This window comes from Triticum urartu, chromosome 3A (assembly GCF_056163025.1).
Source record: "Triticum urartu cultivar PI428250 chromosome 3A, HENAU_Tu73, whole genome shotgun sequence".
Taxonomy (NCBI): domain Eukaryota; kingdom Viridiplantae; phylum Streptophyta; class Magnoliopsida; order Poales; family Poaceae; genus Triticum; species Triticum urartu.
In genome coordinates, this window is record NC_141875.1 from 17,970,053 (window position 1) to 18,042,141 (window position 72,089).

The 72,089-nt window shown below is 44.7% G+C and overlaps 3 protein-coding genes across 9 annotated transcripts; 1 reads left to right on the forward strand and 2 right to left on the reverse strand.

Moving 5' to 3' along the window:
- Positions 1-1,539: 1,539 nt before the first annotated feature.
- On the reverse strand, positions 1,540-2,341 carry LOC125547679 (16.9 kDa class I heat shock protein 2). The gene has a single exon (XM_048711485.2). The coding sequence runs from the start codon at positions 2,211-2,213 to the stop codon at positions 1,758-1,760; it is 456 nt and encodes a 151-aa protein (XP_048567442.1). The 5' UTR covers positions 2,214-2,341; the 3' UTR covers positions 1,540-1,757.
- A 4,932-nt stretch (positions 2,342-7,273) lies between these two features.
- LOC125542403 (LEAF RUST 10 DISEASE-RESISTANCE LOCUS RECEPTOR-LIKE PROTEIN KINASE-like 1.2) lies at positions 7,274-33,538 on the forward strand. 7 transcript variants are annotated; one of them, XM_087546010.1, is made up of 4 exons: positions 7,274-8,127; positions 31,713-31,748; positions 31,918-32,169; positions 32,319-33,538. In XM_087546010.1, exons 1-4 carry the CDS (start codon positions 7,356-7,358, stop codon positions 33,257-33,259), a joined length of 2,001 nt encoding a protein of 666 aa, XP_087402136.1. In that variant the 5' UTR covers positions 7,274-7,355; the 3' UTR covers positions 33,260-33,538. The 7 variants fall into 7 exon arrangements, with proteins under 7 accessions (XP_087402136.1, XP_087402137.1, XP_048561392.2 ...); XM_087546011.1 differs by lacking the exon at positions 7,274-8,127 and adding an exon at positions 11,005-11,842; XM_048705435.2 differs by lacking the exon at positions 7,274-8,127 and adding an exon at positions 21,280-21,961.
- Positions 33,539-46,223: 12,685 nt separating this feature from the next.
- On the reverse strand, positions 46,224-47,301 carry LOC125547680 (uncharacterized). The gene has a single exon (XM_048711486.2). It carries the CDS (start codon positions 46,947-46,949, stop codon positions 46,506-46,508), a length of 444 nt encoding a protein of 147 aa, XP_048567443.2. The 5' UTR covers positions 46,950-47,301; the 3' UTR covers positions 46,224-46,505.
- Between the last annotated feature and the right edge of the window lie 24,788 nt (positions 47,302-72,089).

The following is a 72,089-nucleotide window of genomic DNA, read 5'->3' on the forward strand; positions in this document are numbered from 1 at the left end:
ACCCACTGCTAATGCCCGTTATTAGTTTGTCGTCCCTTTGGTGATCCACATTACAGTTGCCCTCAAAATGTCCCGGGAACGATCAGAGGAAGAGGTGGCCATAGGGATCGAGGTCCAGGTGACGGGCATCAAGGAGCCACTGAGATATCCATCGATGGAGCGACCACGGAGGAGCCACAGATGGATTTGCTTATTGTTTGCAATTAATGAATATAAATTACCTACAATATCTCAACCTATTACAAACATGAGAAGGACATAAACCATTAAATTAAACTAGCATGGCCGAGTGCACGCGTGGGAGGGGCCCCGAGTGTGGATGATGCCTGGACCATAGGTCCCGTAGATGCATTTCTCAGTGTTACCAGGCTATGCCTCAATCCTTAGCCTGAGGAGATTACTCACACATGGCAATCGAATCCCAAGTGAGAGGCATTGTAGATATGTTTATTTGAAGATGGATGATTAACCATCTTATAATGTCGCAAATCTCAATGGGATCTTAATTACAAGTATTGGTCTTATGGAGATGGAGATGACAATTGTGATGGAGAGAGCATTTATATAGTGCAGACCGGCGGAATCGAGTTTCGGGGACACTTCATTGCGAATTGGACCTCGGCCCAGTAGAAAAGATTCATGTGTTGGCAGCATGAAGACTGTGGCACCTTGTACGACTAATACGATACTTGTCATATAAAATTTGAATATGTAATTTTCTTTTAAAAATAATATGTATTTTATGTTTGACGGCCTTTAGAAGTCAAATTAGGATTTGGTGGTGAGTGTAATGTTTAAAACAACCAAGAGAAAAAATTGGAGGTCCATCAAATTTTTCCTAGATTTTTTTTAAGATATGAATATATTTTTTAAAAATCATGTACTTTAAAAAATATTTGTAAATTTGAAATAAAGTGAGAAAATTTAAAAATGTTCACAAGCTTAAAAAATATTCATGAACTTCAAATATATTTATGAATTTAACAAGCTTACAGGGCCCCAACGGCCCACAAGTTTTGACGCACTGGGACGACCCACAACTCTTGACGCACTGGGAGAGTTCAAATCTAAGAGGCTTAGTACCTTCATAGATTCTGGACCCGAGGCTTATGATGACAATTGTGAACACTAAAGGTAATTCTCAAAGAAGAACAAAGAAAGCTGAAGGTGAGACGGAATAGAAGTCATAGAATCAACATTCAGAGCATTCATGCTATTGATCATTGTAGACCCACGATTAATGAAAGCTGAAGGTGAGACAGGTCACGTTCAGCGTATCGATCGCCTGGAAAGCATTCGCTGTATTGATTATATTTCAGACCTTTTATAACATATATTCTTGTGCATAGTTTCCTTCATTCCTTGCTCAATTCTTAAGCAGATTTATTACTCAATTCTGAAGCAGATGTTTCTGTGGAGAAACCTGTCCGTGGCCAAGTTTTCAGCTAACCCAGCTAACCGAGCATTTTTCTCTTGATCCTTTCCATCCGAACTATACAAGCAAAAAAAGGCTCAAATTTTGTGTATGCAAAATCTGCATTGCACTCAAATACAGAAGGATTTATTTCTCATTTATTCATCACCAAATCTATTGGCGATTACACAAGTAACTGGGGAAAGAAACGCACTACAGAGATGTCTCACCAGACTCGCCAAGAACAAGACACAACTGTAGCATACTTTCAGGTTGCAGACCTCGCACACACATCAACCAAACTGGCTCCATCCCTGATGATCATACGCCGAGACGCGTCCACTCAGCCGGAGATCTGGATGGCCTTCACCTCGGGCTTCTTGACCTGGGCCTTGGGCACGGTGACGGTGAGCACACCGTTCTCCAGCCCGGCCTTCACCTCCTCCACCTTGGCGTCCTCCGGCAGCCGGAAGCGCCTGACGAACTTGCCGCTGCTGCGCTCCACGCGGTGCCACTTGTCGTTCTTGTCCTCCTTCTCCTTTGTGCGCTCGCCGCTGACGACGAGCACGTTGCCGTCCTCCACCTCCACCTTGACCTCCTCCTTCTTCACGCCGGGGAGGTCGGCCTTGAAGACGTGCGCCTCGGGGGTCTCCTTCCAGTCCATCCGGGCGTTCGCAAACGCGGCTGTCTCGCTGTTGTTGCCTGAGATCGCCGGGATGATGGAGCGGAAGGTGTCGAAGGGGTCAGCCCAAAGGTCGGCGAATGGGTCGAACACGTTGCTACGCCTCACGATCGACATTGTCGGTGTTGCTTTGGTTTGTGGCTGGGGGAAGATTCTGTATCGGTCTATCGGATCGTAGGTAGGAATAGGATGCTGTTGGCTTTTGCTTGACACTGATATGAGTTGGGATGGAGGGCGATGGGAGGTGAGCTACTTCTTATAGGGTCGCCGGGTGATGCTGTTGAAGCGTCTCGAGGTCTCTCCAGTCGACGAGAGTTTGGTGGTACTTTATCGGTTTCCAGCTCGGCTGTGAGCTTCCCTTTCCTTCTAATTTCGGCCCGGGAAGGTCCTACCGTGTTCTAGAGCACTCTCCTGCTTCGCTGTTGGTAGGCCTTCTCCTTTATTTTGCTTTGTACTGTTGTACAGACACTCTGGAATGTGATGGGGCCTTTTCTAGGAGAAGACATGGAGAACTCGAGACGAGTCAGGAACGCACCTGAGCACGGGATATGAGACCAACCGAAAAGACCACCAATCAAAGACCAAAGCTACAATCCAAATAAAACACTCGCAATCACCTGTCAGTGCAAATATCCACCGTTTCACAGTTCACACACGCACTTTAGCTACATATCAGCTTAAATTTTGAGTCAGTCGATTTTTTTGACCGTTGATTGCTACTTCAAGATGTGTGCTGGTAGTTTCTTTGTGTTGTGTCCTGTATTGGGATGAACGTTTTTTGATTGGGAATTTCCTAACGGACGCTCGCTGCGTCAAATTGTCGAGGCTTCGCACAGAGGTGACCGAACTAGCGATCAAGACGGGCCAGCCCAATTACGAAATAGTGCACGCGCTACAGCTTCCGGTTTTGGGACCTTCTGGTGGGTTCCCTAAAGGTTTTGGGAACATTCTAGAAGGTACTTGAACCGGATTTTCACTGGTTTTTCTGTTTGTTTTCTTCTTTTTCTTTTTCTTTATTTGTTTTTCTTTTTCTTTATTTCATTTTTCAATTCCTTTTTCTTTTCTATTTATTTCTTTTTGTTCTCAAGAATTTCAAATTCTTTTCCAAAATTCTAAGAATGCTCCGAAGTTCAAAAATGTTCTTGTTATTAATTTTTGTTTACAAATTCAAAAAATGTTCATATCTTATATAAAATGTTTGCTTTTAAAAAAATGTCTGTAAGTTCAAAAAATGTTCATGTTTTCAAATTATGTTTGGGAGCTTCAAACAATCTTCCAATTTCAAAATTTGTTCAACAATTTCAAAAAAAATTCATGTTTTCAAATTTTGTTGGGAGTTTCCATAAATGTTTCTGTTAAGAGAATTGTTTGCAAATTCGAAAAAATGTTCATGTTTCAATTTTTGTTCAGAAGTTTCAAAAAATGTAGGCAAGTTTTAAAAACTTTTGATGTGTTCAAGTTTTGTTCAGGAGTTTCGAAAAATGTTCCCAATTTTAAAAATTGTTCGAGTATCCAAAAACTATTTTAAAATTTGAAAAATGTTTGGGTTTTCAAAGAAAACTTTCACGTTTTCTCTTTTTGGGAGATTTTACAAAAATGTTCCCGTTTTCAAAAAAAAATTGGATTTTTTGAATTTATGAGTTTTTCAAATTCTATTCAGAATTTCTAGAAGTGTTCGCTGTTTCATACAACCTTCACATCTTTTTCTCAAAAATAACGTTTTGCGTACAAAATTTAAAAGATGTTCGGATATGCACTCGGTTTTATTCTTAATATGTTGTGCTGCGTTAAAACCAGGAATCTCTCTAGCTGAATTGGCTAGCTGTATATCTTTGAAGCGTCTGGTCTCAGGTTCGAACCCTGCTTAGAGCATATTTCTTCTCGAGCGCTGCATTTTTTTCGTTCCGTGCTGGTCGCTATGGGCCGGCCCAGTCGGGAGACCCGCCTGTGCGTCCGGTCGACATTCTGCCGCAAAGAGCGGCAGATAGGAGCTCTCTTTTGATTGACCCCTATTTTGGGTCAGTCGGTTTTTTGTTGGGCTGAAGCCTGTTACATGTTTTCTTATTAGGCTGTTTGCGTGCGTTTTTACTTCTGCTTTTGTCGGTTTTTATGGATATATTTTGGATGTTGGGCGAATATAAAATATGTACACGTAAGTAATGTATAATTTGTGTGTAAATTGTAATTTTGTGAAAAATGCACTATTATGTGTCACTATTCATTTATTCTTACATTTTGTTTTTGCAAAAGTTCCACTTTTATATGCTTATTCTTGCATATTTTTAAAAAGGTCAATTTATATATATATTTTACGCAAATTTGTCAGTGTTTGTTTTAGATATTTTTCCCATTTTCTTTGTTCTTAAATGGTAATACCAATGCCACATATTCATTCTTTCTTTTGTGGGTACTTTTGCTTTATTTTTTTATTCCAGATTTCTGTTTCTATGTGTTTTTCCTTTTCCTTTTCTCTTTCCTTTTATTGGTTTTTTTGTTTTTTGTGTGTTTTAGTTTTTCTTGAGTGTGTGTAAATATGTGCACACAAGTACTACATGTATACATTATATTAGAGTATGGAAATTTCACTACTAGATGTCTTTTCTTACATATTATAAATAGTGCAATTTTGTACTAATCTTGAAAATAATTTAGTTTTAAGTTTTTATTTCACTTTCTCTCTTATTTAAGGGTAATACTACCAATGACACTAGTTCATTCCTTATTTTAAACCTATTTTTTATGTAGATTCTACTACTATATGTTAGTTCTTGCATAGCTATAAAAAGTGCAATTTATGTGTAAATTATGTGCAAATTTACCATGATTTTTTTCATTCCTTTCTTCCTGAAGGGCGGTACCAATGCCACTACTTCATTCTTTTTTAGAAAAAGTTATATTTTTGTTTGTTTAAATAAGTATACACACAAGTACTATACAACATGTGTGTAAATTATAGTAGAGTGCAAAATTGCAATATTATATATTCATTGTTTGCATATTACTAAAAGTGCAATTTCAGTACTCTAGCACCAACATTAGCCTAACGACGCAATATATATTAGTGCTAAAGGCCTGAGCCAAACGACGCCAACATTAGCCTAAACTCAAAGAAACACGATGCTATGAAAGTAATCTAGCACACGCCCTGATGTTCGCCATCGGAAGGGATGACAGTAATTTGCAGTCAACCGTAGCACCAATCACTTTCGACAGCTGTCCTTGTTGTGACCAAGCGTTCGATTTACTTGCGGGTGGAGATCCAATAGACAACTTCCTCAACATTTTCTTTTTTTTTTTCAACACGTACTTCCATAGCCAGTTGTGATCATTCAGTCTTCACTGAGAACATATTGTGGGCTTGTCGCCGATGTTGGCACTATTGAACCTTTGTTTTCCGAGAAATGTTGAAGACATGGCCAAGAAAAGGACAGCCCTTGCAAAAGAAAAGCGAGTTTGAACCATTATTAATTAGTAATTGGCTTCCCTCCGACAATAACATTCATCAAACTTTCAACAAACAATCCGCAAAGCCCAACTATTTCTTATAAACATTTTAAGAAACAAATAATCGAGCTTTCGGTTGTTGCTCCACGAGCTCTCTGCTAAAAAAAAACACTAACGACGCGTCTGGTTTTTTTTTTTTGAGCATCAGTACAGACACAAGCGCTCATATATACGCGCATACACTCATCCCTATGAACGCACACACGCACACCCTACCCCTATGAGCACCTCCGAGAGACTGAGCCGGCATATCATCTTGAGATTTACGAAGTCACCGTAGGCGCCTCGTCGTCAACGAGAACGTCTCCTCCCACTGAAAGTGCATCGCCGGAAATCCTGAAATAAATCCAGGAATAATGCGAGCACCAGGATTTGAACACTGATGAGTTGGGGATACCACTGTCCACCAAACCAACTCAACCACAGATTGATTCGCAACGCTATCGGAAAGCAGTAGCAACCGTTTGGTTCGGTCATTCTGTTTTCTGTTACGATGCTATCGGATACAGCGCTTCACATCCGCGAAAACGTCGGATCCGGCCGGATACAGAATCCTCTCTGCTCTGTATTCGCTTGCGCCCAAACCAAACAAGACGCGTATTCAGTAGAGAGTATCGGAAGCAGCGCTTCCCCATACTGAAAATGGAGAACGATACCAGAGTGCGAACCAAAGGCCTAGTAAAGCTTTTCTAGATAGAACCATAGTACGCCGGATTTGGTTGGATGGGCCTCTCGTGGATGCATGCATGCATGCGGTCATGCAGGCGTGGCGCCTCTTGTCCGATACGGAGGACTCCTCCTGAATCAAGTCTACGTACGCATACAGAGGCTCAGCATGCAAGCTATACTTACTACTGTATAATGTTCGCTCGTTACAGATTGTTACAACGCGTGTGAGAAAATAAAGACAGTCGACGCGTATGAATGATACCTTCTCCCGTGAACGCGGAAAGCCCAAAAATATATGCATGATACGGTAACGACCAGAGAACGCGGCTGTTTTTACTTTACTTGCTCCCAGAAAAGGGTAGAGTTGATACTGGGGGCATGGACTTTGATGGTAATTCTTAAGTTTGCTCGTCTTGTGCTGCTTCTGGTGCCTGATACTGGCGGAATGTTTTTTATCTGCGTTTAGACTTCTGTTATTCTGCTCCTGCGTGAGCTTTTGATGCGGCCTATAAGAGGCATGTATTGAGGGATTGATGAATTTTGTAGGGCTCTGTAGTCGTTTATGATGTCAGTGGGTTTTCGCCTCATGGCGGACTGCTCGATGACGGGTGTCCATCGTGGGTTTCTCAGTGATGCTTTGAACCCGCTTTTTCCCCTTTTTAGGCTTCCTGATTACTATGTGAGACTGGTTGTGTTTCCGTTATGATGAGTAATGGAAAGGGGTTATCGTCCGGTTCAAAAAAAAGTAAGAGGAACGGTTGTTTTCCGTGCAGTAGGTAAGGATGCGTTCAAACTTAAACCGAGACCAACGACCTTCCTCCGCTCACCGACAGGCGGGCCAGCGCCGCCACGAGGACCCGCGTGGCGGCGAGCTCCCACTCGGCCACTCGCCGGTGATGTCCACTTCAGTCAGTCAAACTCCGTGACGACGAACGGTCAACACACCCGGCTTCTTCTCAGCGATCCCCTCATCCTAAACTCAACACATCCCGCTCTCACGACCCTCTCTGTGTTACAACTAAAGCTCTTCTCCGTTGCAAATTCATCATCCCGTAGCCAGCAAACAAGATCGACGGCGACGACGGGATGAAGCGTCCGTTTCGTGCCCCGGCAGCGGCCGCGGTGCTCTGCTCAGCCCCGCTGCTGCTAGCTGCTGTCCTCGCCACCGACGCCACCATAAACACCACCACGCCGTCGTCGTCCTCGCCCTGCGCCCCGGCGATGTGCGGGGGCCTGCGCATCGAGTACCCGTTCTGGCTCGGCGGCACGCACCCGCCAAAGTGCGGCTACCGGGCCTTCCAGGTCACGTGCGACGGCAACGGCACGGCCTTCCTCGAGAACTCATTCTGGAAGTACCAGATCCTGAACATCTCTTACGACGACAGCACCTTCAGGCTCGCCAACCACGATCTCTCCGACGGCACCTGCGACGTCGAGGTCCGCGTGAACGCCACCTCCGACCTCGGCCTCGCGCCCTTTGCCATCAGCCGGACCAACCAGAGGCTCTACTTCCTCTACAACTGCACCGACCTCCGGGCGCGGCCGCCGCCCCGTTCGTGGGCGCCCGTGAACTGCACCAAGGGGTCCAACGTGTCCACCTTCAACTCCTTCGCGTTGCTCGACGGCGGGTACAGGCCCGTGCCGGGGAACTGCAGGGTGTCGATGATGCCGGTGCTGGGGTACCCGGGGGCGGCCGGGAAGGACTACCGGCAGCTGATGAAGGGCGGGTTTCTTCTGGACTACGCGGCCGACGACTGCGCGGCGTGCAAGGAGAGCGGTGGACGTTGCCGGATTGACACCGACTACGATATCTTCCAGTGCCACTGCTCCGACGGCGTGGCCGACCTCATCGTTTGCGGTCGGTATCAATTCATCTCGTTTTTACATCATTTTAAATTCCGTAGACCTGGTAATTACTTTGAAAATTATTTCATATGCCATTATTATTACTCCCTCTGTTTAGGTGTGTAAGTCATCTTACGAAAATCAGATATTCCCAAATCACCTAGACGCGTAACATTAATTGTTTTCTTGGTTTCTTCCCACCTCATTTAACCACCCACGTTTTTTCTTCCCTGGCTATTAATTAGGGATTAATTGCTAAATAAACGACCTATGCATGCACAGAAAGAAAGCACTGGTTAGTTAAGGGAATCAAGCCGGCTTGCATGCGAAGGGATTTAATTCTTGCATGAACTATTTAAGAATTAATTGCTTAATTTTTGGCTGGTCACGGGATACAACTATTGCATGGTTTTTATGTTGATTTTTTTTGCCTCGCCCGATCCTTAGCCATCTAGGTTGCAGAGCTCCTCCTAATATGACTTACACACCTAGACGAAGTGAATGCAAGCCAACGGGCAGGCTATATGTATGTACAGCACCAGCCAAGCCATGTAGTTCAAATCTATGTTAAAAAACAAATTTTGCATCAGTCGATTTCTGATTTCTTGGACAATGTGTTGTTGAGGTCCGAGGCCGACATGGGGCGACACGGCCAGCCAGGGGCGGATCCAGCAGGGTGTAGGATCACCCTAACATCTTGGCTAGAAGTGGCGGAGCTAGACGAAAACCTTTTTTTGGGGGGAGGGGGGGGTACGTAAAAAAGGCTAATTTTTCCCTTATATAGATACTTCAACTATATTTTTCTTCATAGTGTTTTTTTTTTTTGAGAAATTTTTCAGTATTTTCTAAAGTGTGCATAGATAAAAATAAAGGCCGAGCCCAACTCACCCAGCCCCACCTGCATTTTTGGGTTGGATCTGCCACTACAGCAGCCGCGTTGCCCCCGGTGAGGCCAAGCCATGAATTCACTGGAGAGAGGAACACCGCAGGTGGCCGCTGAGTCGCTCGCGGATGCGAGGATAAAGATTGACTAGTATGATTGGGGGGTTTTCTTTTTTTGACTGCTGCTTGGATTAGATAGCGACCTCGTTGAAGGTGGGAATAATGTCGTGGGTGGAGGCAAGGTCAAGACTATCTGAGGAACAAGATAAATATGGCATGGGGAGAAAACGGTAAAAGAAAGAAGAAAATAAAGATATGACCACTCTTTTTCGATCCAACGGATGAGAGTCCTTCCTTTCAAATAGACAGAAACTTGAAACTTTTTCAGTAACTAACTCATAGGCAGTCCTTTGATTTTTTTTCCTGTTAAGGCCTTGTACAGTGCTAGGTGCTTAGAGAGGTGCTTATAAAAATAAACCGGGTTTTTCTAAAGTATCAGTGCTTATTTCTATAGGAGAGATATCTAATTAAGCGTCTATCCTGTACAAATAAGCACCGGTGCTTAAGAAAAACTTGGTTTATTTCTCCAAGCACCTCTCCTAAGCACCTTGCATTGTACAAGGCCTAATACTCATAAATTCATGAGTTTCCTGTTATTCTACTACTTAACCTGTTTAGTCCGTGATGACATTGGAAAATGCCAACGGAGGCCGAGCTCCAGGGAGCTCGGTATTTTGAAAAAAATCAAAATTTATATTTCAAAGTTTCAGAAAAATTCAAAACAAAATTCCACGGTAACTTAATAGATTTCCGCACGAACGTGTAAGAAAATTATTTGAATTTGTTGTGATTTGTTGGCTGTACAAAAAAACAAAAATCCGGCCCAACAACAAAAAATATTGGCCCATTTTAGAAATACGTTTTTGTCTTTTCTCTATACGCCACGTGTGAAAGTATTTGGTTTTGAATTTTTGCACAGATGCAATACACATGTGTAAAAGTGTATACAAACAATTTCAATTTTTTTCACCTTGTGGAAATTTGTATTTTGAAAACGAGCTCCGTGGAGCTCGGCCTCCAAAAGCCCTCACCCGTGATGACATTGCCTACACGGCCTCGGAAGAAAAGGCATAGGTTAATGAGCTGGGTTTTGTATTTCGTAAAGTTCGATGGTACCGAAATGTTCGTGTTTCGAATTTAAGACTAAATGCCAACTATTGTCGAAATTAGGTGAATTTTGTCCAGAAAGATTGCAAACAATTCCAGGCTCCCAAACTTTCAGTCATTTTTGTGAGCACCAAATTATATATTTCTATGTTTGAAACAGCAAACTCTGTGGACGAGTAATAAATCAGCCTACCCTTTTTTGCCCTTCGTCGATGTGTGGGTTGACATGATAATATTGGTTCCTAAATTTTTTCCTCTCCTTTCCCATTGGATTATATTGTGCCAATCCATAAAGGCTTACGACTACGGTACAAGTAAGAAATCGAGTTTTCAAGAAAGCAACACGTCCACTTGGCTGAAGCATTATTTCGTCTTGTGTATTTGATGTCCGTTTTCCAAAGTGTTGGCAGTTTTAGGCTTCTTGCCAACAGTACTCCTCTTCCATCTCCCAGTGATCTTGTCCGGTTTGATTGGATTGGATTGGCTCCAAAATAGGTCGCAAATGAATCTTATGGAAAATGTTCTAAGGACTCTAATATTCTGAATCAAACAATCAAGAAGAAAAACCTTTTCCCAGCTGCTGGGAAACCTTTTGTCCCCGCTGCTTCCTTCAACAACAAAAATCTTGTCAGTTAGTATTTGAGACACGTTCCTCCTCTCCCGATTTTCGCACGCATGCACCAAAGTCATCCGAAAATATAGCTAAATAACCCCGCGAGGATCGACCAAGACCATCTTCCCAAGTTCTAACATTGACCAAACTCTCTAGTCCCCGTAATCAAACGCCCAAAATGTCACACAAATCGGCTGCTCTCTTCACCCACTACCTCCTCGTCCATGGCCGCGGCCGGCTACAAGTTCTAACATTGGCCGGCTACAAGTCTCGTTCCCCATCTTAAAATACGAGAGAAAATCGCCCCCTTTCGCCATTTGATCCGATATGTTGCTCGTGCTGCTACTCCTGTGCATGCCTCTGCTCGGCGCCCGCGCGCAGCCGCTGGACGCGAGCTGCGCGCCGGCGGCGTGCGGCGGCCTGACCATCACGTACCCGTTCTGGCTGCGCGGTCACCACGAACCCAACTGCGGCTACCCGACCTTCGGCGTAACATGCGACGACCCCACCGGCGCCACCGCGCCCACCCTCAGCGATTCCTACCTCCGCCTCCTGGACATCAGCTACGGCAACCGCTCCGTCGTGGCTTTCCACAACAGCCTCGTCGCCGCCAGCGACGACCCCTGCCGCGCCACGCGGTTCAACGTGTCCAGCAGCCTCGCGCTCTCGCCGCTGGCCGTCAGCGGCGACAACTGGGAGCTCTTCTTCTGCAACAACTGCTCGCGCGCCCCGCCGCCGCCCGCGGGTTCCCTCTGGCTTAACAGCTGCTCCGGCACAGTCACCGACGCGTGGTCCGTGCACATCGGACGGAGGTACGAGGCTCGACCGGCGGGGCCGGCGGAGTGCAAGTACTCGGTGGTGCCGGTGCTGCCCGGGTCGGAGCTGCGGGCGTGGGGTGACTACGCGGGGATCGTCGGGCGCGGGTTCCTGCTGGAGTGGACGGTGCCCGGGGACTGCGCGGCGTGCAGCGAGACCGGCGGGGGGTGCCGGTACGAGGCCGGCGCGAACGCGTTCGGGTGCCTGTGCCACGGCGGCCGCATGCACCCGGCCACGTGCGGTGACTACGGTGAGTTGCTCGACACCTCCCCTGCATCTCCATGCGGATGCGATTCGACTGCCTGTTATAGTTTCTTGTGCAGATTGTTCGATTGTTATTTTCTGGTCTTTCAGTACCTTGCATGCTTAGCAGCCCAGCACGAAGACTTGTGGTGATAAATAGGATTAGCTTGATTACTCGCAAAAAAAAAATAGGATTAGCTTGAACGGACCAGTGTTAGCAATGGACTGGGTAATCTGTTTTATTCCAGTACTCCATAGCAGCCGAAATGGGTATAAAAAATTCTGGGAGTGTAGAATAACATTACCCAGATCATGCATAATTTTGACCAGCAAAGTCAACGTCGCGATTTCCAACACAGAGACATTTTCATTTAAGGAATGTCAACCGTTGATACTCCTATATACATTAGGTATCTCTAGTCGATCTCTTAAAACGGGTTAGAGTAACAATTCAGCTTTGAGGGGTTAGGGCATCTCCAGCCGCGCCCTAGAAAGGCCTCCTCAGATGATTTTTTCACGCCGGCGCCAAAGAAACAGCCCAGTCGCGTCCCCAGAAGCTTGATTCTTGCCGGCCTGGGTCAAAAACAGCGCCGGCGAATCCAGGCCGAACCCGGCGCGCTGGGGGCGCCCGGGGCGCCGGGGCAAACTGTTTTGTTGCGAAACAACCGCGGGCCCACCGCGTCGGCGACACGGCGCCTCGTCTTCCCCCAACGGCCTCGGTTCCCGCGGGGAATCAATGCCAAGGCTGCCGCCGGTCATCCTTGCCATTGATTCCTCACGGGCGGCGCGTCACGTGACGGCGCGCCGACGCCTCCCCTCCCTCGCACGCGTACACACGGATGCGGCGTGGCTATATAGCCGGTGGCCTGCACTCGTCTGTGCCCACACCAGCCCCGCCCCTCGCCGCCGCCCAGCTCCTCCCTCTCCCTACCTCTCCCGAGCGCCGCCGCCCAGCCCCTCCCTCTATCTCTCTACCTCTCCCGAGCCCGTCGCCATGGCGGAACGCTACCCCGGAGACGAGGCGGCGGCCAACGGCTTCGGCCGCCGTTCGCTCCGCGAACAGGAGTCCTGGCTCCTGTTCCAGGCGAACACCCCGGCGCCGCCGGATATGCGCGCCGGGCCGACGGGGTGGAGGCTCAGCACCGGGGGAGTGCCCATTCCCCCGTTACCCGACGTCGTGGCGAAGCCGAAGTACTTTGCCGAGGAAGTCGAGGTCGTGCGCGCCTCCCTCACCGACGCCCAACTCTCCCTCCCCTAGTACGCCCCCGACAACCACGCGGCTTGGGCAGCGTATTTCGAGCGTCGCCAGCAGCAGCGCTTGGCGTCCATCAACGGCGCGCCGGTGGTTGGCGGCCGGCAGAACAGCGAGGGGCGCCACCTGTGGTGGGGCGTCCCCGGCCGCACACTCGAGGGCGTGCTGACGTACCTCGAGGGCGGAACCGACCCGCCGTTGGCGTACCCGGCGAGGGCGGCCGCCCCGGCGCAGCACCGACGCGCCGGGCCATGGGCGCCAAGGAGGTTCGGGTCCTCCTCCTCTTCTTCCTCCTCCCGATCTTCATCGCACTCCTCCGGCACTCCGGCCCTGCTCGGTGTCAAGGCCGAGCCCGCGGCGGAGACCCGCTCGGCCGGCGCACTCGCAGCGCCGGCATCGTCATCAACGAGGGCGGCCGGCGCGCCTACTCGTCGGCTCCTCCTCCGCGCTTCGTCAAGCCAAAAACGGAGCCGGGGCTCGCGCCGGTGAAGAAGGAGCCGGCCGCGTCGGTGAAGAAGGAGCCGGCCGCGCCGGTGACGACGGAGCTCGACGACGACGACGCGACCCTGGAATGGGCGCGCAGGGACTCCATAGCGATGGAGAAGGAGCGCCTGGAGAAGGCGAAGGAGCGCCAGCGCGCCGCCCTGCTTCGCTTCGCGGAGCGTCGACGCGGCCGCGATGAAGGCGGAGTCGTCGTCATCTGTGACAACGACGACGACGACGACGATGCGCCGCCACCAGTCCGCCATACCAACGCCGGGCAGGGGTCCAGCAAGGGCGCCCGCGTCAAGGAGGAGATGGCCGACGACGACGATGGCGGCGACGGCGACGACTTCAGCCAGTTTTTCCTTTAGATTAGTTTATGTATATGTGCTATGTAATGAAAATCCGCGAACTTCGCCGAAATGTGCCGAAATTTATCGTGTTTGGCCGAATTTTATCATGTTTAAGCCGAACTTCGCCGAACTTCTTTTATTTTAAAACGTGCCTGGGGGCGGCCCTGGGGCCGGCGGCTGGGGACCAACTCGCCCCCAGGCCCAATTTTTGCGCCGGCTCGCCCCCAGGCAGCGATTCGCTCCCTGGGGGGCCAACGGCTGGAGATGCCCTTAGACCAGACGTCCAGACCTAAACGATTTCTTATCGGTTTTAGCCCCTCTAAAACTTTTGCTTGTCCTCTCAACCGTTGCTTATATATATATATATATATATATATATATATATATATATATATATATATATATATATATATATATATATATATATATAGTGTTACTATTCATCATCCAGGGTGCAGAATAAGTTATTCTTCACCCGAGGTAATATTACGATTATTTCATAATTAAATTACGTTTGGAATTTAAATAGTTACATTCCTGTTGATTCATTACGTAAAATTTGACATAAAAAATAAAAATATAGGTCATAAGACAAGAAAATTTGCAGTTTATGTGTATTTTAGACTATGTTTTTACGTTTGTAATTTTACATAACATAAAATATTTTTTACGGCGATTATATATTTCTTACGGTCTTTTTTTGTGTCGGAAATAAGACAAAACTTACGGAACGTAAAATTACGGTGCATTGATGATAAAATAGAGGGGGTGAAGAATAACTATTCCTCACCCAGGGTGACGAATAGCGCGACCATATATATATATATATATATATATATATATATATATATATATATATATATATATATATATATATATATATATATACTCGAGCGGTGTCGTTTCTTCAAAAAAAAATCCCTTCCTTCCATGCCGCCTCTCTCCCTTTCTCGCATCGCATCAATGTTGCCGCCGTCCAAATCCACCCCACACCACCCACCATACGTCCTGCCTTAACCCACAGCCACCCCACACCCCACCGACGCTTCCAATCACCTAGAGCCACCCCGAAATGGCGGGATCTAGCTGTCGGAGGTCGCCCCCACCGAGTTGAACTGTGGATCCACGTCGCGTCGCCCCGCCAACCCGAGCAGCACACCGTGGCTCCCCCGATCCCCTCTTACTCCTTCACCACCGACCTTCTGCTACCACCGCGGAAGTAAAAGGAGGACCGTGGTGGGCCTGGGTTTCTAAAATCAAGGACGGGGGCATTGGCCGCATGTATTGGCTTGGCTCCTTCTAGTCGCCGGCGAGGGCGTACGACAAGAAGGCAGTGAGCCTCTACGACAGCCGAGCGGAGATCAACTTTCCCATCGGCAGTGGCGAGGTCCTGAGGCCCGTCAACATCGATCCTGAGTGGTCTCCTGCTGCGAGTTGCGGGAGAATCGGGAGGCCTTTGAGGGGCTCGAGGTCGCGCGCGTCGATGAAGAGTACATGGTCGAGCTCCAGATGCATTCCGCCAGATGCATTCGGAGCTCATCGCCGAGGAGTACACCGGCTCGAGATGTACAAAAAGGTGACTACCGACGAGGACGAGGCTGCTTCGTGAGCGAGGGCCAGTGCCGGTACAGGAACGTGATCGGGGCGCTCGCGTGCCTCTGCCCCGGCGGGAAGCTGCGCGGCCCGACATGTGCCGGTGAGTTTGCCTCCGCCCACGTACGCCGCCACTTGCCTCTACTCTACTATAATATATATTTGTACCAGTCCGGTACCGGACACCTGTGCAGCATGTTCGACTGCACCGGGGCCTTGGCTGAGCAGGGCCCCCAATTTTACTGCTTTTCTTTGAACACTTTTATGTAATTCTATACTGCTTAATGATTAATCAAGGCACGGGGTACTGGAACTTATTCATTGGGACATGCACCGCGACTCGGGCAGCTACCTGATCTCACGCACGGCTCTCCTCCTTTCGATACTCGTTCTCCTTCCATTTCTCTGTATTCTCTTTAACTTCCAGTGAGCAGTGCAAATCCCGTCCCCCATCAAAGGGCTGGTAGATTAATTTCTTCACGGTTTTTCCAAAATAAATCAATTGTTGGAATGTATATGGACGCTTCATCCTCAATCCAACAACTATTTATTCGATGTGTTCTTCTCGATTTCTCATGTCTACTATGTTTCTTTAGATTCCGTTGCTGCTTGCTACCTATGCTGCCCGACTAGAAATTTAACCAGACTACTAGACGCATTGCCGTCGGCCACCACATGGTCTTCTTCCCAAGTTCTTTTAATTCCTTTTCGTTTCTATGATCTATTTCTTTTCTATTTTGTGGGAATTTAATCAAATGACATTTTGGAGAAGATTGCTTATGAAAAATAAGTTGAAGATTTTGTGACAGGAAATGCTAGAAGGATGTCATGCTTCTGCTAAATAACGTACTAATTTTGAGTTTTGAGAATCGCCTTTTGAGTATAAAATTTTATTTTCGTAATTGCCATTGGTTACATCAAGGGCCTACTTTTGGGTTTGGCAAGGGGCCCTTGTTTTCTTGGGTGCGGCCCTGATCTGTACCATTCAGCGCGCGCCGACGCGAATAGCCATATCGGCACATGCGTTGATTAGTCTGGTCCTCCTCCCTGGTGGCCTGGTTCGTTGCACTTCCGGCGCATGGCCGTCGCGCCGCTAGCCAGTGCCCTCCCGATCTTCCGTAGGCCCCATAGAGATTTCACCGTTGGCTTTTCTTCTTCTCCTCCGGTAGATATTCAGGCGGCTGACGGGCTAACGCGCTGAGTACATCGTTGGTGGTGGCATTGACGGTTGACTAGTGGGTTGCTGTGCTTGATTGACCTTGGCGCCGGCCAGTAGGCATGTAAACCAGCGCGGTCAGTAGGTACGTGTACTTATCTAAAAAAAAGTAGGTACATACACGCGTGCATCATTGGAAAAGTGGAAGCGGGTTACACGACAAGTGGCTTCAGTGTTCTGTCCCCTAAAAAATTTCCTTAAAAAAAAGAGGCTTGAACTCTGAATCTTCTAAGTCTAAAAAAATACTTCGAATGTTCTGAGGTCGGCACTACGGCCGAAATTGGCATCATGCACTTGTTCAGTCTAGTCAGAGCCCAGTTGTCAATAGACTTTCAAACATACGACCCATTGGGCCTATATTTATACTTTAGGACTTTCGGCTGAATTACATCTCTTTGGCCCACAATGATAGGTGTTGGCCATCAGGTGAGAATATTTTCTTTGACATTAGCTCCATGTTTTTTTCCATCCATGCAAAAGAACTGCATGTAATATATTAAGAACAAAAGAGGGTTCAGACGGCCAAACGACCGGCATGTTCGAGCTTACAAGGAAACTGAAAGAACAAGCAGAAAAACTACAACGCACCTGAAAAAATATGGTGCAACAACCAGAACCTAAGAACAACAGCTACTACTATATAAAACAAAAGGACCACAACTAGCTTCTGCCCATAGCTTAAGAATAATATCAAGTAAAAACCAAAAAAAACTGAACCATTCATATTTTTTTATTGAATAAAACAGATTAGGATTTAGATTCTATGAATTTTCTATAACCTGTTTGAGTAAAAATATTTAAGCTCTAAAAGACATGTTCTTGGAGAATTCGTAATCTCTAACTCAGCCAAGTAGCACGTTACAAAAGCTAATAATGCAGAACAAATGTGTGAACTCTAGGTTTGAGATGGACTTGTCCCCTATGAAGAAAGAAATTTGCGTGGAGTTAAAAAAGTAAAAGTATTTTTTTCTTTTCCTACTAATTAGTTTGGACCATGCTACAAATCTGATGTCATCTATGTCAGCTTTTTAACAATGGCAAATCAAACATTTTTTTATAGAAAATTACGTGTCACGAGCCTGGCAATTCTCTTCGGCAAGCATGGCAAATCCTAGCATGTTCAGCCTTTTGCAATGATTTGCCTTGCTCGCAACACGTAATCTGTCATAAAAACATGCAATTTCAGTTAGTTTTTTGGTAGTCGTACTAATTAGCTGTCAATTAAGATTACGTTGTGTTGGCCCAATCATGGTGTTCCTATCTCGTTTGATATACAAACCAACACGGGAATACGGGACATGTCGTCCTATCTCCCCCCTAGGAGGAAGAAAAAGAGGGAAATGGGTCTCACTTCAACCGCCATTGTCGGCGCTTATCCCGCTAGACCGACGTCGAGCGGCCGAGGTCGAGGAAAGACAGCGTCATGCTGGCGTGTAGGAGAGTTGCGCCGCCGCCGCCGCCGTGGATTGCAGAGGAGATGCTGTGCCGACCTCACGTAGGAGGAGAGAGAGCTAGTGGGGCTCACCGTCACAGTTTTTTTTTTGAGAACACCACTCACCGTCACTGCTGGGCAGCCTAGGCAATGGCTTGGGCCGTTCGAAAAATTCAAGCCCATATCTAAAAAAAAGATTGGCCTGGGGCACAGCCCAGCCTTAACCCGGCTTCAGGTCTTAGGAGGCTGGCCCAATACCACCTAGCGATCGAGGAGCTCAAACGAACCGCTCTTTGGACGAACCCTACCCTACCGGCCAGGCCGCCGCGCCGCCCGCCGTCGTGCTTCCCTTTGATCCCCTTCTCCTTGGCCACGGCCATGTTCGGCGAGGCGGCGACCCCGGAGAGGCGGCAGGCTTCCCAGCAAGGCGGCCTTTGCCAGGAGGCAGGACCGCAGGAGGCCAGGAGCAACCCACCTCAGCGGCCCAGCTCTGCCGTTGCACGGAGGTATTCCCCCATCCGACCATCATACAAAACTGCCATCTCAGCTCTTCCAAATCTCAGTATTTCTTGCTTAGATGCCACTGTTTGATGAATGATGATGGTATTTAATTCTTTGTGCTGCCCCCTTTCCAACATAAATATGGAAATCGATTTAGACATTTAGTAATTCTTGTTTCTATATAATTTTACAATTTTAAGTGAAGGTAAGATGAATAAAAAAACTAGACAATGACATCTTCTTTTCAAGTTCAAACCACGTGATCCATGGAAATGGGTCCTTCAACTTGAACAAATGATAATATCACTCGTATTACAGCCCAGCTCAAGCCCGGTGATATTGATCATTGATTTTTTTTTCTCGAATATGCAAAGAGCATATCATTTCATTGATAGAAGGAGAGAATTACATGTGCTAAGCAAAGCCACACATTGTGGTGGCTAGGTTAGCAATCATTGATGATCACCACGGCTGATTGGAATATAGCATTGAAAAGAAAGAAACATTTTGCTTTTATTGTTTTCTGTGTAAGCAATCAAGAGCTGAAAACATGCCTTGAAACCAAGGTTTTGGATTCCAAGTGGACATTTTTTCTCGAGGGGCATTCCGGAAAAATTTCGGACGGAATTTATAATCAAATTTCGAACTCAAAATTTTTAGAAATAGATATAGAAAATTATTTAACTCCTTATTATCAGCTATGTTACCCTGGCCTTGTGGCTATTCGAGCCCTGGTCGCTCCAACAAATTGGCAACATTTTTTTCAGTTTTGCAAACTCCCAAAAGTAAAAACGTGAGATGGATGGTTCGCTTTACCACCAGGCCGCAACCAGTTCTGTTGGCAAGAAAGAGATGGCCTATATTTAACTATACTGTGAGAATTTGAATTCAAAATTTTCAAATTATTCGAGATTTTTTGCTCGATATGAGTGTTTCTCGAGGGGGGTCGGTAAACGCGATAACCGCGCGGAAGCTCGGAATTTTGCTCGGTTACCAAAACCATGCTTGAAACTGGGGGTTTTTTTTTGAGAAATATTTTTGGCCCTAGTTTTTCGCCTTGGGCATCAACCAATCGCCACTGGCTGAGATGCAACATACCACTGTCTTCCCTTCTCCATCTCATCTCGTTTTGTTCTCGTGCTCGTTGGCAAGCGACCTCCCGCATACTTTAGGGGATGTTTGGTTTGTGACTAACTTTGTCAAAGGTTGCCACGTCTGAGGTTAGGCAAGTTTGACTAACTTAGGTGAGTGTTTGGTTCAACCCGTACCTTAGGCAAGCCACACTTGAGCCCCACATGGCATACACACAAAAAGTGACAAGATTCCCTTAGGCTTGCCAAACTGTGACTCTCATTTTGATGAACTAAGCTTAGACAAGGTTGGCAAAGTGTGGCAATGCTAGATGAGTGTTTCTGTCAGGCACCATTGATCTCTATGCTCCACCCAACTCCAGCGAGGTTACTCGCCGCTAATCTGTACTTCCTTTAACACCACCGTGAGATGCATCCTCGGTTTACTCCCCTCAACTTTGGGAAGGCTGCGACGCTGCCAGCCCATAACATGCACACTCCATGCATGACCTCGCATGAGATGGAGAATCATTTTTCATTTCCCTATACAACTTGATATGTACAAACCTATCCCGATACAGGAATCCACGAACAAGAAGTACTTGAAAGACAAAGTACATGAATATGTATGTTTGGTCGACGATAACTTCTGTCTGGACTAAGAGTGTGTACAACGATTAATGGATGAGTAATTTATGAATAAAAAAGGATGATTAATTTGATATGACCATCATGAGCTTTTAGGGCATCTCCAACAGTTGTATGATCATTGTTGCTAAAGTTGTCACCTAGACTATTTTGATGACATGGCACATAATAAAAGAAGAGAGAGAACGAAACCGTATGAACCTGAAGCAACGCTTCATGCACAAGCTCCGAGGCAAGTCTGTTCATTTCTTCAACATTTAGTGGACCCATCTAGTTATTTAACATACGCTTAACATACGTCTAATTGAAGAGTCTATATGATGTGTTGTTGGCTGCTGACGTGGACACTTATATCAACGATTGTACATACAAACTGTTGCAGATGCTCTTAGCTGAAGGCGTATTCTTTAATCTCAGCCATTCATTCAATTAAGAGGTGGTGTATTGAAACAGAATTCTGTAACATGCGCAACCCAATAATCCAATAAATGATCTTCCTTTTGGTCGGCTACTGAAAGTCTGAATGCTGTACAGATATTAGAATCTGTTACAGTATCTAAAATTTTCTCGATAAAAGGTAAAGGGGATCTTGTATTTAGATAGCTGACAAAAGCATGAAGTAGCCGGTATGGAAACAAACAGCCTATAAGCACCCAGGTTCATGTCACATCACGGGCACACAGAGGTCATGTTGATGGCTTACCCGTCAATGGGATTAGATTTAGAAATTCAGAAACCATGGCCTACAAGTCCAAGCGGTGGTTGAGGGAATTCGTGGATGATGATAGCTTTACCGCAACTTTCCAGTCATTTATTCAGACCATAGGATTCGTCCACATATATGCTTCTTCAACCACGATATCCTCTCATACGTCTTCCCCGCCACCCCACGGCCAATTTTTTCTCCTCCTATGGCTACTACAAGCTGCTGGTTCTTGGTGTTCGTCTGGGTAGTATGGGGGCTGCCACTGACGCTCGCCGGGGCTGAGGAGCAGCAAGGGGAAGGCTGCTCGACCTCGGCCAAGACGTGCGGCAACCTCACCATCACCCATCCCTTCTGGATAGCTGACAGGGAGGCGGGAAGATCCTGCGGTCCCTTGGACTTCCAGGTCGGTTGCTCAAATGACAGCATTCCGTTTCTCCGGAGCTCTGGATTCACTGGATACACCGGCTTTGCAATCATGGACATCTCATACAAGGACCGCAATCTGCGTGTCGTTGATGTACGCAAAGAGGAGGACTTCAATGTCTCCAACAGCCGCTGCAATTTCCCGAGTTGGAACACCTCCAGTAAGCTGGCACTGCCGTTTAAGGTCAACCCCGCCAACCTGAACCTCATCTTCTACAAGTGCACAAAAAGGGTGGCGCTGGTGGAGGTGAGATGCATGAACACGAGCAACGTGTTTGTTCGCGCGGGAGTGCGTTTCGATGAGATGGGGAACTACGGCGACTACGCCTTGGAGGGCTGCGACGCTATCGTCGTGCCGGTGATGGGCTCGTCGGACGGGGCCAACGCGAGCCACTTCGAGCAGCTCATCAGCGATGGCTTCCTCCTGACATGGGATCCACCCCCTACACGTAAGTTCACCGGCCAATCATCTTTTAATCAAGTTCGTAGCTAAGCTAGGACGTGGAGTGCCTAAGTAACTTGTTGACCGTGTTAATCACTAACCGAGGATAAGGTTGAAGTTGATCGTGTTGCGGATGTTCTCCGGTGTCGGCAAGCACCGCACTTGCTCCTTCCTGCCAAAGATTTGGGTTGACTTTACCATAGGCCAGCCTATATTCCCTTTTGTTTTTATTTACTTCGCATATTAGCTTTGTCTTGAGTCAAACTTTGCAAACTTTGATCAAATTTATAAAAAAATTACTAACTTTCACAATACTAAATCAATACTATTAGAACCAGCATTCAATATATTTTCATACTATATATATATTTGTTATTGTAAAACTTTAGATTGTTTTTGATAAACTTAATCAAACATTATAAAATTTGACTTAAATCAAAGCTAATATACGGAGTAAAGAAAAACGGAGCGAGTACTAGCAAAATTGACACATGTAGAATTTTCTCCAGCAATCCGTAAGAAACCAATCACACTTTCAGCTTCAGACATACATGTAAATGGGTCTATATCCAAAAAAAATTACCTTTTCGATGGTTGAATTATGCTTAGTTGGCCCATATAGGTGGGCAAATGCACACGTCTTGTTATTTGGGCCGGCCGTTGCCACAACCCATGTTCGCCTTTTTTTGCAAAAAATGTATTTTTCTTAATAAGATTTTATTTACAAATACTATCAAAATTTTGCACTAAACAAATATTGCCCAAATATCAGTTTAAAAAAATAAACAATAGATTGCGGGGAATGAAAGAAATGTCCATTTATACAAACAGTTATATTAATGTGTAGAAAGTCCATGGATTATTTTTAAATTGTATATGTTAAATAAAATGTTCATTGCGTATTTTATTTTTTCAAGTATACAAAATATTGTGTTCATATGTTTTAAAAGTGTACATAATTTTTAATGAACCAAAGAAAAATAAGTAAAAGAGGAAACTAAGTATAAAATAAAATAAAAGGATGTAAAATAAGGAAAGTCTGAAATAAAAAAGCACGTTAAAACCAGGAGAAAACGAAATCCATCAGAAACAAGAAACCCCAACCGTGCAAACCTTGTTTTGGGTCTTAGCCCCCTAGTTTTCCTATAGGCAAATACAGCAACCCACATCCTCGCTCATACTTATATATCCGAACGTCATGTTTGAATCTTATTTGAGGATCGTTGCGTTGAAAATAGTTGGGCAAGTGACACAGATTTTTTATAGAAAAAACAGTATTTTTCTTAACAGGTTTAAAAAGATGTTGTCAAAAATCAATCTGAAGATGGATTTGATGCTTTTAAGCGACATTTCGGACACTATTTAGAACTCTGCTAAGTTGCATGTTACAAAAGCTACAATGACGCAAAAGTGAAATCCGTGAACTCTAGGTTTGAACGGACGTCTCCCCTGCAAAGAAAGGGAAATCGCAATGAAAAATCTAGAATACACAACCACAATAGCCAATCATTGTAAGGATCTTCATTTCCACAGATAGTTACCTGTCAGGTGTGAATGTGATAGAAAGATTGGAATCTAATAGCAATATACAAGCGACAAACGCGTCAAAATATACAAGCGACAAGAGCATGAAGTACCCGGAACTGACAGAACCATCGTACCTAATAAGCATCCTGGTTCGAAGTCACATCACGGGCTCGCTGAGGTCATGGTCATGGCCTACGGATCAAGGCGGTTTACTCCTAAGGCCTCGGGTTTTAAGGTTCAAGGCTTTCCAGCCCAGGGGGTCAATTGGGGAATTTCGTGGAGGACGATCGCTAGGGGAAAATTTCCAGTCAAATATTCCGGCTAATAGTACTCCACTTGCTTGCCGTCCCCTTATATGGTTCATGCTTGGACCATGGTGTTTTCACTCTTACCTGTAGCCGACCACCACAACCCTGCTCACTGCAATCTCTGCAAATCTTCTTCTCCGATGGTTCCCGGCTGTTGGTTCCTCGCCTTCGCCTGGGTTTGGTGGCTGCCGCTGGTGCTCGTGGCGACTCAGGAGCAGCAAAGCCTAGGCTGCTCGGCCATGTGCGGCGACGTCGCCGTCTCCGATCCGTTTTGGCTCACTGATTGGGAGACGGGAAGATCATGTGGTTCGCCTGGAGCCCCGGACTTCGAGCTGACATGCGTTAACAGCAGTTATCCAGTTCTGCGGAGCTTTGTGCCCTTCATCCCCGGCTTTTCAATCTCCAACATCTCGTACAAGGAACGAAGCTTACACGCCGTTGATCTGGGCAAGCTGGAACTATTGCGTGGCGCCCGCACCCCATGCCTACCGATCTGGAACACCTCTGTTAAACTGGGCCACCCGTTTAGGATCGACTCCATCAACCTGAACCTCATCTTCTATAACTGCACTGAGGAGGCCGCGGCTGCGGCAGCGGCACGTCGGGACAGGGGGCTGGTGCACGCGACCACGATGAGGTGCGTGAACGCGAGTAACGCGTTTGTTCGTGCGGGGGTGCGTTACGACGCCACCGGGAACTACTCTGGCTATGCTTTGGAGGGCTGCAATGCTATCGTCCTCCCGATGCGGCGCTCGTCGTCGGGTGAGACATTCACGAACACGACCGACTACGAGCAGCTCATCAAAGCTGGCTTCCTCTTGACATGGGATCCGCCGCAACCTCTCCCTACGCCTCTACCTGCAGGTAAGCTCACCCGCGGAAATCGTCTTTTAATCAAGTTTTTAGCTAAGTTAGGACGTGCAGTGCCCCTATTGCGTAGACCGTGACGTGCCAGAAACTTCGGTCGTGACGTAGCCGTGTGCATCGTTAGAAGCTCTCGTTAACAAGTGGCTTCTAGGGTGACGACCAATTCTGTCTGAACTCTGAATTTCTCAGGTCCTGCCTAGTCTGAACTCTGAACATCTCAAGTCTGCACTACGGCCCATTGACAGCCCAGTGGCAAAAGGACTCCATGAAACTCGGACTGGTTGGCCTATATTTATTTTTCTGGGGCAATTTCGGCCTAATCACGGTGCTTTGCTCATTAGGTTTTTCTCAGCAATGCTCGTTAGAGGGCCTATGTGGTAACTTCTATTTTTTTTAAAATACTGTCATTTTAATGCAACGACTTATAAAAAAGTCGTTTTAATACGTCAAGAGAATATGTTGAAATTTTTATGTAAAAATAATATTCTTTCATACGCAAACCTACTTTTTATACTAATTAATAAAATTCCATATATTTGAAAGCAACTCCTTGTAACTATAAGAAAAATTGTCATGTATGGCAAAAGAGATGTTCATGTATTTCAGGACAAATATTCATGTTTAAAGAAAGGGTTCAAGACTACGAAAAGAAGTGTACGTATTATATATTTACCACAGAAGTAATTAAATATAAATAAATTCATATAATAAGACAGCAATTTGGAAAAAAGTAACTAAAAAGTGAAGAAATAAAAAATTAACCAAAAAACAAAAGTAAAAGGCAAAACAAGTAAAATGATTCATCATATAAAGAAGGTAAGTATAAAAAGGATTAATATGTAAACAAAATCCATTTCAAGTGATTTGAATCGAGAAGACCCTAATCAGTCTACGGATTTTTCTATTTGTAAGTTGACTGCGAAGTTGGTTCTGATACGCTGGCCATGTCGCACATCACAAAGGCTATGGTTGCAACCAAAAAAAAAATACTGTACTTAAGTTAATGGTTAGATGCGAAGGTGCGAGCAAAGTCTAAAGGTTTATTTCTCTCATGAAATATCCTGGTCCTGGTTCCAGTCACATCACGGAGGTCATGGTCATGACATACCTTACCTACAGATTTCATAAGTCATGGCTTACTTAGTACTCCGCTTGATAAGTCTCTGTTGGGAAACTTCCTGGATGATGACCGCTTGGCCCAAATTTCCAGTCAAAAGTTCAATACTACTCTGCTCGTTCACCGTCCCCATAGGCAATATATGTTGTTCAAGCTTCGACCACGGTATTCTTTACGTGTAGTTTCTAGCTACCTTCCCATAGCCCCCTCTTTGTTGTTCATTGCTATCTCTCCAAATCTCTTTGCTCATGAGCTGCTGCTGGTTCTTGGTCTTGGCCGGGGTGTGGTGGCTGCCACCGATGCTCGTGCTGGCCGAGGACCAGCAGGGGGGAGACTGCTCGGTCATGAAGTGCGGCAACGTCAGCATCTTTCATCCGTTCTCGCTCACCGACAGAGAGACGGGAAGATCATGCGGTCCTGATCCCTACCCGGACTTCGATGTCGCTTGTATCAACAACAGTGTTCCCGCTCTACGGAGCTCCATACCCCTCAACCAGGGCTTTGAAATCCTCAATATCTCCTACCAGGAACGCAGCTTGTATGCAGTTGATATGGGCAAGCTGGGCGTGTTGCAAGCCCCGGACAAGTGCCGTGCGGTGTTCTATAACACCTCGGTCAAACTGAACAGCCCGTTCAGGATCGCCCCCGTCAACCTGCACATCATCCTGTACAACTGCACGGAGGAGGATGGATCAGCGGCTGTGGCACGTCGGAACACAGAGCTGGTGGAGACGAGAGTGAGGTGCTGGAACGAGTGGGAGGTGCTTGCCCGCACGGGAGTGCCTCACGACGTGACCGGGAACTACAGCGGCTACGCTTTGGATGGCTGCCGTGCTATCGTCGTGCCTATGCTGGCCTCGTCGGCGGGGGCGAGTGCGAGCGACTACGAGCAGCTCATGAGGGATGGCTTCCTGTTGACATGGGAGCTCCCCCATCTTGCACCTGCACCTGCACCTAGGATATCGAACGAGCCTCCTCCCCCTGCACGTAAGTTCAGTTCACCACGTCAAATCATCTGTTAATCGAGTTCCTAGAATGTGAACCAGCGTTCTCGGTAGGTTTAGCCGGGTGGATCATTAGATGGTCATTAAGAAGTTGAACTGGGTATGGTAAAGAATAATAAGTGGCTTCTAGGCCTCTACCTAGTCCGACTGAACTCTGAACTTCTCAAGTTTCTTTTTTCCTTTTGAAGGGATGAACTTCTCAGACTAGTGGACAGTATGGTAAAGAATAGTAATTGACATCATGGACTACTTGTTCAATGATCCACTGACAGCCTAGTGGCAAATAGACTTTATGGAAAACTCAGACTTGTGGGCCTATATTTTTTTCTAGGGCAATTTTGGCCTATTTACGGTGCTTTGGCCGTTAGTCGTGTGGAACCACTAATGGGCCTGCCACTTATGCAGCCCACTAATGCAACTTTTTTTATAAATAAATTATACACTTTTATATTTAAAAAGTGTTCTGTTGGATACCATTTTTATGAATTGGCATATAAAAGAATACTTTAAAAAATCAAGAGGAGATGTTGAATGTTTGTATAAAAATATACTTATGTCATACATAAGCCTAAGCCTACTTCATATACTAATTATAAAATGTCAAAATATTTGAAAATAAATGGTACTTTTAAGAAAGAAATGGAAATAAAAAAGAAAGAAAGACAAATAAATAAGAAATAAAATTAAAAGGAAAAAAAATGAAAATGATGAATATGAAAAAAAAAATTCCCACAAAAAAGAAAACAAAAGAAAGATGACAATGCAGAAAAGGACTAAAAGGAAAAAAGAATAACTCATATTTTGTGTGCCCAACTGCATCCGTTCTTCACTCCCACTTCAGGCAGGACTAGGATTTTTCGTGTAGTCTGGGTCTATGGTGCAATTGTACGGTAGAGATTATCGTGCGATAGTGAAGGGAATCTGTTGGCAGGGGATACCCGTGACACTGTTTTCGATCCTTGGTCGCGGGCCGCCAATCCCTTTGTGTTTTGGGGGCTCTTAAAACATAACCAAATAAACAATGAATGGCATGGCATATTGTTTGCTAAAATGAAAGCAATTGGATAAGTGATAAGGGTTGTTTTGTTACATCACATGGATGTACAATTTTCTTGCATCAGGGTTGTGTGGATCGATTGTGCGAACCCTGAGAGTTTGTTTAACCCCCTTCTGTGAAAACACAATAAAACCTTAGCAAGTCAACACAAGGCACAAACAAATTATAAGGTTTAAAATCTTTAGATTTGAACATGTCTTGTAGAAAGATATAAAGACTAAAGTTATACGCGACCCATTGTAATTCATTTGGATCAAAAAGGCCCAAATCATTCCATGGATTTGCTATTTGTAACTTGGCTAAGAAGTTGTTTTTTTCCTACGCTGGCTATATTGCACATCACAAAGGCTAACATTACAAAAAAAAGGTGTTTAAAATGTTAAATATGCAACTGTAGGTTTGAAGGCTTTATTTATTGGACATTTCGTATTCCCTCTGTCCGGGTTTATAATGCCAATTAATCTTGTCTTAACTCAGACGGTTTTGAAACTTATGAGGTTAATAGGAACAAAAACTATGTCTCAGGGCTTCACACTTGGCTGGTTTATAAGGCCTTATAAGACAAGATTAATACTCGGTACCAGGCAAGTGTGAAGCGCAAGATTAATACTCCCACCGTTCCTAAGTATTTGTCTTTTTAGAGATTTCAAATAAACTATCACATACGGATGCACATAGATATATTTTAGAGTATAGATTCACTCATTTTGCTCCGTATGTAGTCACTTGTTGAAATTTCTAGAAATACAAATATTAAGGAACGGAGGGAGTAGTAGTTTGGCTCGTTTGCCTTTTGGCTTGCATGGCAGCGTAGTCTCGCCTCTGTTTGCTGTTAGTCTCTGAGAGTTGGGTGGTGGTGCCTGTCTTATCTTTCTATCCTTTTTGGACCCAGTAACTTCGTGTCAAATTTTGGCTGTTTACCTAAACATGACACCTGGTTTTCACCAAGAAAAAAACTCCTCCTAGCTTTTTACCTGTGCTATCTTTGCAGTATCTGTGTGTCTGCCCATGTAAGCAGATACGTAGATGTTTTATCGCTTTGAGTTCAGAGCCCGGGTGCTTTGTGCTCTTGTCTGTAAACAAAGAGTACAAGTGGGCACAGTTTTATATTAGTAGCACTGGATGCTCATGAACACAAGTGGAAAGAAAGTTACCAGTAGTCCTAGACTTAGCGTACGGCGGACGACTGGATCAGCCTAGTTTGAACTCTGGACCCTGAAGCCCAGCTTGGTAGTACCCACACTGATGGACAATGTCTGAACATAGCATCAATTTTGGTGCCATTTGGTGTCAACAACGGCTCCCTGCTCGTCTCCAACGTCCACAAGCTCGGCGACTTCAATCTCTCCGGCGAGAAAGGATGTCACGTACCCAAGCCCAACACCGCCAGCAAAATCGGGCCTCCGTTCTCCATGAGCAGCCTCAACCAGAACCTCATCTTCTACAAACTGCGCCAGGGCACCGTCGCTCGCTGTAGATGGTGTGCCGGAACAACACGTTTGTCCGCGCCGGAGGGCGTTACAACGCCACGGGCGTGATCGCCGGAAGCTACGATTTGCCCGGCTGCAACGCCACCGCCGTGCCGGTGCTTGGGGCGTCTGGGAAGGTGAATGCCAGACACTACCAGCCGACGAGTCACCGTAAGTTCACTCGTGAAACTGGTCATTTTCTATCGGGTTCCTAGGAAACAAACAATCTAGTCTCAGATTCCTTATCTGCCAGACCATGGCGGTTTGGCAAGCCGTCGGCATCGCCGTGGCGGGCCATGGCGGCCGCTCCATGCCGCCGCCGCCGCAGCATCCCCGAAAACAATTTCCGAACGAAATAGAGCGTTGACTCTGACTAGTCAAGCCGCTCTGGCCTCCGTCATTTTTTTCCCAAGTCGCACACCCCACCCTCCGTTCTGTCCCGTTAACTAGTCCTCGCCAGCTCCGGTCAGTCAGCCGCTCCGCTTTCCATCCCCAATTATTCCAACCCATGCCGCCGCTCCAGCTGCTTCCCCTCCTGCTCCTGCTCCTGCTCGTTGCTTCCTTTCTCCGGCTGCCGGCGCCGGCCGCCGCCGCCTGCTCGCCCAAGAGATGCGGCGACCTGAACATCAGTTACCCGTTCTGGCTGGAGGAGAAAGGCCAGACGCCGTGCGGGTCACCGTCCTTCCAGCTCAACTGCAACGGCAGCCAGGCTCTCCTCAGCCGCTCCATATTCGGGGGCTACCAGGTTGTCCAAGTCTTTGCCGAGAACTCCTCCTTCGTCGCCGTCGACAACAACCTCCCGCTCGACGACGGCTGCCCCAGGTTTTGGTTCAACATCTCCCTGGGTCTCGGGCTGAGTCCGTTCGTCATCAGCAACAAGAACAGGGAGCTGCTCGTCCTCGACAAGTGCGCGGAGCAGCAGGTGACGCCGCCGGGGTTCAACCGCACGCCTTGTGCCAACGAGTCCTTCTACCGCCTTGGCGGGGAGTATGGCAGTCACCACGAACCGGGCGTTGTCCCGCCGGCTTGCCATCTCTCCGTCGTGCCGGTTCTTGGTTTTCAGGACGGCGCCGGTTACATCCCGAGCATGAGGCAAGGGTTCCTGCTTGAGTGGACGGTGCCGTCAGACGATTGCCCCAAGTGCGAGGCAAGCGGCGGACAGTGCAGGTATGCCAACGACGGCACCGGGTTTTCCTGCCATTGCTCCGGCGACGTGTACCCTGAGAAGTGCGGTGAGTTGACGAAAATTAACTCACAGCGCCACCATGATTTTGCCTAGTCAATCACTAGTTCTTTGATCAAGTAATCCGTTGCTGACATTCCCCTCAAAACTTCAAGTGGTAGTGACCGATTCAGTGACTCCAAAAATGCCTGACGTAGGTAGCAATTTTGATACTGCATCTGAAATAGAATTGCTGTCAAGAGTAGATTTTCTGCGTTTTCGGTCGCTGTTGCTAGGAGTATCGAGTGCTGATTGGACACAGATATTGTTGTTCTTTCAACTCCTTAGTGCTTGCTTGGTTTCTTGGAGCTCCTGCAGATTATTGTTTTGTTTTTGGTAGTTAGTGATGAAGTTAGTCCATTGATTGATTCCTAGTCAAAAAATACATTTGTGAATTAGTCAACAACGCTATTCAACAAAGATGCCGTGCCGACGGCAACGTGCTCCTGGTTTTGTTCCAAATAGACTATTCCCGTGATCGCCGATCAATGCTCTTACTTTTCTGTGCCCTGGTCCGTTTTTCAAACATGTGGAAGTCAATTTATTGCAACTGTTTGTTGTGGAATTAGGGGTGTAAAGTTGAATTGGACACTGTGGTTAGTTTCAGTGGACTACTATATTGAGTGTTGATGCACATGGTAATTGAGTGTTGCACTGCTTAAGCAGTGCAGAAGAGTGCCGTGATCGTACCGGTATTGCCAAGCATCATGGCAGCTTATGGCGTTCCAGTTTTTTTTTTTAAATCTTTTCCTGGAGAGAATAGGGCACCAAGCTAGCTTCAACACAACTATCTTATCAGCTCTGTTCGTTTTCGCGAAAACTATGATCTAACAGCACATTGCTGTTAGATTTTGGCCTCCTTTTCAGAAGACTACAAATGTATGCATCCGTTAATCCTGGCATCACTTTTGATGATCTAAATGTGGAGATTGGAGTAAGCGCTTCAATGAAATGTATTCTAGGATACATTGCCACCATCAATTGCGAACCTGAAATTTAACTGCTGCTGGATTTTCCTAATTAACCAGTCACAAAAGGGAGTTTGACTTTACGTAGAAGCTGCCAAAGTTAGCAATGCAATACCGATTCGGCATGAATAAAGTTCTTCTCATTTGTCAAGTGACTACTATACTTCTTCTTTGTTACTTCATAAACCGCAAAAAGATTTACAGACACTTTTTATGCAGGGGACAGTGGAAAGACAAGTATAAAGTTCATAATAGGTGAGTGTAATCAACTGTCAAGCTGCTCAGCCCATCTATTCCTTCAGTTCTTATTTCCTCGCTCCAAATTGTACCATATGGAGAATATGGGGGTGAAATCTCATGATGAAGAACTAATCAGATCGTTTGTTTACCTCATGTTGCTAATGTGTTATATTGTTGTGAACAGTTGGAGCGGTAGCCGGTTTTGCTGCATTCTTGGCATTTGTCTTATTTGCCTTGTACCAACGAAAGAAGAGCAAACAAACTGTAGCTTCAAATGAGTTCATGCGAAGTGGATCTTCAATGACGTCATACAGTAAAGACCTTGAGCTGGGTGGTTCGCCTCATATCTTCACTTTCGAGGAACTCGAAGTGGCTACTGATGGATTTAGTGCTTCAAGGGAGCTTGGTGATGGTGGCTTTGGAACTGTTTATAAAGGTAAAACACATGTTTGCCGAACTCGTTGCTTGTCAATCTTATAAGTAAATTGCAGATGCTAGGACCTCCATTCTCAACTGTATTTCTGATAAAGTTATCTTGCCCTTAATTCACTTGGCAATGACAACTTCGACATTTTTGTCATTCAGGAAAACTCAAGGATGGGAGAGTAGTTGCGGTGAAACGCCTTTACAAGAACAACTACAGACGGGTTGAGCAGTTCCTGAATGAGGTCGACATCCTGTCCCGCCTGCTCCACCAGAACCTGGTCATCCTATATGGCTGCACTTCTCGGATGAGCCGCGACCTTCTCCTGGTGTACGAGTTCATCGCAAATGGGACTGTCGCAGACCATCTTCACGGATCACACTCGGCGGAACGAGGCCTCACGTGGCCTCTAAGACTGAACATTGCCATAGAAACAGCTGAAGCACTGGCCTACCTCCATGCAGTCGAGATCATACATCGTGATGTGAAGACAACCAACATATTGCTGGACAACAACTTTCATGTCAAAGTTGCAGACTTTGGGTTGTCGCGCCTGTTCCCTCTCGAGGTCACCCATGTCTCGACTGTTCCACAGGGCACACCTGGTTACGTCGACCCCGTGTACCACCAGTGCTACAAGCTGACCGACAAGAGCGACGTCTACAGCTTCGGCGTCGTGTTGGTGGAGCTGATATCCTCAAAGCCTGCTGTGGACATGAGTAGGAGCCAAAGTGAGATCAACCTGGCCAACATGGCCCTCAACAGGATTCAGAACCATGAAGTTTTTCAGTTGGTTGATCCGGAGCTCGGCTATGACACCGACCCCGAAACAAAGAGAACGATTGACCGTGTGGCCGAGGTGGCCTTCCAGTGCCTGCAGATGGAGAGGGATCTGAGGCCGTCGATCAAGGAGGTGGTGGAGATCCTGACTTACGTCAGGGACGGAGACTATCGAGCTAAGAGCATGAAGAAGAAGGCGTCTCAGAAAGAGGACGCGCACTTGCTCACGAATGACCTGCAGTTTTCGCCTGACTCGGTCATCCATAGATTCCATAGCCAGTCAACTAACCACTCGGTAGCATCGAATGCTAGCGGGTTATGATGTGCTTTGTATTGATTCTGAAGAAATAAGGCCGCCCTGTTGATCGGATGAGTTGTATATAGCATAGAGTTTTCTGATGAGGTGGTTCATCTTACTAATAAGTACAGGCTCATGGTTACAGTAACTCTGCATTTCTGAGCTTAGCAATGATTCAAATGGTAGGTTTATGTACTAGGAGCAAATTCCAGGATAAGCACTGTAATATTCATATAGTCAGTTCAAGCTGACGAAAAGATTGAATTCAGAAGTTGAACTGATCAACATGCATATTATAAGTAATCACATTGTACTTATATATATGAGTAATATACAGTTATTTGAGATACTTACGGCAGATACATCCTGTGACTTTGCTGGTCTGTTTGGCAGTTGTCATATATAATCATCTGAGAATTCTTTCTGCGGGCAGGCATTTGAAATTTGGAACTCAAGCCAATGTATTGTACCACCAGTTTTACTTGGTGTCAGCACGATAGGTACATTTTCTTCTGAAATCTGCATAAGGACACAAGAGACCAAGGCCCAGCTGATGCTGTGGAATGTCGGTCGTGCTGCACGGTTGCTGCAGAATGTCGCTCTAGCGACCTTTTGGTATCAGAGGCTCTCACTCACCCGCCCCACAAAAAAAGTCCCGTGCTCATTTCCTTGTTTGACGGAGAAGATCCGAAATGGTGGAAGGATCGTAGTGAAAAGTACTTTTAGATGTTTGATGTTCCACATGATAGCTTGGCAAATTATGCCACTTTGCACTTTCATGGAGTAGCTACGTCTTGGTTACATGTCATGAGTCATTGCATATAGTTGATACCTGGTCTCATTTAGTTCTAGTGTTTATATGCTAAATTTGACACGAATAAGTATGAGCACCATCTCAAGAAACTACCCAAACCGAAACAAATAGCCAAATAGGAACAGTCACTAAATATCAAGCTAGATTTGAAGAACCCATGCATAAAGTCTTGTACATAATAGAGGTTATGATGGAACTTTCTTAGGAAAATATTGATTATGGTCTAAACGACAACATTAGAATCTGGGTGCTTCCGAAAAATGAAAAACACAATTGTGCTTTCAGAAAAAAAGGGTGAAAGCACAGTTTTGCTTTCGGTGTCTGATTTTCAGTTTTTTGGTTTTCCTGTTTTTCCCCGATTCTATTTTCCTTTTTTTGGTTTTCCTTGTTTTTAGTTTTATCAATTCCCTTTTTTCAACAAAAAAAGTTCATCCAAACTTATCAACATAGGGTCTAGTTTCCAAGATCTCGACACGACAAACCGAACAGTGGAAATGGTTCGTGATTTGGATATAAAGTTTAAGAGGTAAAACATTTTGTAAAAAAAAAAGAATCTAACAGAAAAGCCCAAAACTCTTAGTTGTGACAAGTGTCACACATACAGCGCACCGCCGTGAGAGAAGGTGTGAGTGACCTTTGTGGTCTAATTAGTGATCTCAATTTTTTCTCTCGTGTACAATTTCTTTTAGGCTAAGCTCACTCCACTTTATTCATTCGAAATGTCCATATGGATACAATTTGGGTCTGAAGGTTTGAGCAGCCACAACTGGCGTCTTGCATGTAGACCTAGAGCATATATAGCGAGGCGATGTACCTCGAGATTAGAGTTTCTACCCTCATACACTATAGAGCAGAATTCAAAAGCATTCATATATAGAGGCTACAATATATTTGACAATATATTAGAGTTTCTACCCTCATACACTATAGAGTTTCTATCCACACATGAAGTTGGGCCATGAGTGATTCGAGCAAGGAGAAGATGGCGGGCGCCAAGGAACCGCCTCCACCACCAACATCTGGACATGTGGCGACCAAGGGCAACACCGAGCTCTGCATCAATTGCTCCCTCCCAGGTCATTTCGCTCCTCGTTGCCCTACCATTCGCTGTGATAAGTGCAACAAACTAGGTCATATGGCCCAACTTTGCCAAGTTCTGAGGCCTTGGGAGTGTACCCCCTTCATGTGTGGTTTTCAATCTCCTGGTCAGGGTTTCTTTTATATACCTGATATGTGTGCAGCTAAGCATAGTGTGGAAAAAACCAATAATGTGGTGATTACTGTAGTTGAACGGGATGCTACTGTTAAGGATATTGAGTAGGAATTTAATGCTATATTTGCCAAAAAAACCTGGGAAAAAGAAATGGCGTTGTACTGCCCGCTCTATTGGCCCTGCTCAATATGTGATGCGATTTCCTAATGCTAGTGAAGTTGAGAGAGCATGCTGTTATGGGAAACGCTTGCCGCTGAAAGAGGGGAATATTGTGGTATGCATTACTCCTTGGACCGCTTCGATTGGAGCTAAAGGCATGCTGGAAAAAGCGTGGGTTAGGGTTCGCAACATTCCCACAGAGAAAAGGTGCACTGAACATGTGGCTTATGCCGGGGCTCTAGTGGGGATTACATTAGAGGTGGATGAATCGACTGTGCATAAACCAGAGTATGCTAGAATTCTTCTTGGCTGCATAGATGTCGAGAAAATCCCTCCTTCGGCTGAAGGAGTGCTGGAAGAGCAAATATATGATTTCTTTTATGAAGTAGAAAAAGTTGTGACCATGGGTACTGGAAAAAGTCAAGCCTATACTGCTGTGGACAGCAGTGCATCACCTTCTGTCCCCAAGAAAGCAAGGATGGATTCATATCCTGCTTCTTCAACGGGGCAGGGGGAGACTAGTGCTTCCATGACTGGTAATTTTCCCCCTCCCCAGAACTATGATAAGGGAAGACAGAGGCTTCCTGCAGTAGTTGAGAGTGAAGAAGAGGAGGATAGTGAGGAAGGGAACACCACAGAGCTTCTGATTGAGACTATGGCCAGGGAACATGCAGCTGAAATCTTATTGTGGCTCTCAATCTGATAAAAGTTCCTGTGACAAAATGACTGAAGATCTGGATAGAGATGAAAGAAATGAATATCACAGCAATGTGAACAACATACATAAAGGTGCTTGGGGGATGATTACTCCTATTCCTCCCTCACCTTTGTTTGTGTGTCGTGATGAATGTACTTATGGGAATGCTTTTCCTCCTTTGTCAGACTATGTGGTTTGGCCTTCTCTTCCACATATTGTGCCTCTTGAGGAGGGAACTGTGGAAGGGGAGACAACTGTAGTGTCTATACAGTTGAATCCCCTTCTGGATCACCAATCCATGACTGCATGAGTTGTGAAAAAGAAGTTCCACACCGACAGAAGCAGAAGCTGGAGAGGGTGGAGAATGTGGCGGCAAACAGAATGAGGAAGCGTAATTTGGAAGGTATGGATATGTCCGAGTCAAAAAATCAATTCTCTGCCTTATCTGATTCTGCTATTATATTGCGTGCTGCTCTGATGGGAGTGCAAATCCCTGATGATGACTTTGTTACTGTTGATATCTTGCGTGAATTAGAAATCTCTAGAAATTCGTTGCATGAAAAAATTGATGCTAATTCACAGAAAATAACTGTCAATGATGGATTGGGTAATGATGTGCCCCTCTCTTTAACATGGGATGATGATAGTGGGAATATGGACGAACCATTCATCCTGGTTCAGTCTAAAAAAAAGAAAGAAAAATCATCGCAGGAAATCGGTGATAGTAATATCCCCTAACAAGTCCAGTAGACCTGTGACTAGAAGTCAACATAATAACGAGATGGGTAGGGCTGCTATGGATCCTGGCAGACCTACCAGAGCGAGAGGAAAACCTGAAAGATACAAATGAAAGGGGTTTTTTGGAATTGTAGAGGAGTGGGAAAAAAAGGTATGTCCACCTGCCTGATTGACATGATCAATGTCAATGCTTTAGATTTCATTGGCCTTCAAGAGACTATGAAGAAGGTCTATAATCCTGCATTTTTCAGACAGATTGATCCGAATCATAAATTTCGTTGGGAGTGGAATCCCTCTAGGGGGAAATCAGGTGGCATCCTGTGTGGTATTAGCAAGGATAAGTTTGATATCCTTATGACCAAGTGTGGTAAATACATCCTACAGTTGACCCTGTTCGATAAGAGCAAGAACTGTAGCTGGGCTTTGATGATTGTTTATGGTGCGGCACATGATGAACAGAAGCCTGAATTCATTGCGGAACTGTCATCTATGTGTCACAGTACAAACATTCCGTATCTAGTTGGGGGAGATTTTAATATCATTAGACATTGTGGGGAAAAAAACAAAAAAACATCTATGTCCCATTTCTCAGATGTGTTCAACTCCGTTATACACCTGCTTGGGTTGAGAGAGATTTATATGACTAATGGTTGTTACACCTGGTCCAATAAACAAAAAAACCCGACTCTAGAAAAACTTGATAGAGTTCTCATGTCTCCTGACTGGGAAGATTTATATCCTCTCGCTTCTGTTTATAAGTTGACAAAAGAAATATTAGACCACAATCCTTTGTTGGTTGATGGTGGGAATGCCTCATCTAGATCGCCGGGGAGCAGATGCTTTAAGTTTGATAACGCCTGGCTCAGTAATCCAGACTTTCTCCCTCTGGTTGCTGAGATTTGGACTAAGCCAGTGTATACTTTAAACCCCATCGATTCCTTGAATATTAAACTTAAGAGAATTAAGAAATTCTTTAAGGGCTGGGGCTCCAATTTGTTTGGTCATAACAAGATCAGGAAGAACATTATTAAGCTTGAATTGCAGGAGCTTGAGAAACTGGAAGAAACTGATGGTTTATGCGGGAACGCTTATACTAGGAAGTTGGATATTCTAGTTGAGCTGAATAATATGTATGTGGAAGAAGAACTCCACTGGCATCAACTTTCTAATGAGAGGTGGTTATTGAAAGGGGACAACAACACTGATTTTTTTCATAATGTGGCGAATGGTCGTCGTAGAAAAAATTCCATGATTTCCCTGGAGTGTGGGTCCACTCTTATTGAAGGTACTAAAAATTTACTTGCCCATGCCACTGAGTATTATAAAACCCTGTTTGGTCCGGCTCCTGGCAACAGGTGTCAGATTGATGCCACTTTGTGGTCTCAGGAAGAGTTGATTTCTCCAGCGGACAACGAGGACTTGACCCGTCCTTTCTCGTTGGAGGAAATAAAAAATGCTTTGTTCGACATGAAATCTAACCGTGCCCCTGGTCCAGACGATATTCCTGCTGAATTTTATCAACACTGCTGGGAGGTGGTGGCCAGTGATCTCCTATGCTTGTTCGAATGGTTTCATGCAGGCAAGCTAGATGTTCGAAGACTTAACTATGGCATCATTACTTTGTTGCCTAAGTCGTCAGATGCTAAAAGTATTCGGCAGTATAGACCTATTTGTCTTCTCCGTTGCCCTTACAAACTGCTCACCAAAGCTATGGACATTAGAGCTAGCAAATATGCGCATAAACTGTTTAGTATCCAGCAAAATGCTTTTATTAAGGGGAGACAAATAGTGGATGGAATCCTATCCCTCCACGAAATTCTGCACTATACCCATGTCAAAAAACAAGTGGGAGTGGTCCTTAAACTTGACTTCGAGAAAGCTTACGATAAAGTCAATTGGGATTTCTTGCTTGATTGTCATAAGAAGCATGGATTTAACTCTAAGTGGTGTGGATGGGTCTCTCAAATCCTAAAAGATGGCACGATTAGTGTCAAGATTAACGACGAGGTGGGACCGTACATCCAAAGTGCCAAGGGGGTGAGGCAGGGGGATCCTCACTCTCCTTTCTTGTTCAATATTGCAGCTGATTGCTTGACCAAAATGGTTCTCGCTGCTCAAAAGAATGGTCTCATTAAAGGATTAGCTGCTGATCTTATTGAAAATGGTGTTAGTATCCTCCAGTATGCAGATGACACGGTTCTTTGTTTTGAGCACGACATTGACAAAGCTGTTAATATCAAACTCTTGCTATATCTTTTCGAACTTATGTCAGGGCTTAAGATTAACTTTGAAAAGAGTGAGATTTTCAGTATCGGGGGAGATAATGATACTGACTTGGTTTATGCTAATATGTTTGGTTGTCAAGTGGGCACTCTGCCTATGAAATATCTGGGAGTCCCCGTTACATATTCTGCTCTCAGGAATGCGGATCTGGATTTCCTTGATGGTAAAATTATCAAAAAGCTTGATGCCTGGGTAGCTTATGCGGCATCTTCTGGAGCCAGATTGACGCTGTTAGGATCTAGTTTGGATGGAATTCCCTCCTTCCTCATGTCAATGCTCCTTTTCAAAAAGACTTTCATTGAGAAGCTTGATAAACATCGTAGACGTTTCTTTTGGAGGAGAAAAAATAAGAAACGTGGTTACCATATGGTTAAGTGGTCAAGAGTTTGCCGATCGAAAAAAATAGGAGAGCTAGGTATTAAAGATCTCCATAAGCAAAATGTTGCCTTATTAGCTAAGTGGTGGTGGAAATTAGATACGAGAAATGGGCTTTGGCAACGTATAGTCAAAGCTCGCTACCTCAGGAACAAAACTGTGGCTAACGTACAGAGTCGCTTTTCAGATTCCCCTGTTGGAAAGCGATTATGAAAGTCAAGGACTCATATATGGCGGGTAGAAAAATTGTGATCGAGAGTGGAAACCTTGCTAGGGTCTGGCATGACCAGTGGATCGAGAATATTGTGTTAAAAAATCACTTTCCTGATTTGTTTGGTATATGTCAGGAGCAAGATTGCACTGTTGCATCCTGGGTGGCAAACAATTATGTTCTTGTCTTTAGGCGTAGATTGGTTGGGGTGTTGGGAGAATAGTGGGACTGGATGGTTACGGAAGCTAGAAAACTCTCGTTGAACACCTCTTCTGATAAAGTTCTGTGGGCCTGGGGCAACAAAGGGAAATTTACTACTAAATCATTATACAAATGGTTGGAAAAAGATCTATCAGGCCCTAATTATAAGATGGTGTGGAAAGCACCTATTCCTCTGAAAATTAAGATCTTTCTTTGGCAGTTGTTCCAGAATGCAGTTCTTACTCGTGACAATATGCGTGCGAGGAACTGGCCTGGGAATCCCATGTGCTCCTTTTGCACTAACATGGAAACTGCGAATCATTTGTTTTTCACATGCTCGCTTGCCCGTTCAGTTTGGGGGGTGCTGGGCATGACGGCTGGGGCGTCATGTTGCCCTCGCTCGCTTTGGCAAAGTTTCGCTTGGCTCTATAAGTTCTTTCCAGGCGGAAATCATTTTTATATGATGATTATTGCTGCGATATGCTGGGGGATTTGGATACTCAGCAATAAAGTTACCTTTGATAATCATACTGTTCGTTCGCCTTTAGAGGCTGTCTTCACTTCCTGTTCATTCTTGTTGTACTGGGCAGGTCTGCTTAAGGGAGAAGATAGGGAGAAGCTTCAGGCCGGAGTGAAGAGGCTAGCGCATGCGGCTGCTGCTCTGGCGGACAGATCGTTTCCTCGAGGCAGGCTCCTCTTAGGAGACAACGAGGGGATCCAGATTGGATGATGAAGTTATGCGTCCGGTCTTTTTGCTTAGTCATCTCCCACTGGGGTTGGATGCCCGCTGGGTCTTTTGTCTCCTAGTTTTACTCCGTTTAGTTACAGTAATGTTCCAGCTTGCACTATCCTGGGACTTTTTGGGTTCTTAGTTTGAGCTGTGGCTGTTTGTGTCGTCAGGTTTTCGTCCCATGGCGGATGGTTCGTTCCAGAATCATCCTGCGGTGGGTTTCCTGACGATGCGCCAACTCGCTCTCCCCTTTCGGTTTTTATCTGCGCTCTGGGCGTTTTATCTCATTATGTTAGGTGTGGTGGTTGTACTGCTAAGACAGATTTGGATACAAACTGCTGTATTTCCGTTGATTGAAAAATTAATGGAAAGGGGTGAGAGCCCGGTTGGAAAAACACCATGCAGACCTCCCGGCGTCGTCTTGATGTCGTTTGCAGTCTGTTGCGATGAGCACTTTGGAGATGTTAAGGTCAGATGCTAGTGCCAACGCTTCCCAGAAAGATAGTGCTTCTGCCGTTGTTGGATCTTCAGTACCCGGAATCATCAAGGCCGCAGCATCCAGATGTTTCCCGTTCGAGTCCCTGCAAATAGCCGCAGCTGAGCCATTGCGCAAGGTGCGGGCGTCGCCCCATCAACCCTGGCTTTCGCTACTCCAGCTTCTGGTGTACTGATGATAGAAGTCGTTTGGTAATCAATCTTGACCGGGTAATCAACGTGACTGCTATATCTCGCTGTATCAACGTGACTGATATATCTCGCTTAAAGCGAGAATAGCATCCATCATCTGTCCCGAAGGCGCGCGCATATAGGGCCGGCCCATTAGCTCGGGTCATCCGCTCGCCCTCAGGTCGCTCGCTCGCTCTGTTCCCCCCCAATGCTTTGGTCCCCTTTTCTAGTTTTTCCTTTTCTTCTATTTTTCAGTCGGGTTTCTTTTGTTTCTTCACCAATTTTCTTTGATTTTTTGTTTTTCTTTGTTTTACATTGGGTTTCTTTGTTTCTTACATGGTTTTTCAACAGTTTTTTTCTTTGTTTCTTTCTCGGTTTTCACTTTTTACTGATGTTTTACTTCTATTTTTTATGTCACCTTTTTTTCGTACACATTCAACGGTTTTCGTATACATTAGGAACATTTTTGTATACATGTTCACATTTTGCAAATACACGATTAACATTTTTCTATGAGTACATTTTTTCATACACATTGTATATTTCGTGTATACATCGAGAATTATATATATATATATATATATATATATATATATAACATTTTTAGAATACATGATTAACCTTTTCTTATGTCTACACTTTTAAAGTTCATGAACATTTATTGAAATCTGCAAGCATTTTTTAAGCTGTAAGCAAATTTTGAGTACCATGGCTTTTCTAAAAAAAAAGCGCATTTCTTTTGTTTTCTGACCATTTTTTCAAATGCATGAACAATTTTTATATGCCTGAACCTTTTCTAACAATTTTTGTACTCTGCGAACATTCTGTGTGTACTAACAAAACACAAAAGAGTCCGTAAAAGGGGCAAAAAAGAGCAGAAATTGTAGGGGAGCTAGCGATCCGTGCTAGGTGAGCCCACCCAACTTGCTAACGATTCATCTGTAGGCAATTGTTCGATATGTCTACTCCTGTAAAAGACTCAACTGGTGGCGATGGCATGTCTGCCAACCATCATTTCTTTCAAGTTTATGAACAAATATTATTGTAGTTTGAATCCGTCGCAACGCACGGGCACATTTCTAGTGTGATCGTTACAAGAGATAGATATCAGCGCCAGGAGCTCCTAATTGGCGCTTTAGGCGCCAGCTCTCTAAGCTGACACTTACTCAACCGTCTCGCGTGGGCTGGCCCAACAAGCAATCTTGAAAAGTGTTCATGAATTTGAAAAACCCATGACTTTTTAAAAAAGTATACAAATTAATATTTTGAAAATTTTCATGGATTTGAAAGTTCATTGATTTGAAAAACATTCATCTTATTTTGGAAAAACAGTTCATCGATTTTCAAAAATAGTTCATCGATTTTGGAAAAAATATCCAAAAATTGAAAAAAGCTCATTGATTTGAAAAGAGTTCACGGTTTTGAAAACAAAGTTCATGAACTTAAGAAAATGTTCACAAATTTTCTAAATGAAAATGAAAAAAAGCGCAAAACGAGCCAAAGAAACAAACTAGGTTCATGTTGATTAGTATTGCATTTCAACAATAAAGAATGTTACTAAGCACAACTGAAAGGTTTTCTAGTTGATATTCGCTCTTGAAGCCACCCTCCGATTGCGGAGTTCGAATCACATCACGCACATTTTATCTTGAACGGTTTTACAGGGAAAACAAATCATAGATGGGCCGGCCCAGGGAGGTGTGCGTTGTTTGCGAGTATACAAGAAACAGGTGCCTTAAGGACCGAATAGGAAATGCCATTAGCGCACATATACATCCTTGTTACTTGTTTGCGCTTCTAGCCAGTAAGCCATTGCACATTTCAAGTTTGCATGAACTAATTGATGTAAATAAAGCCGAATTTCCACAAGTTTTTAGTGTTTTTGTGATTTTTCTTGTTTTCACTGGGTTTTGTTCCTTTCTTTCTCTGTTTTACAAGTTTTCTTTTCTTTTCTTTTCTTTTCTTTCTTTCATGGTCTTTATTTATTTATGTCTATTTAATTTTTCATTTTTTCTCTATTTTTCATTCTTCTTCCATTTGTTTCTTAGGTTTATTTTTTCATTTTTTAGTTTTCATTTTTGGGTTATCTTTCTTTCTTTTGTTTTTCATTTCCATATTTTTCGTATATGTAAACACAAATTTTCTAATATAGGTATAACATTTTTCCAATACAAATTTAATTTTATTAATACATGGTTAGATTTTTATACATAAATAAAAAAATCAAGTGCTTGATTAACATTTTTATAAATGCAATATTAACATTTTTGAACAAATGGTCAGTTTTTTTCTATATACATTTAAATTATTTTCAAATACTTGATCAACATTTAACAAATAACTATTCAACCTTTGCAGATGCTTGAATAACATTTTTATATACATGATATAAAATGTCATGATTTTTTAATACATGGTCAACATTTTTCTATATACATTTAACATTTTTAAATACTTATCAACATTTTTTCAAATGTTTGATTAATATTTTTATATACACAATCAATAAAATTCTTCATTTTTAATACATGGCCAAATTGTTTTATACAAATTTAATATTTTTAAATGCTTTATCAACATTTTTCTAATACTTGTTAAAAAATTAAATGCTTGATTCACATTTTTTTAATACATGACCAAATTTTTTACTCACATTCTTTTGTACGCATTTAAATGCTTTATACACATTTCGCACACATGATAAACTTTTTTTCTATACGCATTTAACATTTTTCAAATGCTTGGTCAACATTTTTCAAATGTTTTGATAGAGTGTCTTTTGTAATCTATGTACTATATTTTAAAGGGTAAACAAATTGAAAAATAAAGAAAAATACCAAAACAGAAAACGTAAAAAAAGGAGGCTGCTGCCTCCCGCGCTCGTGGGTCGTCCAGCTCAGTCTTCCCTTCAGCGAGGTTCCTACCCCTCTTGCTGCTGGGGAGACATAGCGAAGTCACTAATTGAGGAGTACTCCTTTCAAAGATCACTCCCACCTTCATAGGTTGTGACCACTTGTTGCAACCTGGAAGTTTTTCTTTTTTTATAGATCCGTTTATTTAAACTATTTTATCTCTTAAACTGTGCGTCTAAATCTCGAACCATTTTCACTGTTGAATTTTTCGCGTCGAGATCTTGAAAACTAGATCCCATGTTGATAGGATTTGACGAACTTTTTTTTCATGAAAAAACCGAACCGGAGCAAGGTTTTTCCCCTTTTCAAAATAGGCACGGTCGTGCCTGTCGCGGAATCACAACTGTGCCTCTCGTGGAATTAAAAAAACAAAAAACACATCTTTTTTTCATTTCCGAGGGGCACGGCCGTGTCTCTCACGAAAGCAGACCCGTGCCTCTCGCGGAAACAAAATTGTGTCTCTCGCGAAAGGAAAAAAAATAGAAAACGTGTTTTCCCTTTCCAAGAGGCACGGCCGCGCCTTTTACGAAAGCACAACCCTGCCTCTCATGGAAGTAAAATCGTGCCTCTCGCGAAAGGAAGAGAAACAAAAAAACGTGTTTTTTGCCTTTTGCGAGAGGCACGGTCGTGCCTCTCGCGAAAGCAAAACCGCGCCTCTCGTGGAGAAATAGAATACACATTTTTTCTTTGTTTCCGAGAGGCATGGCTGTGCCTCTTGCAAAAGCAAAACGGCGCCTCTTGCGGAAGCAAAAAAAAAATGTGTTTTTCACGCAAAATTGATTTTGGTCCAAAAGCTAAGGAAGAACGATGAAAAACCAAAATATCGAAAAAAAAACCGTTTAAAAGGCCGAAAACGCGTGCGGAATTTTTTTTAAAATCCATGGAATTATTTCAAAAGTCAAGAAAGTTTATATTTTCAAGCATTTTCTCAAATTCATGAACGTTTCGTAAAATTCACTATCACTTTTTAAATGGGCAAACATTATTTTCAAATTCACAATTTGTTTTAAACTGTACGAATGTATTAAAAATTCATGCACATTTTTTTAATACAAGATTTTTTTTTGTAAATCCATGAACATTTTTTATTCCTTAAGATTTTTTAGAACCACAAAAAGGATGGTAAACGGTCTTTTTCGTAAGCTAACAATAGAACGGAGGCACATAACCAAACAAGCTGGCCAAAGAAAAGCAAACGCATTGAGCTTCACGGGCCGCGCCTGCTGGTGGCTCTAAAGGAGTAAATTGTTGAAAACCACCACATCTGTGGCTAGAGTACTTTAAAACTATCGTTAGCCACAAATGTAAGCAAACCGAACAAGCGAGCCAGAGAAGTCCATGTCTAGCCCTAGAAGGAACGGGAGGTCCATGTCTAGGGCTACTTCGGCCAATCGTCCGAAATCGTAATCGTTTCACGCGGAAAGCAATTTCGGAACCAAATCCGAACAGACGTTACCCTTGTTCGTCCGTTCTCGTGCTAAAGCATAGCCGATGGCAAACAACCCCTCAAAAAAAGCCGATGGCAAACTTTTTGGTGTGGTAGCTTTAAAGCACGAGGAACTATAGGCAGAGGTTGCGAATGAAGGAGCCAAGCAAGTTACATCGTTTTTGAAATCTGCGGTTTGAAATGAAATCCCTCGAGCCCATCAAAAGCCAAGGCGAATCACCGGATTTCTTTTCTCCTTTATCAAAGGCCGAGCTGCACATCACACTACCGTTGGCCTGCCAACACTGCTAGCTGATGCACTACTTGTGATTTGCTCACAGTATAAACTTGCAAAACTTATACAGATGAGGCACGTACAAACGCGGCCGGCCGTGGCGTCCCCGGCGAGTCCGCGGGGACGGGGACGGCCGAGCCATCGCCGGCGCATGCGGAGGAGAAGCAAGGTATGGAACAGGAGGAAGAAGGCTGCGGAGCCCTAGGATGAAGATCGGAAGGTGGACAGCAAAGTGACCCAACTCGAAAACAAAAATCAGTCCATGTCGTATAGTCGCTCTCCAAACTTATTCCATGAGCTGCTGAACAGAGATTTGTTGAAGATGCTTCCAAGAATAACAATGTCGAAAGTTATGTGCCAACATCGCTACTACATGGACCACCACAGCAGCAGCATCAACCTCTCTGCGATCGCAGCAAGAAACGAACAAAGCAAGGGCCGGAACAACTCGACAGCACGAAAGAAAAGCTACACCCACATGTCCGCACGAACATGGCAGCCGGATTCCACGGGACGGAGCACGACGTCGGTACGACCGATGGACGGCGGATCACTCCGGGATGGCGACGAGCATCGGCCGCCACTGTCTCCGCATCATGAGCCGCCGCCGGAACCCGCCGAACATGAACCTCCGGTACTGCTGCACGGCTGCGGCGCTAACTGCCAGCGGCGCGTCCGCCGTGGTTACCTCGGGGCGAACCAACTCCATGTCCGCGTGATGCTGCCGTTGCCGCTCGGGCAGCAGCACGTGCTGGACCTCGAGGTCCTTCCTGGCGCTGCGGCGGACGGCGCCGGCGACGTCCGGGCCCAGGAGCTCCTCCAGCGAGCCGCTCCGGCCGAGGAGTAGGCTCCTCTTCTCCCCGCAGCCGTCTCCCTGCTGGTCCCCGGCGCCCGCGGGCGGTCTGTGCAGCTTGTTGCCGCGGCAGAGCAGCCGGCGCACCAGCAGCCACAAGCTCTTCGCCCTCGGCCTGATCTGCAGCGTCCCAGCAGCCATCTCTCCTATTCCGACTCCGAGTATCCCAGCTACCACCGTTCTCTCTCTCTCTCTCTCTCTCTCTCTCTCTCTATCTGCCTCTCCGGCCGCTACGAATATATATTCCGCTCCCGCTCAATCACTCATGGTACTACTACTCTTGTCCGGCTGCCGCCGTAGCTCGTGGCTATGGAGGGAGGACGACCGACCTGGGACCTGGGACCTGGGATTCAGGGGAGGATCCAGAAATAATGGCCGCCTTGGACTGGACTCGCTCTCTACGGCGCCTATAAAAGCTTTTGTCGCAGGGGAATTGTCTATGGCGGGGCACATTCTTGGATTTGTTTTGCTTACGTGCGAGGGCCGCAATGCAGGGCGCGTCGCCATTTGGAGGCCCCGAGAGCGGGGCGCGGGAGGTGGTCTGCCCAATGGACAAAAAGAAAAAGGAGCCCCCAGTGTCGCCGTCAGGCGCTACCACCTAACGCCGCGCTAAAAGACGCGAGAATTTCGGTGCCAAAAGAGACCAAAGACCAGGTGTAATGTATAGACCGGGTGTATTGCATGAGTATGTGGTGTGTCGCCTTCGAATCCCAGTTAGACTAGGACCAAAACACAAGCTTCCATATCTCTAGATAAGATTATCATGGTGAGGAGGGGTTTTGAGGCGTTCGCTAGGCTGGAAGTACCTCGACTAAGGCCAACTCCAGCGTGCGACCCCATCCTGTCCGGGTGCGTTCGTTTAAGATAAAATATACAAACTAAACGGCCCAGCGTGCTGACGTAAACGGACTTTTATCCGTTTTATGTCCGCTTTCGACCTATCCCGGCTCAAGTTTGGACCGGTTTTGAGGTGAAACGGATAGCGCGCGGATGGACGGGACGCGCGCTTATCCTTCCCTGACCCACCTGTCGGTGGCACAAAGCACTAGCCCGGCGCATCATTTCGCGTCATTTCCCCCCAAACCCTCCCACGTCCCGTCCACCACCCTCCCCGCCCATGGCCGACGCCCCGCCGAATTCCGGCGGCCAGGACGTCGACCCGCCCGGAAAGGTGAAGAAGAAGGCGGCCCAGGGTCCGAAGAAGCCGCGGTCGGAACTCACTTTGGCGGAGCTCCCAAAGATGGACGCGGAATCGGCGAAGAGGAGGAATCGGAGGGCGGTCGTCAAGGGCAAGAACGCCGCTGCCAAGTTCGCCACCGAGCGCGCTGGGCTGGAGACCGCGCGTTTGTGACGCCCCCGGTTCAATCGTACACTAATCATACACGCAAACGTGTACGATCAAGATCAGGGACTCACGGAAAGATATCACAACACAACTCTAAACACAAATGAAAGTCATACAAGCTCCATATTACAAGCCAGGGGCCTCGAGGGCTTGAATACATAGCTCGATACATAAGCGAGTGAGCGGAAGCAGCAATATCTGAGTAAGCTAAACAAGTTTTCCCTTAAGAAGGCTAGCACAAACATTAACGATCGAAGAGGCAAGGCCTCCTGCTTGGGACCTCCTAACTACTCCTGGTCGTCCGCGGGCTCCACGTAGTAGTAGGCACCGTTGGGGTAGTAGTAGTAGTCGTCGAGGGTGGCATCTGGCTCCTGGGATCCACCATTTGGTTGCAACAACCAGAAGGAAGAAAGAAGGGGGGAGGGGAGCAAAGCAACCGTGAGTAGTCATCCAAAGTACTCACAAGCATCAGATCTATACTAAGTATGCATTGGTATCAAATGGAAGGGTTATATCTGTGGACTGAACTGCAGAATGCCAGAATAGAGGGGAAGGCCTAGCCTATCGAAGACTAGCATCTTCAAGCAGCTCCAAGCATCTTGCAGCATGTAGAAGAGTATAGAATAGCAGTTTATAATTAACAAGCATGTTGTAGTATTAATGCCTAGAGATACTTCCTCGACTCTCTGCGAGAAAGTAATCCCGGAGCCACATATTTCAAGTATCCATTTCAAGTTATAATAGATCAGGATATAAGTTTGAACGTCCGTTACCGTGGACACGACTATTAATAGATAATCTTCCCCGCAAGGGTGCACCACGTTTTCCAACACGCTTGATTACTCTGGTCGGACACACTTTTCTGGGCCAATGCCCGGATTCGGAAGATCAACACGTCGTAGCCCTACCTAGGCTCAGCAGAGAGGTCCTCGCCGGTCTACATCCTAAGCACTCCGGGGTCTGGGCCCATCGCCCGTTGCACTCCGGGTCGTTGTGCGACGAGCCGGGACGAGCACCACCTCATACTGGATGGCATTGGCCCAACAGACCCACAATGCTGAACTGGACGTTTGACAAAGCTTCGACTGATACTGCGACGTCGAGGCCCATAACTATTCTCGCGTGGTGATTAGTGCGTAAAGGCCAAAGGCCAACTCAGAACAAATACCCAGACCTATTAGTGCATTATTAAAAGAAGTGACGGCTGTCAGGACAAGTTGGAGCTACCACCCCCTCCTGGGTGATACCGCTAAACAGCCAGCCGCCACCGTAACTCCTCGGGTGCTCTCCGGGCCTGCCCGACTTTCACAAAGGTCTCAAGTAAAGTCAAGGTAACCGTGTGTCCAAAACATCAAGGAGGAAGACCCGAGGAATCACCCTCAGTGGATTCTACTCGATGTAATCATCAAGGTGAACGTAAGAGGAACCACCCTCGAGGTTTACACTTGAGGTGTTGCACGACAGAACTGTATCGGGAATGGTGAAGGAGGAACCACCCTCTTTGACCATGACCGAATAGCTACACTACAGAGTTATCATTGAGAGTGCGTTGTGAGGTATCACCCTCGGCACTCGATAGTAACTATGCAGAGTCGTATAATGATCTTTTCTAGTAGCTTTATTTAATTTTCTAAAATCAATTACCATTCTATAACCTGTAACAATTCTTTGTGAAATGAGTTCATTCTTATCATTAGGAACAACAGTAATACCTCCTTTCTTAGGGACACAATGAACATGACTTACCCATCTACTATCAGCTATAAGATAAATTATACCTACTTCAAGAAGTTTTAATATTTCCGTTCTTACCACCTCTTTCATCTTCGGATTTAACTGACATTGGTGATCAACAACTGGTTTAGCATCAGGTTCGATATTAATTTTGTGCTGACATAGAGTGGGACTAATGCCCTTTAAATTATCAAGAGTATATCCAATAGCAGCCCGGTGCTTCCTTAGAACTTTCAATAATCTTTCTTCTTCATGTTCTGAAAGGTTAGCACTAATAATAACAGGATATATCTTCTTTTCATCAAGGTAAGCATATTTTGAAGTGTTTGGAAATTGTTTTAATTCAAACACACGATCACCTTTAGGTGGAGGAGGATGTTGGGAACGTAGCAGAAATTCAAAATTTTCCTACGTGTCACCAAGATCTATCTATGGAGAGACTAGCAACGAGGGGAAGGAGAGTGCATCTACATACCCTTGTAGATCGCTAAGCGGAAGCGTTCAAGTGAACGGGGTTGATGGAGTCGTACTCGTCGTGATCCAAATCACCGATGACCAAGTGCTGAACGGACGGCACCTCCGCGTTCAACACACATACAGCCCGATGACGTCTCCCATGCCTTGATCCAGCAAGGAGAGAGGGAGAGGTTGAGGAAGACTCCATCCAGCAGCAGCACAACGGCGTGGTGGTGGTGGAGGAGCGTGGCAATCCTGCAGGGCTTCGCCAAGCACCACGGGAGAGGAGAAGGACTTAGGAGAGAGGGAGGGGCTGCACCAAAGGCATAAGGTGTGTCTCAAGAGGCCCTCCTACCCTCACTATATATAGGGAGCCCAAGGGGGGGTGCGCCAGCCCTAGGAGATCCAATCTCCTAGGGGCGGCGTCCAGGGGAGGTTTCCCTCCCCCCCAAGGCACCTAGGAGGTGCCTTCCCTCCTTGGGACTCTTCCTTAGGGTTCCCCCTTCACCCTAGGCGCATGGGCCATAAGGGAAGTGGCGCCCTAGCCCACTTTGGGCTGGATCCCTTCCCACTTCAGCCCATGGGACCCTCCGGGATAGGTGGCCCCACCCGGTGGGCCCCCGGGACCCTTCCGGTGGTCCCGGTACAATACCGATGACCCCGAAACTTGTCCCGATGGCCGAAATAGGACTTCCTATATATAAATCTTTACCTCCGGACCATTCCGGAACTCCTTGTGACGTCCGGGATCTCATCCGGGACTCCGAACAACATTCGGTAACCACATACAAGATTCCTTTATAACCCTAGCGTCATCGAACCTTAAGTGTGTAGACCCTACGGGTTTGGGAGACATGCAGACATGACCGAGACGTTCTCCGGTCAATAACCAACAGCGGGATCTGGATACCCATGTTGGCTCCCACATGTTCCACGATGATATCATCGGATGAACCACGATGTCAAGGACTTAATCAATCCTGTATACAATTCCCTTTGTCTAGCGGTACGATACTTGCCCGAGATTTGATCGTCGGTATCCCGATACCTTGTTCAATCTCGTTACCGGCAAGTCTCTTTTACTCGTTCCGTAACACATCATCCCGTGATCAACTCCTTGATCACATTGTGCACATTATGATGATGTCCTACCGAGTGGGCCCAGAGATACCTCTCCGTTTACACGGAGTGACAAATCTCAGTCTCGATTCGTGCCAACCCAACAGACACTTTCGGAGATACCTGTAGTGTACCTTTATAGTCACCCAGTTACGTTGTGACGTTTGGTACACCCAAAGCATTCCTACGGTATCCGGGAGTTGCACAATCTCATGGTCTAAGGAAATGATACTTGACATTAGAAAAGCTTTAGCATACGAACTACATGATCTTGTGCTAGGCTTAGGATTGGGTCTTGTCCATCACATCATTCTCCTAATGATGTGATCCCGTTATCAACGACATCCAATGTCCATGGTCAGGAAACCGTAACCATCTATTGATCAACGAGCTAGTCAACTAGAGGCTTACTAGGGACATGGTGTTGTCTATGTATCCACACATGTATCTGAGTTTCCTATCAATACAATTCTAGCATGGATAATAAACGATTATCATGAACAAGGAAATATAATAATAACTAATTTATTATTGCCTCTAGGGCATATTTCCAACAGTCTTCCACTTGCACTAGAGTCAATAATCCAGTTCACATCGATATGTGATTAACACTCAAGGTCACATCCCCATGTGACTAACACCCAAAGAGTTTACTAGAGTCAATAATCTAGTTCACATCTACCATGTGATTAACACTCGATGAGTTCTGGGTTTGATCATGTTTTGCTTGTGAGAGAGGTTTTAGTCAACGGGTCTGAATCTTTCAGATCCGTATGTACTTCACAAATTTCTTATGTCATTTTGTAGATGCAACTACTACGCTACATTTGGAGCTATTCCAAACAACTGTTCTACTATACGAATCCAGTTTACTACTCAGAATAATCTGGATTAGTGTCAAAGTTTGCATCGGCGTAACCCTTTATGATGAACTCTTTTACCACCTCCATAATCGAGAAAATTCCTTAGTCCACTAGTTACTAAGGATAACTTTGACCGCTGTCTTGTGATCCATTCTTGGATCACTCTTGTACCCCTTGATGACTCATGGCAAGGCACACTTCAGGTGCGGTACACAGCATAGCATACTATAGAGCCTATGTCTTAAGCATAGGGGACGACCTTCGTCCTTTCTCTCTATTCTGCCGTGGTCGAGCTTTAAGTCTTAACTCCATACCTTACAACTCAGGCAAGAACTCCTTCTTTGACTGATCCATCTTGAACACCTTCAAGATCATGTCAAGGTATGTGCTCATTTGAAAGTACCATTAAGTGTTTTGATCCATCCTCATAGATCTTGATGCTCAATGTTCAAGTAGCTTAATCCAGGCCTTCCATTGAAAAACACTTTCCAAATAACCCTATATGCTTTCCAGAAATTCTACGTCATTTCTGATCAACAATATGTCAACAACATATATTCATCAGAAATTCTATAGTGCTCCCACTCACCTCTTTGGAAATACAAGTTTCTCATAAACTTTGTATAAACCCAAAATCTTTGATCATCATCAAAGCATACATTCCAACTCCGAGATGCTTACTCCAGTCCTTAGAAGGATTGCTGGAGCTTTGCATACTTATTAGCATCTTTCAGGATTGACAAAACCTTCCGGTTTGTATCACATACAACCTTTCCTCAAAAACCGTTGAGGAAACAATGTTTTGACATCCTATCTGCAAGATTTCATAAATAATGCAGTAATCGCTAATATAATTCCAACAGACTCTTAGCATCGCTACGAGTGAGAAAGTCTCATCATAGTCAACTCCTTGAACTTGTCGGAAAACATCTTAACGACAAGTCGAGCTTTCTTAATGGTGACATTTACCATCATTGTCCGTCTTCCTTTTAAAATCCATCTGCACTCAACAACCTTATGACCATCGAGCTGTTCTGTCAAAGTCTACACTTTGTTTCCATACATGGATCCTCTCTCGGATTTCATGGCCTCGAGCCATTTATCGGAATCCGGGCCCACCATCGCTTCTCCATAGCTCGTAGGTTCATTGTTGTCTAGCAACATGACTTCCAAGATAGGATTACGTACCACTCTGAAGTAGTACGCATCCTTGTCATCCTACGAGGTTTGGTAGTGACTTGATCTGAAGTCTCATGATCACTATCATAAGCTTCCACTTCAATTGGTGTAGGTGCCACAGGAACAACTTCCTGTGCCCTGCCACACACTAGTTGAAGAGACGGTTCAATAACCTCATCAAGTCTCCACCATCCTCCCACTCAATTCTTTCGAGAGAAACTTTTCCTCGAGAAAGGACCCGATTCCAGAAACAATCCCTTATTGCTTTCGGATCTGAGACAGGAGGTATACCCAACTGTTTTGGGTCTCCTATGAAGATGCATTTATCCGCTTTGGGTTCGAGCTTATCAACCTGAAACTTTTTCACATAAGCATCGCAGCCCCAAACTTTTAAGAAATGACAGCTTAGGTTTCTCTAAACCATAGTTCATACGGTGTCATCTCATCGGAATTACGTGGTGCCCTATTTAAAGTGAATGTGATTGTCTCTAATGCCTAACCCATAAACTATCGTGGTAATTCGATAAGAGACATCATGGTATGCATCATATCCAATAGGGTGCAGTTATGATGTTCGGACACACCATCACACTATGGTGTTCCAGGCTGTATTAGTTGTGAAAAAATTTCCACAATGTCTTAATTCTGTGCCAAACTCGTAATTCAGATATTCATCTCTATGATCATATCATAGACATTTTATCCTCTTGTCACGACGATCTTTCAACTTCACCCTGAAATTACTTGAACCTTTCAATAATTCAGACTCGTGATTCATCAAGTAAATATACTCAACATCTACTCAAATCATCTGTGAAGTAAGAACATAACGATTTCCACTACACGCCTCAGCACTCATTGGACTGCACACATCAAAATGTATTACTTCCAACAAGTTGCTTTCTAGTTCCATTTTACTGAAAACGAGGCTTTCAGTCATCTTGCCCATGTGGTATGATTTGCATGTCTCAAGTGATTCAAAATCAAGTGAGTCCAAATGGTCCATTTGCATGGAGTTTCTTCATGCATATACACCAATAGACATGGTTCGCATGTCTCAAACCTTTCAAAAACGAGTGAGCCCAAAGATCCATCAACATGGAGCTTCTTCATGCGTTTTATACCGATATGACTTACGTGGCAGTGCCACAAGTAGGTGGTACTATCATTACTATCTTTTGGCATGAACATGTGTATCACTACGATCGAGATTCAATAAACCATCCATTTTAGGTGCAAGACCATTGAAGGTATTATTCAAATAAACAGAGTAACCGTTATTCTCCTTAAATGAATAACCGTATTGCGATAGACATAATCCAATCATGTCTATGCTCAACGCAAACACCAATCTCGATGGTAGAGGGAGCGTGCGATGCTTGATCATATCAACATTGGAAATACTTACAACACATATCGTCAGCTCACCTTTAGCTAGTCTCCGTTTATTCCGTACTTTTTATTTCGAGTTACTAACACTTAGCAACCAAACTGGTATCTAATACCCTGGTGCTACTAGGAGTACTAGTAAAGTACACATCAACACAATGTATATCCAATATACTTCTATCGACCTTGCCAGCCTTCTTATCTACCAAGTATCTAGGGTAATTCTGCTCCAGTGGTTGTTCCCCTTATTACAGAAGCACTTAGTCTCGGGTTTGGGTTCAACCTTGGGTTTCTTCACTAGAGCAGCAGCTGAATTGCCATTTCATGAAGTATCCCTTTGTTCCCTTGCCCTTCTTGAAACTAGTGGTTTCACCAACCATCAACAATTGATGCTCCTTCTTGATTTCTACTTTCGCGGTGTCAAACATCGCGAATATCTCAAGGATCATCATATATATCCCTGATATATTATAGTTCAACACGAAGCTCTAGCAGCTTGGTGGTAATGACTTCGGAGAAACATCACTATCTCATCTGGAAGATCAACTCCCACTCGATTCAAATGATTGTTGTACTCAGACAATCTGAGCACAAGCTCAACAATTGAGCTTTTCTCCCTTAGTTTGCAGGCTAAGAAAATCGTCGGAGGTCTTATACCTCTTGACGTGGGCATGAGCCTGAAATCCCAATTTCAGCCCTCGAAACATCTCATATGTTTCGCGACGTTTCAAAAACCGTCTTCGGTGCCTCAACTCTAAACCGTTTAACTGAACTATCACGTAGTTATCAAAACGTGTATGTCAGATGTTCGCAACATCCACAGACAACGTTCGAGGTTCAGCACACTGAGCGGTGCATTAAGGACATAAGCCTTCTATGAAGCAATGAGGACAATCCTCGGTTTACGGACCTAGTCCGCATAATTGCTACTATCAACTTTCAACTAAATTTTCTCTAGGAACATATCTAAACAGTAGAACTGAAGCGCGAGCTACGACATAATTTGCAAAGATCTTTTGACTATGTTCAGGATAATTAAGTTCATCTTATAAAATCCCACTCAGATAGACATCCTTCTAGTCATCTAAGTGATTACATGATCCGAGTCAACTAGGCCGTGTCCGATCATCACGTGAGACGGACTAGCCAACGTCGGTGAACATCTTCATGTTGATCGTATCTACCACACGACTCATGCTCGACCTTTCGGTCTTCTGTGTTCCGAGGCCATGTCTGTACATGCTAGGCTCGTCAAGTCAACCTAAGTGTTTGCATGTGTTCCGAGGCCATGTCTGTACATGCTAGGCTCGTCAACACCCGTTGTATTCGAACGTAAGAATCTATACACCCGATCATCACGTGGTGCTTCGAAACAACGAACTGTCGCAACGGTGCACAGTTAGGGGGAACACTTTCTTGAAATTTTAATGAGAGATCATCTTATTTACTACCGTCGTTCTAAGCAAATAAGATGTATAAACATGATAAACATCACATGCAATCAAATAACAGTGACATGATATGGCTAATATCATATACCTCCTTTGATCTCCATCTTGGGGCTCCATGATCATCTATTACAAGAACATGATCAATCTCATACATCACATATATCATTCATCACATCCTTTTGGCCATATCACATCACATAGCATACCCTGCAAAAACAAGTTAGACGTCCTCTAATTGTTGTTTGCATGTTTTACGTGGCTGATATGGGTTTCTAGCAAGAACGTTTCTTACCTACGCAAAACCACAACGTGAAATGCCAATTGCTATTTACCCTTCATAAGGACCCTTTTCATCGAATCCGATCCGACTAAAGTAGGAGAGACAGACACCCGCTAGCCACCTTATGCAACTAGTGCATGTCAGTCGGTGGAACCTGTCTCACGTAAGAGTACGTGTAAGGTCGGTCCGGGCCGCTTCATCCCACGATGCCGCCGAATCAAGATAAGACTAGTAACGGCAAGCATATTGAACAAAATCAACGCCCACAACTACTTTGTGTTCTACTCGTGCATAGAAACTACGCATAGACCTAGCTCATGATGCCACTGTTGGGGAACGTAGCAGAAATTCAAAATTTTCCTACGTGTCACCAAGATCTATCTATGGAGAGACTAGCAACGAGGGGAAGGAGAGTGCATCTACATACCCTTGTAGATCGCTAAGCGGAAGCGTTCAAGTGAACGGGGTTGATGGAGTCGTACTCGTCGTGATCCAAATCACCGATGACCAAGTGCCGAACGGACAACACCTCCGCGTTCAACACACGTACAGCCCGGTGACGTCTCCCATGCCTTGATCCAGCAAGGAGAGAGGGAGAGGTTGAGGAAGACTCCATCCAGAAGCAGCACAACGGCGTGGTGGTGGTGGAGGAGCGTGGCAATCCTGCAGGGCTTCGCCAAGCACCACGGGAGAGGAGAAGGACTTAGGAGAGAGGGAGGGGCTGCACCAAAGGCATAAGGTGTGTCTCAAGAGGCCCTCCTACCCTCACTATATATAGGGAGCCCAAGGGGGGGGGTGCGCCAGCCCTAGGAGATCCAATCTCCTAGGGGCGGCGGCCAGGGGAGGTTTCCCTCCCCCCCAAGGCACCTAGGAGGTGCCTTCCCTCCTTAGGACTCTTCCTTAGGGTTCCCCCTTCACCCTAGGCGCATGGGCCATAAGGGAAGTGGCGCCCCAGCCCACTTTGGGCTGGATCCCTTCCCACTTCAGCCCATGGGACCCTCCGGGATAGGTGGCCCCACCCGGTGGGCCCCCGGGACCCTTCCGGTGGTCCCGGTACAATACCGATGACCCCGAAACTTGTCCCGATGGCCGAAATAGGACTTCCTATATATAAATCTTTACCTCCAGACCATTCCGGAACTCCTCGTGACGTCCGGGATCTCATCCGGGACTCCGAACAACATTCGGTAACCACATACAAGCTTCCTTTATAACCCTAGCGTCATCGAACCTTAAGTGTGTAGACCCTACGGGTTCGGGAGACATGCAGACATGACCGAGACGTTCTCCGGTCAATAACCAACAACGGGATCTGGATACCCATGTTGGCTCCCACATGTTCCACGATGATCTCATCGGATGAACCACGATGTCAAGGACTTAATCAATCCCGTATACAATTCCCTTTGTCTAGCGGTACGATACTTGCCCGAGATTCGATCGTCGGTATCCCGATACCTTGTTCAATCTCGTTACCGGCAAGTCTCTTTTACTCATTCCGTAACACATCATCCCGTGATCAACTCCTTGATCACATTGTGCACATTATGATGATGTCCTACCGAGTGGGCCCAGAGATACCTCTCCGTTTACACGGAGTGACAAATCCCAGTCTCGATTCGTGCCAACCCAACAGACACTTTCGGAGATACCTGTAGTGTACCTTTATAGTCACCCAGTTACGTTGTGACGTTTGGTACACCCAAAGCATTCCTACGGTATCCGGGAGTTGCACAATCTCATGGTCTAAGGAAATGATACTTGACATTAGAAAAGCTTTAGCATACGAACTACATGATCTTGTGCTAGGCTTAGGATTGGGTCTTGTCCATCACATCATTCTCCTAATGATGTGATCCCGTTATCAACGACATCCAATGTCCATGGTCAGGAAACCGTAACCATCTATTGATCAACGAGCTAGTCAACTAGAGGCTTACTAGGGACATGGTGTTGTCTATGTATCCACACATGTATCTGAGTTTCCTATCAATACAATTCTAGCATGGATAATAAACGATTATCATGAACAAGGAAATATAATAATAAATAATTCATTATTGCCTCTAGGGCATATTTCCAACAGAGGACCTCCTAGAGTTTCAATAGGCTAATTGTGTTTAAGCAGGGGACGTTGTTCAAAGAAAACTTTATCTATTTCATTTCTTTCATGCATATATGTAAATCATTTTCATGGTCTAGCAAATATTGTTCTAAAGGATCAGTAGGTGGGATAGCAATAGAAGCAAGACCAATTAATTCATCCTTACTAGGCAATTCTTTTTCATGATGATTTCTACTAAACTTTGAAAAATTAAACTCATGAGACTCATCACCAAAGCTAACACCCACAGTTTGTTTCTTGCAATCTATCTTAGCATTAACTGTGTTCAAGAAAGGTCTACCAAAGATAATGGGATAGAAGTCATCTTGCGGGGTACCAAGAACAAGAAAATCAGTAGGATATTTTATTTTCCCACACAAGACTTCAACATCCCTAATAATCCCACAAGGTGATATGGTGTCTCTATTAGCAAGTTTAATAGTAACAACTATGTCTTCTAACTCAGCAGGTGCTATGTCCTTTATAATTTCTTGATATAGAGTGTAAGGAATAACACTCACACTAGCACCCATATCACATAAACCTTGATAACGGTGATATCCTATTTTAACTGAAATAACAGGCATGCCAACAACAGGTCTATGTTTATCTTTTCCATCAGGTTTAGCAATTCTAGCAGCTTCTTCACAGAAGTAAATAACATGCCCATCCATATCTTCTTCCAAGAGATCTTTAACCATAGCAATGCTAGGTTCTACTTTAATTTGTTCACCAGGTTTAGGTGTTCTAACATAGCTTTTGTTAACCATAGTTGAAACTTTAGCATGCTCCTTTATCCTAACAGGAAAAGGGGGTTTCTCAATATAAGCAGAAGGAACAACTGGATCAACATTATAAAGTATAGTTTCTTCTTTAACTGGTACTGGTTCTTTAATTTCTTCTTTGATAGGTGGGTAATATTTAAACCACTTCTCCTTAGGGAGTTCAACATGAGTAGCAAACGATTCACAAAAGGATGCTAATATCTCAGAGTCAAGTCCATATTTAGTGCCAAACTTTTGAAAAGCTTCGGTATCCATAAAAGATTTAACACAATCATACTTAAGCTTAATACCTGACTCTTTACCTTCGTCGAGTTCCCAATCTTCAGAGTTGCGTTTAATTCTTTCCAAAAGATCCCACCAGAATTCAATAGTCTTCTTCATAAAAGAACCAGCACAAGAAGTATCAAGCATGGTTTGATCATTACGATAAAGCCGAGCATAGAAATTCTAGATAATAATTTCTCTTGAGAGCTCATGATTGGGGCATGAATATAACATTGACCTAAGCCTCCCCCAAGCTAGAGCGATACTTTCTCCTTCATGAGGCCAAAAATTATATATATAATTCCAATCATGATGAACTAGATGCATAGGATAAAATTTTTGGTGGAACTCCAATTTCAAACGATCCCAATTCCATAATCCAATATCATTGATAACCCACAAGTATAGGGGATTGCAACAGTTTTCGAGGGTAGAGTATTCAACCCAAATTTATTGATTCGACACAAGGGGAGCCAAAGAATATTCTCAAGTATTAGCAGCAGAGTTGTCAATTCAACCACACCTGGAAACTTAATATCTGCAGCAGAGTGTTTAGTAGCAAACTAATATGATAGTAGTGGTAACGGTAGCAAAAGTAATATTTTTGGGTTTTGTAGTGATTGTGACAGTAGCAACGGAAAAGTAAATAAGCAAAGAATAATATATGAAAAGCTCGTAGGCATTGGATCGGTGATGGAGAATTATGCCGGATGCGATTATTCATGCAACAGTTATAACATAGGGTGACACAGAACTAACTCCAATTCATCAATGTAATGTAGGCATGTATTCCGAATATAGTCATACGTGCTTATGGAAAAGAACTTGCATGACATCTTTTGTCCTACCCTCCCGTGGCAGCTGGGTCTTATTAGAAACTAAGGGATATTAAGGCCTCCTTTTAATAGAGTATCTGACCAAAGCATTAACAAATAGTGAATACATGAACTCCTCAAACTACAGTCATCACCGGGAGTGGTCCCGATTATTGTCAGTTCAGGGTTGCCGGATCATAACACATAGTAGGTGACCATAGACTTGCAAGATAGGATCAAGAACTCACATATATTCATGAAAACATAATAGGTTCAGATCTGAAATCATGGCACTCGGGCCCTAGTGACAAGAATTAAGCATAGCAAAGTCATAGCAACATCAATCTTAGAACATACACTACTAGGAAAATGCTTACCAGTAGCGCTGGTTTTTGAGCTACCAGTAGCGCGGGCACCAGCGCTACTGCTACGACGCTACAACTATTTTGTAGCAGTAGCGCGTTTTTAGGCCAATGCTACTGGTAAGTTCAAGTACTAGTAGCGCGTTTTCAGGCCCGCGCTACTGCTAACATTTATGTTTTTTAGCATTTTGGCGTTGTACATGTTTAAACAGATATATCTTTTATACAATAATAACTCATCATGAACTAGTCTGTTTAAATAGCATATTCATTACCACTTGTCATCACCATCAAACAATGTTCGTCAATGAGACATCATATAACAAGTTGGTCACTAGTCATAATCACAACTCCTCCTCCTCATCATCAACTCTAACACATTGGAGCACATAATAACACATTCTAGCTACGACCTACTCCTCTCATAGGACCTACTCTACCCTCTCTTAGGTAAAATATCATAAAACAAGATAGGCATTGACACTGCATTAAGGAAAATTGACTCTCCATAATAAAGAATGGAGATCATCTTGTCTCCAAGTCTTGGCCTACGCACAATGTTGCTTCCAAGTAGCTCTCTACGATGGTTCAAACATTTTTTGAAATCATCTATTATCATGGCTTCCTCGCTTTTAGAAATCCGGTATGGACAAGAGTGATGTGGATACTGCGGCTGACCTGGCTGTGGTGGCCGTAAGCTCATAACATTAACGCGACCTCTCGTCAACATCAGATGAGGCACACAATCCATCGGGATTTTCTGTTCAAAAACATAGTAATAAATTTGTAGTTAGCAATATAGTTTAGTTTTAGAAGAATTTATGCAAAAGATGCACGGATGTCGTAATAGTAGAAAATCTTACCATGATATCTCCATTGATGTTACCGTAGTTCAACACGTGCACTAGTGGCACGTATTGACCATAATGTGGAGGAGTTTGATAATAGCTATTGTAATTTTCAATATCAGTAAAAAATGCGATAAGACCATCTTGCTCCTTATAAGTTAATTATGCTTCATCATTGTAGTAGTAGGTTCTCTCTAGCATTTTCCGTACATTTTTTGAAGAATGAAAATAAGCTGTCAGTGGAAATAAACTGTCAAATATTTTGAAATAAAAAATATAAATTACTTAGTAAATATGTTTAAGAAACTCACACAGCAGTAGAACTGGAAGCGTGTCAACAAGGACCCAAATGGTCATATCATTTTCGTCGATGTCAGGATCACCAAGATCGAAGGTGAGAAGCATACCCTCAGGAAAATCATACGCCTTGCAAAGGGCTTCCCAATTCAGGCAACCAAAATTGGATGAGTTCACAGAATTGTATAGATTTACAGCAAAATCATAACCATGATGGGTCCTTAGTTGAATTATCTTTCTCTCCATTCTTTCATGATCTTCAAAACCCATCTTCTCCAAGACATAGCGTCTTGCATGGCATGGGATAAGCTAGTCGAATTGTAAAAGACGGAAATTACACGTTGAAGAAGCAGAGAAGTCATGCAAAAAATAACAAAAAACACTTGTCGTCGTTGCGTGCCGTTTCAACATCGAAGGTCTCTTGGAGCTTGATGCTGAAGTGCCGACCTTCTACCAAGTGAGGCCTGTCGCACAGACCGCGCTCATCTTCGCAGTAGTCGCACATAGCGAATTTCCTTTCGTCATCAGACATTTCCTAATAGGTAATTAATAATCCATCATCGAATACATATATAGTAGTTTGTAGCAAAGATCATCATATAACAACTAAAACACCTAAAATTTGTAGTTTGTAGTTGTTTGTAGCAAAGATCATCATATAATCCATCATGAATACATATATAGTAGGTTGTAGCACAAACCGCGCTCATCTTTTGCATTCAATAAGCAAATAACTAATAGGTAATTAATAATCCATCATCGAATACATATATAGTAGTTTGTAGCAAAGATCATCATATAATATCACTAATACATCTCGAATAATAGCTCATCTACGTTCAGTGGGCCGCGGTGGACACCCAAAGAGAAGGAACCATCACCGGATCATAGCTCCGGTGAGATCCCCAAAGAATCTGCCAGGTATTGGAGAATCGTCCGTTCACCAACGCAACCAAGTAGCGCTGGACGTGCGCGTTCTCCTCCATGACACGGTGCTGTACCACCTGCGCTGGGGACTCAAGCCTCTCCATCGATGCAGGCCCACGTGACCGCCACCAGAGAAGCTCCGGGTCGACGACGGGCTGGCTCCTCACTAAGCTGCGCTCACCAGAAGGTAGCACAACCCAGTACCAGCCCGGCGGAGCCCAGTCCCGGACATGGCCCCTCGGCTCAACCAGGAGTCCTCCACCGAGTCGATGACGAGGATGCGGGATAGGCATCGTCGACGTCGAGAACAAAATGCTTAATTATGAAAACAAAATTAATAAACACTTAGCAAAATTTGGCATGACCTTTGCTAAAAACAGGACATATCGAGCGCCTGAAATTTCCAAGAACGTAAACGAATTGACATTTCTGGCAAAACATAGGCCACTCGGAAAAATATGACATGTCCAAAATGTGACATGTTCAAAATATGCATGACATGTCCACTGCAAATTTGCATATTAACAGGAAAAATTGCTTTAACTAAAAAAAACAACAATTGCTTTAACTAAAAAAATACCTAGAATTCTGTTAACTACACCTAAAACAAGTAAAACACCTAAAATTCTGTTAACTACACCTAAAACAACTAAAACACCTAAAAATCTTTTAAATACACTTAAAACACCTAAATACTATTAACTACACCTAATTAAAAACCTAGCTAAATTTCTATCATAACTTTAAAACCTAGCTAAATTTAAAAATCTTGGGTTCATACGAATTAACTAGGGTTCATACCTAATCTGTCCAAGCAAGGGTTTGATCATGCATAACCTAAATTATTCTAAAAACCTGCATTTTTAACTAAAACACCTACAAATTTAACTAAAACACCTACAAATTCAACTAAAACACCTACATTATTCTAAGAACCTACATTTTTTAACTAGGATTCAAAATAATTAGGGAGGAGGAGGAAGGAGGGAGGAGTATCTCTCGGTGGAGGAGGGCCGGCGCGGGGGCGACCGACGGGGGAGGATGGCCGGTGCGCGCGGGGGGAGGGGGCGGCAGGGGAGGAGGGCCGGCGCGGGGAAGGGCGGCCAACGGAGGAAGAGGGGCCCGCACGGGGAGGGCGGCCGGAGTAGGACGCGGGGGCGGCGGCCGGATCGGGGGAGGGATTCGATCTGGTGTGAGCGTGTGAGTGTGAGTGAGGGGAGAGGGGTGCGCGCGCGGGCCGGCGAGGGAGAGGAAGCAGAGGTGGGCCTAGCGGCAGCGTGGGGGAGGAGGCCCAGCGCTATAGCTAAAGCTGCAACATGGGGCCGAGAGCGTGGCCCATTAGCAGTAGCGCTAGCCGTGAAATACAACACTACTGCTAACGTGCGCTTGTAGCGCTGGTGCTGGCCGGCGCTACTGCTAAATAGCAGTAGCGTGGGGTCTCTAACCTATAAGCATTTTCCTAGTAGTGATAGTGGATACTAGGGATCAAACCCTAACAAAACTAACTCGATTACATGATAAATCTCATCCAACCCATCACCGTCCAGCAAGCCTACGATGGAATTACTCACGCATGGCGGTGAGCATCATGGAATTGGTGACGGAGGAAGGTTGATGATGACGATGGCGATTGATTCCCCTCTCCGGAGCCCCGAACGGACTCCAGATCAGCCCTCCCGAGAGAGATTAGGGCTTGGCGGCAGCTCCGTATCATAAAACACAACTAGACCATGATGGCGCACGTTGCTGCGCCCGTCTATTTTGTCACTAAAATAGTAGTGATTGATGTAAATATATGATTGGATTAAAGTTAGTAACAAAACCAAGCTGTATAGTATTTAACGACAAAAGAAAACTGAAGATTAGAAAATAAAGCATGAGTAATTGTGCTTAGGAGACTGCAGCTATAAAATCAGTTACCGAATTCATGCATTGTTTATCCTGACAACACAACAACAAATCTACAATCCAATTCAAAGAAAATACAATAAATCTACAAATATATGAGAAATCCCATAAGGTACAGTATTCCTTGGATAGATGCATGTTTAGCATGGTCCATGGCAAACTGCAACATGCCATCGGTAGAAAATAGCCAAAAAACATTGTGCTAATTTTCTTAATCATTATGTGCGAGCCTTAGAACCACTGAAACGAAAGCATAAATAGGAGAGAAAGCACACCAGATGTAGATCAACATGGTATGGTATTGGGATCCAAATGGTTTATTATCTCTAGTTGCATCAACTACCTTCCTGTAGAACACAATGATGAAGCTGTCAGTATTATTTTACAGAAAAATGTAATGCAAATAGAATGTGTACAGACGGGAAAACTCTGGTCTTAGTCCATTGAACATTAAAAATGTGCAAGTCGCGGCAAACAATGGTTCACCTTATAATTGTTGTTATAACAGATAGTTATGTATGGAATGCAATGGATGTTAAGCTAAGGAAAATAATGTGGACAATTATAGAATTGTATAGATAATGTAATCAAACATATATGTAAGAAGCATGATCCAAATAGTACCAATGTATTGGTCATCTTTTTGGCTTACATTTTATTTGATTTTCAATATCTTTTTTTAGTAGGGTTGTAAGTTGGCGTATGATTTCTTCTAATACAGGTTAACTAAAAATCTGCAAACAGGGTAACGGTACTGATCTGCAATAGCATCGAATATAAGGTTTTGACACCAATTGTTACGATTTTAGTAAACTAAAATATTAGAAAGAAGGGTGAACCCATGAATATACCAAACGTGCAAGGTGGGAAATAAAGAAAAGAATCACCAGAGACAATGGAAAACTACACGTATGAGTAGACCCCTCTGACATGCAACATCGCCAGTCAATGTGTGATGTCAATGACAACCCAAATACTACCTCTGTAAGCTAATATAAGACGTTTTAGATCACTAAAGTAGTAGCGACGACCGATGCCGTCACTCCAATTCTGAAAATCCTATACATGGCATTCAAATTTGAAGTTAACTTATTAGATGTCAAACATAAAATTATGGCACCTGGATAGACAGGACGGTCATATGTAGGAAATTTCATGGCAAAGCAAATAAATGAATGTTTGCTGCAAAAGATTCGCCAAATTATGCACTAAACAGAACCTCAAATGCCCTATACAAGAGGACTTCAACACAAAGCAAAGGAAAATTATGCACTTTTATTTTCTTTAAAACTGTCCATGAGTGTATTTTGCTAATAATTTGAAAAAAAATGCAGTGCCTAATTTTATCAAATTCAGTCTCTGTAGGATCGAAAGTATGTCTAGAGGGGGGTGATTAGACTACTTGACCAAATAAAAACTTAACCTTTTCCCAATTTTAGTTCTTGGCAGATTTTAGCTATTTTAGGACAAGTCAAGCAATCATCACACAATTCAAGCAAGCATGCAAAGAGTATATTGGCAGCGGAAAGTAAAGCATGCAACTTGCAAGAATGTAAAGGGAAGGGTTTGGAGAATTCGAACGCAATTGGAGACACGGATGTTTTTCCCGTGGTTCGGATAGGTGGTGCTATCCTACATCCACGTTGATGGAGACTTCAACCCACAAAGGGTAACGGTTGCGAGAGTCCACGGAGGGCTCCACCCACAAAGGGTAACGGTTGCGCGAGTCCACACAGGGCTCCACCCACGAAGGGTCCACGAAGAAGCAACCACCCACAAAGGGTCCACGAAGAAGCAACCTTGTCTATCCCACCATGGCCATCGCCCACACAGGACTTGCCTCACTAACGGTAGATCTTCACGAAGTAGGCGATCTCCTTGCCCTTACAAACTCCTTGGTTCAACTCCACAATCTTGTCGGAGGCTCCCAAGTGACACCTAGCCAATCTAGGAGACACCACTCTCCAAGAAGTAACAAATGGTGTGTAGGTAATGAACTCCTTGCTCTTGTGCTTCAAATGATAGTCTCCCCAACACTCAACTCTCTCTCATAGGATTTGGATTTTGTGGAAAGAAGATTTGAGTGGAAAGCAACTTGGAGAGGCTAGAGATCAAGATTCATATGGTAGGAATGGAATATCTTGGTCTCAACACATGAGTAGGTGGTTCTCTCTCAGAACATATGAGTTGGAATGGTGTATGTGTTCTGATGGCTCTCTCTTCGAATGAAGAGGAGGTGGAGGGGTATATATAGCCTCCACACAAAATCCAACCGTTACACACAGTTTTCCAATCTCGGTGGGACCGAATCAACAAACTCGGTCGGACCGAAAATGTAAACCTAGTGACCGTTAGAGATTTTCGGTGGGACTGACATGCAACTCGGTAGGACCGATATGGTTAGGGTTTGGGCATAACGTAATCTCGGTGAGACCGATTACACAAACTCGGTGAGACCGAATTTGGTAATTAGCTAACCAGAGAGTTGGTCAGGCAAACTCGGTGGGACCGATTTGCTCTTTCGGTGAGACCGAAAAGTTACAAAGGGGAAACACTGAATTTACATTGCAATCTCGGTGGGACTGATTCGCTCTTTCGGTGAGACCAAAAAGTTACGAAAGGGAAACAGAGAGTTTGCAATCCCATCTCGATGAGACCGAGATCCCTATCGGTAGAACCGAATTGCTAGGGTTTGGCAGTGGCTTATGACAAGTGAAACTCGGTGGCGCCGGATAGGAAGAATCGGTAGGACCGAGTTTGGCTTAGGGTTTAGGTCATATGTGGATATGGGAAAGTAGTTGAGGGTTTTGGAGCATATCACTAAGCACATGAAGCAAGAGGCTCATTAAGCAACACCTCATCCCTCCTTGATAGTATTGGCTTTTCCTAAAGACTCAATGTGATCTTGGATCACTAAAATATAAAATGAAGAGTCTTGAGCTTTTGAGCTTGAGCCAATCCTTTGTCCTTAGCATTTTGAGGGTTCCACTTTCACATTCATGCCATGCCAATCATTGAGCTTTCCTGAAATAATCATCTTGGAATAGCATTAGCTCAATGAGCTATATGTTGTTATGAATTACCAAAACCATCTAGGGATAGTTGCACTTTCAATCTCCCCCTTTTTGGTAATTGATGACAACATATAGATCAAAGCTTCGACAAATGATAATAAGCATGAAATATATCGTCGCTTTGAGAAGTATGTGATAAGTAAGAGCTCCCCCTAAGTTTGTGCATATTTAAAATTTGCTTTGGACTGCAAATACACAAGGAGTTAGAGTCATGGGTTACTCTTCCATGTCACATACATCTTGGTGGAGCGCTTAAAATGATAAGAATGAAATACATGCACTCATCACCAAGAATAGTGAATGATCACATAAGATAGATAAGATAATAGCATTAAGCAAGCATTAAGTGTAGCTTATGATCAAACACATGATCATCAATGTCTCACAAGCAATGACATAGTATCTCAAGCACTCAAAAGCAAACAAGTTCGAAAAACCACCAAATAAAGCAAGAGAGAAAAAAACAACACTCTCTCTCTCTCTCTCTCGAAGCCTATGATCTATACATCTTCTCCCCCTTTGGCAACAAGTTACCAAAAAGTTCCTAGAAAATGCATAGTGCTAGATCGACGCTCAGGCTTGATCTTCTGGTGGTGGTGGAGTCCGGATCACTCCAAGGACGAAGGCTTCTGTAGATGCTGAAGTAGACGCTGGAGTTGGAGCTGAAGTAGATGCTGGAGCTGGTGGAACTGAGGCTGTAGCTGGTGCTGAGGTGGTGGCTCTGGTGGCAGCAACTGGCACAGCAGACGACCTCGGACCTCGTGGCACTCTGGCAAAGGCATCAGTGGTAGTCCTGCCTCTCCTCTCCTGCATGTCATCCTGGAGCTGCTCCACTGCAGTCTGAATCTCTGTCACCTTGACATCTAAGTCATAGAACTTTTGTTCCATGATCCTCTCTAAGCTTGCCTGGTTCTGAGTTAGGGTGGTTTGTCCTTTCTCAATCCGCAGGGTGGATGCAATCAGGTAACCAAGCTGCTCTTGTTTAGTTTTCAAGAAATACTCAGATGCCTCCTCTTGAGTTGGCATCTTGGTAGCTTTCTCCTTCCTTGCCTTCTCCTTCTTTGCTTGTGCTTGGGCAGATGATGGCTCATTCTCAGTCATGACAACTTGATTGTCCTCAAAATCTGGACGGATGGGCAGGTGTTCCTTGTCCAATAAATATATGCCCGTGCCCATCTTAGAGTTGATGAGCTCCTGAATTTGAGGTGCATATCCACAGCTCCTCTTTTGATCTGCTGCAGTCCTCTTGATAGTCTCTACTATGAGGCTCATGACCTTGAATTTCTGTGGCACATCAAAGACGTGAAGCAAGTTGATTGCATGGCCTCTGATCATCTTGTGATCTCCAGACTTGGGCAATAAGGTGTGCCTCAATATCCAATTGATGGTTGGCAGCCCTGACAGAAGATAATGCACTGAGCCAAATTTGAAAGTGTCAAGAGCTTCATTTGGAATTTCCTTGTACATGTTGGACATTGAGTTATGATCCATCTTTTTCTTGGCATAAATGTCCAAGTCATCTGCTTGCTCCTCTGGGGCATTGATCAGTTGAGCCCATTCAGCAACTGTAGATTGGTACCTCATACCCTCAGACATCCAAGTTATCCTCCCATCTGGATAAAAGTGTGCCGTGGAGTAGAATTGCATGATAAGCTCCTCGTTCCACTTTGTGAGCTTCTGCCCAACAAAGTCAGCAACTCCACAAGCACTAAAGCTGTCATACACTCCAGGGTAGTGTTCCTCATTTTCCTTCATGTAGGTCCAGTCGACCCATCTCATGTCACAAACAATGGGCTTTTTATCTAGCAGCACTGTCTCGTAGAAGTCCTGCTGTTCCTTGGTGTGAAATCTGTAATCCACAACAGTCCTTCTCCTTGAAGCATACGGGTCTGCTTCTCTCCACTTCCTCAGCCCTGAATCTCTCCTGAGCTTCATGTCCTCAGCCATAGGATGAGCATCGTTGTGGTCTGGGATCTTGGGCTTGAGCTTTCTAAGAACTTGCTCTTCATCCTCTTCTTCAGCAACAGTCTCAGGCACTGGGGCCTTGTTCTTCTCAGCTGCAGGAATGCTCCTTGTATTCCTCTTTGGTTTTGGCTTGGAGGCAGCTTTGGGCTTAGATGCAGTAGCCCCTGATCTTATGGCATCACCCATCAGCTTGGGTGCCTTAGGTGCTGGTGCAGCTACCTCTTCTTCCTCTTCCTCTTCCATGATGGAAGCCTTTCCTAGCACTCTGGCTACGGTCTTCTTGACCCTTTCCTTCCTCTTCTTGCCTTCTGCAGCAACTGGCTCTTTGGGAGTGGGCTTCTCAGTTGAGGCTCTAGCCTTTGACATAGGCTGCCTGCCTGCTGGCCTTTTGATCTTTAGACCTAGCTTTGTGCCTTGAGCTGGCTCAACTCTCTTTGATGTGGCCTCTTCCTCTGCCACATAATCTTCATCTTCGGAGTCTGAAGTTCTCTTCTTCCTCTGTCTGGTGGCAGCTTTTGGCAGATTGCTTGGGGTACTTCTGCTGCCATCATCTGAAGAGCTGGAGGGACTAGTGCCCTCACTCATCTGCACTTGCTGCTCTGACAAGTTCTGGCTGTCACTTTGATCAGACATGCTGCAAGCTCTGACTGCTGACCCTGTGAATAGTTTATAGATGAGGTAGAATAGATGAGCATCACAAAATGCAGAGATTTTTGCAAAAGAATGATCCAAAAATTTAGTTTTAGTTTCCCACTGAAATCATCTCGGATCTACCAATTTTTAAACTCGGTGATACCGAAGCAGTTTTGGAACCTAAACTAGTGAACTCGGTTGGACCGAGTCACAGTTCGGTAGCACCGAGACTGCTAGGGTTTCACAGAGTTCCAAAATCGGTCACACCGATAAGTAATTCTCGGTCAGACCGAGTCTCACTTGTGCAATGGCATAAGCCAAATCGGTGGGACCGAGTTTTTCAACTCGGTGGGTCCGAGATGGTTTCGGCGGAAACCTAACCCTAAAATTTTCGAATCAAAGCTAATCTACGGGCGTATTGACTGGATAGGAGTGTTTCAATCGTGGCAAGAATCATGATGATCACAATGTGCTGAGAATTGGATTGGAGAATAGCACAAAGATCGAGTCCATACCCTAGCTCGGCGGAGACTCGCTACGGCGGCAACGGCGGGGCAGAATTCCCGTTGACAGCGACGGAGACCAGCGACTGGAGGCGGCTGGCGGCGAGAAGACGATCCGGAGACCACGTTGGCAGAGCAGGCTATCGCGCGGGTGAAGGGGTTCGGAGAAATTTCCAAATTTTGCCCGTGACTATATATAGCCCGACCCTGTCGGTGTTACCGAGTGGAACAACTCGGTGGCACCGAGATTCATAACTGCATGCAGTTACTGAAACTCGGTGTGACCGAAAGGTTCAAATCGGTTGCACCGAGATCGAAAACCTAGATCAACTTAATGATCTCGGTAGGACCGAAAGTGGGGTATCGGTCAGACCGAGAATCATAAAGAGGTTTTGGAAGTTTAAGTCTATGACGAATCGGGGACTCCGAGCGCTCCTCACACAGAGTGGTTCGAATCTGACTTGATCAAATTTTTTGATGCAGCATGAATAGAGTTTGAGACGAGAAAAGCATAGATAGCTAGAGGAGGTTCTTAGGCATTCTTGTCCATCCACTTGGCAAAAGAAAATAAAACCAAACAATCAAAACAACAAGTGGATGTCCCCGAATGAGTAAAATGTGCAACCAGCATGCTCACACAATAAGATGGCAAATGAAATATGTGACAAGGCATGCACAACCAATTCTCGCAACTATCAAGCAATTTGCGATGACTAGGTCATCTATATATGAGTATATTGACTTAGGAGTCAAGTGAGAACACTTGATCATAGGTCATACTCATCGTTTAAGCTCAAGTGGGGTTACCACTTTTACATAAAGCATTGTTGTGTTCACATCTTTAGAGTTGCTTTAGCTCAAGTCTTAGAGTAAAGCTCCCCCTAGATGTGATATCCTCCCTTGGAGGGATGAACTAACCTTGGGTTTCGTCGATGATGACTTCATGTAGATGTTGAAGATGTGGATGCTCAATGTTGATG

Coding starts and splice junctions, on each gene's coding strand:
- LOC125547679 (XM_048711485.2), bottom strand. CDS start 2,213: ATGTCGATCGTGAGGCGTAGCAACGTGTTCGACCCATTCGCCGACCTT.
- LOC125547680 (XM_048711486.2), bottom strand. CDS start 46,949: ATGGCTGCTGGGACGCTGCAGATCAGGCCGAGGGCGAAGAGCTTGTGG.
- LOC125542403 (XM_087546010.1), top strand. CDS start 7,356: ATGAAGCGTCCGTTTCGTGCCCCGGCAGCGGCCGCGGTGCTCTGCTCA. Junction 8,128..31,712: donor GGCCGACCTCATCGTTTGCG/GTCGGTATCAAT, acceptor CTTTTTATGCAG/GGGACAGTGGAAAGACAAGT. Junction 31,749..31,917: donor AAGTATAAAGTTCATAATAG/GTGAGTGTAATC, acceptor TGTTGTGAACAG/TTGGAGCGGTAGCCGGTTTT.